The sequence below is a fragment of the Accipiter gentilis genome, chromosome 21, assembly GCF_929443795.1.
Source record: "Accipiter gentilis chromosome 21, bAccGen1.1, whole genome shotgun sequence".
Classification (NCBI taxonomy): Eukaryota; Metazoa; Chordata; class Aves; order Accipitriformes; family Accipitridae; genus Astur; species Astur gentilis.
Genome location: NC_064900.1, coordinates 24,933,047 through 25,005,135, shown reverse-complemented (window position 1 = coordinate 25,005,135; position 72,089 = coordinate 24,933,047).

Below are 72,089 nucleotides of genomic sequence, written 5' to 3'. Positions count from 1 at the left end.
TATGAGCTATTACTGAACTAAACGTATTATGCAAAGCTTTAATGTATGAGTTTGCATAAAAATTAATTAAAGAAATAAAAAAAAATAGGCTTTTCATAACAGTGCTTACATATCTTCATTTTATCTATTTTGTTAGTGAAAACTGTACTGAGGAAAACAGGCCTGAAGACTTGTCCAGGACATGGTATCTTTCCCTGCAGCGACCTTCATACACTAGGGATGAAATGTGATAGCATTTGTCATTTGCTGCCATCAGCAACCTTTCAGTCAGGACACAGGGGAACACGCTGACACCTGACGAGAGCATGATGTGGCAATCTACACTACAAACTAAGTCATTTGCTGCTTATGTCTCCTTTAAATCAGAAATGCAAACGTGATATTGCCTGTACCGTGATCCCTGGTGTGAAATGTGAATTAACCATGCAATCTAATTTCTCTGAAAAAAAGGAAACTTAGCTCTGATTGTGGGTGTAACTACAAGTAGCACCAATGAACAGTGGTATTTCTTCATCAGTACCCTCATTGTGCCCGCCAAAAATTTTATTTTGGGGGGGGGCTGCATTTTATTACTGCTACTGATTATTTCTTGTGTTTCTTCATCGATTCCACTTTGTGTGGCTAGTAAACTAGTTGTGATATAATATCAAAAAGGCCTCCAATATTCTTCACAATGAGGCAACTTCTCCTTTGCAGCTGAACACACAATTACCAATGTGGATTCAGAAGTATAGTTTCTAACATCCCAAGAGTACAAAAGAATGCCTTTCCTTATTCTTCTGGCCAGGCATGCAATACATGTCAAAACCTGCCTCTTATTGTGCTAAGTAATGTGGCTGACAATAAAAGTGGCCTGCATATGACATTAATGATGATTGATAAAAATTACTTGATGCTTTGAAATATTCTTCTCTTTTCTTTTCTTCTCTTTTCTTTTTTTTTAATCATTCTGCCATCTGACCTCTTCCCCAAAAGGAAATCACAAGGAACGTTCTGTTAATTTTTTTCCCTTCAATTCTCAGACTGAAAACTTTCCATTATCACTTAGCTACAGTAAGGAAGCTGAGGCTGAATGCCTTGGGGACTTTCCCCTGAAAGGAAAGCATTTGGAGAGGCAAAGCACCTTAACACAGAACTGATAAGAAGTGGAAATGGCTGTGAGCAATACTACAGCTTTTATTGCTGCAATAAGATCTTAATAAGTGGGACATCTTTGCAGCATGTCATTGTGAAATGGTCTTAATAGGGAAAGAGGTTTAGTGCTTGGCTAGATGCAGATACACATGGAAGGTAAAGAAATAGGACCCAAATCAGATATACTACAACGTTCTGTAAGTGCAGTAAAATAACTTTTCATGTAAATGCTTTGGGGATTACTTATTTTATTTAAAAATCCAACCACCTATACTGCAATAGACCTACTACAGAGAAATCAAAATAACTGGGTAAAGCAGGAATTGGAATTACTTATCAGGTTCTTCCTTTCAAAGTACCAGTGCAGTTCAGATAAAGAAAGACACAAAACTGTAAATGGTACTGTTGTTATTAAAGTAGAATAATCTCATACATTAAATACAGTCTCTGGTGACATAACAAGAAATTAAGTACTGTTGTATACATTATGAACACGATAACAAAGTGGCACAAGTGTGTAACTAAGCAACTTGCCTAGATTTACAAATAATTTGGCCAGTAGGTGAACCCACCTAGTTGCTGCTATGAACAGTGTACTTTAGGTTTTTAAGCAGAATTGCTCACTATCTATGAATATTGCATTATGTTGCATTAGCCTATGGATTAATGAGCATGGAGGCCATTCAGCCTAAAACACTCCAGAGTATCAAGTTGGTTTATTATTGGCTTCCATGGACTTCAGTGGAGTTGTTGTAGAATAAGAAAAAGATGAAGTTCTGCATTTGAAAATCTGTGTCCTTATAGGGATGAAAAGGTCCTTGGCCCTGTGATATTTCTAATTGGGAGCAATGTTGTGTCTCAGAAAGCTCAGGCAACAATTTTGCAATGATAAGCAGATGAATGTGGAGACAACACTAATAACTAAACCCAGGCTTTAATTGCTTCTTTTTTTTTTTTTTTTTTTTCCATTGGAAGCCTCAGGGATTTTCTGAAAGTGAACTATATCCAATGTTCTGCCATGATACTACCATTATTCCTCACATGTTCTTCTTTTTCAGTGATTGAAAATATAGGTTGATCATCTTTCATGCTTTTGATAAGTCTTTGATTTATTGTTCCTATTTGCCAGTATTGTATTTTTTTAATCAATCACTTCCATTCATTCTCATTGTTTGTCACATTCACTTGACTAAAATTAGGTTATCGATTAGATCTGTGAGTCAAGGAAATGTTTCCAATATATTGATATAGCACTTGAACATTACTGTCTTATTCTGATACTAAAAAAACACATGCAGTACTCTGGGAACTTTTGACAAATATCATAAATATACTATGTTGCCAATGTAATTCATTAAGATCCAGTCAAAGTACAGACAATTTAGATGAGATGGAAATTAATATTTCTTCTTCCCCTATTCCCTCCACTAATCACAAAAGTAGTTGGCTGGAAATTTGAGGACAATGTTGGGGGTTTTTTAAACAGTAATTTTCAGGTTGAAAACTGATGAAAGAAATATGTTAAATTTTCAAAATCTGTGTCAAAAAGAATTTAATAAATCTGCATGAGAAATCATGATGAAAGCAGAAAAGATTTCATCCAGAGAGAGACGGTCTGGTGGTGAGGAAATATTTCTACCTTCCAAAACCACGATGACCTCTTTATAAAACAGTAAAAAAGCTGCTTCATGAAGTAGGTAATAGAAGAGTTTTTATGGTCTGAGTAGGGAAACTGTCTATTTGGAGCCCAGATAATTGGTCAGGAAGACCTATCATGACTGGCATACGCAAAGATGTACAAGACTCACAGAGTATTGAACAGGTGCTTTAGAGAGCACCATAACGTATCCAGCAGTCTGTGCATTGAGGACCCCTGATAACAGCGGTCACAGACAGGAAAACTCCCCACTCCTCTTGGAAAGCCAGGTGTGAAAAAAAGGGAGGACAAGACTACTCAGATCTATCACTGACAAAGTGCTATAGGAAAGTTAGCTTACTAACTAATTCCAGTAATTAACGCATTTTAGTTTGACACAGTTCTTGGACACTTTATCACGATGGGTATAAAATAAAAACTTCCCTGACAATCGCTGTAGTGACTGTTATTCTAAAGTATTTCTTTAACAGTTCTGTTGTGTCATTTATCTTTACTAGCTCTTTACATCAGTAAAGAGTAATTCATTTAAGATACACTGAGGAGAGAAGAGGTACCCTAAATCAGCAAGACAACAGAAGGTAAGTGGGGAATTATTGTTCATTTTTCATAACACCTCAAACACTTGGGAGCATAAAGAGTTTAGACACAGGAAAGAAAGTCCTTTTTGCATGCATTAAAACCTTCCATACAACTTCCCAAACTAACATGAATACATGAGTTCAAAATATGTTTAAATAAAGAAACACAGAGTAAACACAATGACCTAAAGGGTTCTTAATCTGATGGCTGTTGGAAATCTGAAGGGTGATGTGTATTTTTCCAGTTTTATGCTGCTTTTCCCAAGCTCCAAGCCACTCTACACTGTTAAAAACAGCACCTGAGAGTTTGCATGTCTGTAAGGTCTAGGTTGCTGGAGAGGGAGTTGATCAGTTGCCACAGGACAAGCTACTCCCTTTCCATCCACAGTTCTATCCAGACTAATCCACATGAACCAGATCAGTTCAGAACAATAGGGTGGTAAGTGAAAGAAAGCTTCTTCACATTTTGTCCAAAGCACATCCCAATCTGTTAGAGGCTTTCTATTGACTTCAGTAGATTGCACCATTTTGAACCCAGAGAAAAAAATAATACTACAGAAAATACTTTATACATTCAAAGACACTTCAAGCATCCTAGTCCTTTCTGCACCACATGAAAGTTTTAGGAAATCCTTGGTGAAAGAGTACAGAAATTACTCAATATTTTAAGACATAGATTTATAAACTTTACAGAAAACACAAGACATGCAGAGAACATAGTTTTTGTCCTGTTTGCATGGCATTCTTTTATCATTGTACAGTGCTTCCTGATGCTTTTGCCATGAAAGATCAGTATCATCATATTTGATGGAGTAGCTTCCACACCTTATCAAGGCAGACATCATTGGAAGGACATTCTAATAAGCATGAAGTGCAGCCATGTCATCATTTTCCTGTTCATCCTCACCCTCCCCTACCTATTTACCAAGTAGAAGAGCAACCATGTCCTCTATTTATTAAGCCTTTAAATTCTCTGCTCCCTTATTCTATGACATGGGCATAAATGCCATTGGGTACAAAGCTGCATTATCTCCAGAGATCCTCACTAAAATCACTCTTGATGTAAGCTTCAAGGCAGATAAAAATCTGTTCTTTATCTGTCATAGCTTTCTTATAAAAATAATGACTTTGAATTCCTGTATCTCATTATGTCATTAGAAAATAAACACTAGCAACTTGTAGAAACTTCTGGTAAAGCACTTCTTTGACATTAAATAGTTATTTTATGTTATTGCCATAATGTCACTTTTCATTAACTGCCTTCTATTGCTACAGCATTCTCTGGTCATAATGGACAAAATCTTCTCATTGAGATCAGAGAGTATGGGAAAAGGTTATCAAACCCTTCATTTGACCATCTCTAACAAAATCATGTTCTTGTTACAATGACTACTTGTAGGAAAAGAAAGCCATGCAGTCAGTCTGACATGTAAGCTGCAAGTAACAAAGATGAAAACTAAGATATTCATAGGCATAAATCATTGGGCTGAAGACCATAATCATCAGTTTCCTTCTCTAGCACAATAAAGTTTGGCTTGTTCCCAAAAGACAAAAAAAAACAGATGAAAAACGCATCAAGCTATGATGAGCCTTAGTGGGTTTTGCATAGAGGCAGCTTGATTTTTCTGCACCATTTTCATGGAAGCAGGCAACTCTGGAATGTGGAAACAATGTGCATTCTTCTGGCTGGACTTCTTGCCAATCAAAACTTCAACCACTAATAGAAACACTAATTAAATAAAATAAATATTTTATACAAACAAGAACTCAAAATTCAAAATCAAGGAATATGAACTTATTTTCCATAAAAAAAATTACTAACATTACTAAAAGTAATTCATTTATTGTATCAAAGATAAATGGGATGCAAATAAAGTAGTGATGTTGAATATGAAACTGTTCTCAATTTCCTGAGGGAAAAACAAAAACAAAACAGCAGCAATAAAAAAGGGACAATCCTTTAAAAAAAAAAAAAAAAAAAAAAAAAAAGGCACCCTCCCCTACTTAGTTAAATAACACAATTCAACAAAAAAAAGTCGCTGAGGATGATTCTTTCTCAGTTTGTACAAATGTTGTAAAAGTTAACTAGAAATGCTAGGAAGTGAGGAATAAAGGACAACATTAAAAGCATAATCATTCTAGAAACTGTAGCCTGTTGTCTTGAAAATGGCACAGTGTATCTATCATCCTCATCTCTAAAAGATATTGTGGAACCAAAAATGTGTGAAGAAGAATATGAAAAAATAATTAGATTCCTTACAGTGATATGTTTAAGGACTTTTCAGGTTAAAAACCAGGTAAGTGTCAGAAATTAAGTTGCAGGAAAATATCAATAGAAAAACATTCTTTATTATTACTTATAATAGAAAAACTGAAGGATATTGCCATACAATGTATAATAAGTTTGAACTTCTTATAACAGGATACTTTGGATAGAGAACCTACAAATTGATTGAAAAATAATAAAAATTCATAGAAGACACGTGAATAAAACTTCCATCTCAAGTAATGATATGCTGAAAATTATCATAACCAGAAGACTGCCAGGGAAGGGATCATGCTGTAATTACTTCATGCTTTTATTCATCACCTAAGCATCTATTATAGGCCACCATCAGAAAAAGGATACAGAACTAGATGTCTGAGCTTTCCTTAATTTTGTAATGATGAGGACAACTGTGTTGATCTGCATATATACATCCCTGTCTTGATTATTTTCCTTATTTGGCTTCTAAGTATAGCTGAATATATTCCTGACTGGGTTTTGAAGTTTTTGACACAAGGAAGCAAATCAAGTCTGCTTCACTAATTGTGTTATTACAACAGCGTTATTATTTTTCTGTTTTTTTGGAAAAATTCAGCTTGACCCACTTAAAGCTATGCACAATGCATGACAGCCTTGAAGAACGGATAGCTACCTTTTAAATTATATAGTATTAACTATTCATGACAGATGGAGAAGTCTGACCCCACATGGACGTAATTAACAGCTGCAATACATCCGTTTTCTTAAGAAAAAAGGTCAGTAAAGTAAATGAATAAACAAATAGTGAAACAAAAGAGCAGAAAACTATGCCTTTAAACATGATATTTCTACTGGGATCTGCCTTGATACAGTTATCATTCCAACTGCTATCCAAAATCTAGAGACTTTGTTGAAAAGACAAAAAGAAGCAGTCTTTACTTTGAACCTATTTCAAAACAATAAATTGGAAATAGCAAAAATCAGGAAACAGGCAATGTTTAAGACTTGCTACATGCCCATTTGCCTTCTACTAAGGAGAAATGCTCACTTCACACATTGTTATGGGTTTGGGGAGAAGTACATAGAATAATCCTACTCAGTACTGATAGGAATCCCACTTGCTAGATAGCATCAGGTGTTTTTCCTTGGCAGTAGTTCTGAAATGGATTTGAGCTTATGAAGGTTGTGAAAAGATCCAAGACACCTTAAATGTTATGGATGCATGCACAATTAAATCCAACAGGTGTTAAAGCTCGGATTTATTTGTCCGTAGAAAAGTTAGTTAGAACTCAGGTAACATTTTAGAGACCACAGGCTCAATGATGTAAGGGGAATTAGTACTACACAGCCAACTTAAGAATCCTTAAGATTTAAAGGTGATGACTCAAAATGAGCATATCACTCACCTAAAACCTGAGGGCTCTCTCCCTCAAGGTGTTACCTTGGGCAGTGCCCCAACCCAAGGGGGAGTCCCTGACTGCAGACGCGCTGCTCCAAGGAGGACTGATTCCAACATGTCATCTGGCGGGACCCTGCTTATACCCTTGTTGAATCTGATCTGTGGTCATTTAATCCCTATTGGCAAAGAAGGTCACCTCAGTGTACCTGGCATGTCTCAATTGGTCTGTTCAACTTTTAACCTGCGGCCTCTAGGGTTTAGGTTTTTTTTTTCTCTCTTCTCCCTGCCTGGAGAAGTTTCGTTTCCTGCTGGAGGAAGTGTACTGCCACAAGGCCATGGCATTTATGCATTACTCTCTTCTTTTACAACTGGCAAACATATTGTTGTGTGTCACACCAAAATTCATCTACAGAATAAAACACATTTTTCTAAAAATTTGGGGTTTTTTTTAAGGCTGTTAATGAAAACATTCATGTTCTGAAAATAAAGGCTTTGGTGTTTTTTTCCACTCTATAACACTTTAAAAAGAGAACAGTTGCTTACTGCCCTGAAAATGCTGGGGGGGGGGGGGGGGGGTGTGTGAAGCCAACAGAGAAAACAGTTCAGCATGCCCTATCTGAGCTGGAAATTCTGCCTGCCTGCCTGCAGATATTGTTATCACATGTTTAGATGGCTGTTTACCTTGCACCATTTGTTACTTGGAAAGAATGTTTTGTTCTAATTAAACTATCTTTGCATGGGAAAGAAAATACAATAGATATTTAGTATTAGCATGCACTCATGATCAAATACGAGAGCAATGCTATCTAATCTGCCCTCAATCCTCATCCTACTACTATGTCTTCCTTCAAGGCAATAATTTGTCAAAATCCGTTATTGCACAATGAAGATGCATGATTATGGGCTCTGTGTCATACATATATGACACACTTGGCATAGCTACAGGACTTTATGTATCTACCTTTTGCTGAACTGGTGACACCTATGTGATGGTCTGATAGACAGCAGAAAGGCATGTTGATCTATACTGTCAGGTTACAATAAATGTGAAAATGCTGCAAGAAGAAATGAAAGCTAATAAACATTTTATTCTCTTTTTCCTGGCCTTCTTTCATGTGCTGTCTCTGATTTTTTTTGTTTCTTTTTTTTTTTTTTTTTTTAATATATCATGCAATAGCAATACTAATGTTAATAATGCAGTTTTGATGATAACTCCAGGTTGTAATTTTTGTACCCTGCCTGGGAACCTGGTGGCTTACATTACTCCTCATTATGGGCTCAAGACTTTGACACTGATGGACATTAAAGTGAAGAAAATATTTTCCATCCTTCTTTCTTCCCACTCTTTTACAAAATGAAGAGTAGGGAAGAAATTAGCCAAGAAGTTCACAACCTTCCACCTAACTCTCAAACCAACCATTTTCCTACCAGCTGCAGTGACACCAATTATTATAGGCATGATCCCCTTCTGGTGCTAATTTAGTGAAAAATGTAACTTTGATTAATGTTGAAATAAAGAGTCAATTGATTTAGCCCCTATCAGAACTTTAGTACTTAGAACAGTTTGTATAATATAATTATTCATGTTTCTAATTTGATTTTAAAAAATTTCAAATTGATAATGAAATTTTAATGGTCTTGGAATATAGGCTATAAAAACAGACAGGGAAACAAAGATGGTTATCCAACTCTTATCTTTTAATCCCTGTTACATCTCTTGGGAAAATAAGTTTATTTTACATGATAATTTAGCAATGATTTTCTGCATTTCAAACTGTTGGGATTTTTATCTGTGCAGAATAATAACTGAGCAAATATCCTATTCAAAGAATACTTTTTGTTTGTTATTTCTGAAGGATAGAGGGAAGGTGAACTGCAATAGCAAAAGGTGTAGAGAACGTCATGACTCTGCATCTCCGTTTCACTACCTCACTATACCGACTGAAAAAAATGTAGCATTTATTTTCATTTAGTGGGGCAGTGTATTCAGTCTGCTATCACTGTTGGCAGCGTCAGTAGCATTTGTCAACTTAACCTACAGAAGATATTGTGCAGAGAAGAACCATCATATTACTTCATGCTCATCCTCTACAGTTGTTCCTGCTCCACACAGAAGGGCTGATAGCAAAATACCTTCTACCTCATCAAAAAATTAAAGAACCTATTTATACATGGCAGGCTGTTTTTTTAAGAAACAGTCCTTCATCTAAGTATTTAAAAGGTGTCATTACACAAAATACCTGTACATTGTACCACTAAGCTACAGGGAAAATGTCATTTTTTTCCTCTTTCTTTTACCTGAACTAGGGACTTCTCCCTAGTCCAGGTATGAATTTTTTTTTTCCCTTTGTCAGAGTCTGTGGCTTCCATGGTTGAGAAAATATTGGGGATATCTTTTGTATGTCTCTTCACAGTTGTCAAGACCCTGAATCATCCCAACAGTAAGATCTCTACATGACTCACCACAAGAGTTTCCACTGACAGAAATGCTCCCCGAATAAGTATCTCTTCCTGCTGAGATGTGAAAAAAAGAAGCATTTCCCAAGATAGCTGATCTCTATCCTGTGTAAATGTGGAAATCAGAAATAAAAATCTTGAATCAGAGCTCTCCACCCACGTTGACTAGAAACCCCTGTGATACTTGCAATGAGAGGTATGCATTTTGTGTGTTTGTGTTTTGCTGAAGATGCACTATCCATTATTGTAAGTAGCATTGCAAGGAAGAAGTGAATCAATCTTCTAACCATTAGAAAATTATAGGATGTAATCCTGATTAGACTTCATGGTAGTCATTCAAAAACCTGTTACATTGGGCAAGTCAAGAAAAGGCACCCAGGGATCAAGACAGCAACAGATGAACAATGCTGTAGTTCCCACAATTTCTTCAAAGACCTTGCCCCTTTTTCCCCCAGATGTTTTTCACATGGGTTTATATGTTTGTTTGTTTGGGGACGGTTGCATTTACAGGGTTTTTTGTTGTTTGTTTTTGAGAAGCCTGCTTCCCTAAACTTCATGACAAAATGGAGACAAAATGGTTGTCCAGCTTCTTGCTGGTTGTGAGAACAAACACATCTGTTTGAATAAGGTGATGATCAGCACAGGCCTCAGATAAAAGCTAAGCTCAAGACCAGGCCTAGCTATGAAAGTCTGCTCCAGGCTCTAACTACAGATATTTCAAATCACAAGGGAACTTGTAGCGTATTAAAACTCTATTAGACATATAAATATAGCACTATTATTATTACTCGGTACAATGAACTAATCATAATTTCATTTAAAAGTATTTATTTCTACTTTTGTTTTTCATTAGTGCTTTCCACTTGAGTTTTTTTTCAACTGATTTAACCCTAAACATATAGCTATTACTGCAGCCTATTCAAGTACATTTGTAAAACTACTAAACTTTATGGATATTCATTTCATAAGCATTCTAAAACACATGTGGAAGTGAGCTCAACAGAGAAAAATGCTGATATCAAAGTTAAGCATTTAAAATAATCATGTACAAACCAATCCTTCAAAAGTAATTTATATTTTAGAATTGACCCATCTACTACTATTATTAGTGTTAGACGGTCATATTGACATAGACATTCACAGAGAAATTCTATTAGCTAAAGCATTTATTGCACAAAAGTATTATCTCTAATATAAATTCATAGGACATAAAAACTTACATTTGAGCAGTAACTCAGAAGCAAGTATTTGCAAAAATAGGTCAGGAAGCATAAAGTCCATGCTTAAATTAGAAATCACTTAAAAAAGAAAGCCCAGACTAGCCTCCTCGCCTGGTGAGTCCCCAACTGACAGATAAAGCCTCAAATAACTTTAGCTATTGCTGAGGATGACAGATGAGCTGAATCTGTGTTGAGAGAGAGGCAGTAAACCAGGCAGTGCTGCAGGGGAATGAGCAAGGAGGTTGCTGTTGTTGGGTACTTTCAAAAGTTGCTGAAAAAAACAGCTTTCAAAACTGCTCACAGATAGGCATTAAAAACAATTGCCACACAATCCAAAGAAATACAAGTTTGTATATATATATATAAAGGCCTACGAATTAATTGAATTTCAATTTTTGTTTTGCAAATAATTTTGTTTTGTCTTGTTTTCCCTGTGTTAATCTCAACTAGCAAAGGATTTCCTTTCAGACATCAGTGACACTCAATTCAAACAGAAAAAAAACCCAAACAACAAACAACCCCAAACAAAACCAAACCAAACAATAGAATAAAATACATCATCCTTTGTGTGACTTCTTATAATATGTGATTAACTTACATTACCAATAACTGTCACAATGTTTAGTTTTGTATACAGAAGATATACCTGACCAGGAATAAGAGATTTTTTCCCCTCTCAGAAAAGTTAGATTTTCTGTAGGGATTGGCGCTCGGAAGATCTCGCGATGTACGGAAAGAGAAGGGTTAAAGTAGGCGGGATGACCGACAGGCAGTATATAAGGGCGTGACGCAGTTGAATAAACGCCATTTGCAGCATCCTCATATTGGTGTCAGTGCTCTGTGGCCCAGGGTATGGTGGACCCTGTGCCGAGTCCCACGGGGTGATCAGACGAATGTCTACAAGTGGTGACCCCGACGTGATTGGACATCGGCGGATTACGCGGGGCGTAATCGAAGGCCTGGCCAGGCATGGAAGGAGTCCTGAAGGTGTTGGACTCGTGCTCTAGAGAGGTAAAAATCCCTATGGGACAAAAAGAAGCGAAAGCTTGCCTAGAGCGGCTCCTGAAAGAGGAAGCGATAGAGCGCCCGGGGGACATATTGTCTCCTGAGTGCTGGCCGAAATGCACCGCGGCTTTAGCGGAACGGGCTATGGCGACGCAGCATGGTCCGGAGTTAAAGACGTGGGGGCGGATTAGGGCGATTTTCAGGAAAGTGCGGGAGGAGGGCTTAACATGGAAGGAAGCAAAGAGATTGATGCACGCGCAGGCGGAGCGGGGCGTGCAGGCGGATGGGGGGGCACGGACAGAAGGGCTGACGGAGGTAGCGGAGCAGACGCCTCTGGTGCTCCCAGTGCAGCCGTCGGCACCGGCCGAACCACCGGGATACCCTTGGGAGGAGTTTGAACGGGAGCGTGAACGGGCGAGAGAGGGGGAGCGGGAGAAAGATCGACAGTTAATTCAGGAGGCAGAGGAACCCGTGGCGGAGCAAAGGAGACGGGAGAAGGAGAGGCAGAGACTAGAGGAGGCGGAGAGGGCGGTGATGAAGGGATCGGAAAAGGAGCAGGCAGAGGAGGGAGCGGTTCCCCTGTATGATCCGGAGGATTGGGTGCCGGGACGTGTTTTGCGAACCGCGCCACAAGCGCACCCTAAGATGGCGCCGACATCCGCCTTCTCCCCGGATGTCTCTCCGGAGGTCGGGAGAGGCGGAGCACGGCCAAAGGAAGGAGGAAAGAAAGTCAGGACACCCCCTCTTACGCGCGTAGCGGAAGAGGAAGAGAGTGGGCCGGACTCAATCGAGGGGTCGGCTCAACGGTTAGAGGAGGCGTGGCAACTGGTGGGCGGACACCGCTGTCGTCCGCCGCACGCAGCGGTAAAGCAAAAGGCTGTCTCCGACTGTAAGGCGCAGTCGGCAGCAGCCAGTGAAACAGCAACGCCTATGTCTTTAATACCTGTGTCCGACCCAGCTACAGATCCGCTGCAGATGTTGCAGCGAGTAGTAGAGGAGATACAGGAGCAGGTGAAGCAACAGCGGCAGCTGCTACAAGCAGCTGGGGAACAGAAAGGAGTTCCCGATTCACCGAAGATCACGTTGCCAGACTGGAAAATTGTAGCAAAGGAATATGTTATGGACGGCATACGCTTTGAAGGACCCTCTTTAGTTTGCCCAGTCCGAGCTGGTCCAGGTGGTGTAGGGGTGGAGTGGTCTCCGTTAGATAGCAAGCTTTTGCAACAAGTGAAGAAGACCGTGGATGATTACGGCTTAGGACATCCCATGACAGGCTCTCTGTTAGACGTGGTTTTTTTTTCAGGTTCACTGACTCCCTCGGATTCGCGACAGTTTTGCAGTATGATTTTGACTCCCATTTTTTTTTTTTTTTTTTTTTGATTTAGAAGGAAGCTTGGACAAACAGATTACAAGCAGCACTAGTTGAGACCCAACAGTGGGCAGATCGTTGGGGAATCCGACTGCTTCATGGTATTCCCTATAACAGTCAGGGACAGGCCATTGTAGAACGCGCACATCGCACATTAAAAGCCAAGCTTGATGTTCTTAGGGAGGGGGAGCAGGTACCCCAAGAGACAGACCCTCTTGACCACGAAAATCATCAGCAACAAAATCCCAAATGCCGACGTTCTGCTCGTGAGACCCCTGTGCACCGTAATGCACGGTTGTTGGCATTAGCACTATTTGCACTCAATCAGTTTGCCCATGGTACAGAGTCACAGAGTCCAATGCAGAAGCATTGGCAACAGGCGATAAGGGGAGTAGGGCCACCAGTATTGGTCCGTGACCCAGAAACAGGAAAGTGGGAAGGTGGGAGGCGCTTGGTGACACAGGGAAGAGGGTATACTGCAGTACAATCATCAGAGCACCCAGACTCACGTGTGCGCTGGGTGCCGGCACGGTGGTTGAAACCAGACCTCAGTCAATAACGATTTGTTGTGAGTTATTTTGCAGGATGCCGTTCAGAAGATCATCTGAGTACCTGCACTGTGGTCGTTGTGACCCTTGGGTGCTTACCAAGTATGACCGCTGTGGACAACAACTCTGGAGACGCACCAGCCGAACATCAAAATGGTGTGACCGATGTTTTGAACACCGCAGATCCACTTTACAGCAACCGCTGTGTGTACCCCATAAGCAGGGGACTATGATATGCTTTTAGACAAAGCCAATCAATTACAGGAGGCAGGTGACAGTGGCTTGACAATCTCCTCTCGTCGACCTGGCAATGGCTCCTGTCTTTGATTGACTGAAAAACGTTGACCCTATTTGGAATCCTTTTGGTGGTGGTTATTATGGTTTGTTGTGGGATACCAGCACTGACTGTTTGCGTGCGGAAACTCTTTATACAGAGTGCGGGTACCCACCAGTACACGAATTACCATGAGGTGGTGGGATCACTTATAGCTGTAACGCCAGTTTGTACCGTCGGTCATCCGCCATAGTGAGGGGGGACTTGTAGGGATTGGCGCTTGGAAGATCTCGCGATGTACGGAAAGAGAAGGGTTAAAGTAGGCGGGATGACCGACAGGCAGTATATAAGGGCGTGACGCAGTTGAATAAACGCCATTTGCAGCATCCTCATATTGGTGTCAGTGCTCTGTGGCCCAGGGTATGGTGGACCCTGTGCCGAGTCCCACGGGGTGATCAGACGAATGTCTACAATTTTCATTAGAAACAAAACAAAACAAACTGATAAAATTGAAAAACACAGTGTTGTGAGCAATGCTTCATCCTACAAAAAAAAAAAAAAAAACATCAAGATTTTTTGCAGAACCAAATATTTCAACATTATTCAAAACAACTTTTTAAATTGTATTTTCATATTATTTCAACTAATTTTATGTTTGTGAGTTTCTTAGTATCAGCTGACTTAAATACTCTAAATTACATTATATGCTCTGTCTTTTCCTCTTGTACTCTTTTTTCATCATCAATGATTTGAAAGATATTTAAGGATTGCAAATACTAGGAGTCATTTTCACAACAAACTTGCTAAATTTGTTCCTAATTATTTTGTCACTTTAAAATCCTATGGGCTGCCAGCTGTAAGCACAAAAAGAAAAGACAAAATTATAAACTATTGATAACACCTGGATAATTTTTCTCCCCTGTTTCCTTCCACAAAATCTACATGTTTTTCCAAGTGCATATACATCTGAATAGTTTGGTTGTTAAAAACTTAAACAGCTCTTTACCTAGGACATGAGGCATAACTTTACAAACACCACAGATATCAATGTCTTGTATTTCTGTACGTATATTTTTAGAGGGATTCATCAAGCTATCTTCCTTTTCAGTATCTTTCCACTATTCTAATGCATTTATCAAAAACTTCAGAATTTTTGAAGAAAGTAAGCATTATTTTCTAAGTATCTGATATCCAGACAAAGCAGCAAGCATCCCTAAACCATTTTGGGTAAGCCTAGTCTTCAGTACTGATGTATTATAAATGTAAGCAGAAAGATAATAAACATACTATTTGACTGTAGGATTATTACATTACAACTATGGATACTATTTGTGGTCTTTATTTTAGTACAATTCCAGCGATTTCAGCAGAATGCACCAACAAAACTGCAAGAGCATGTTGCTTAATAGGAACATCACAAAATACAATCCAGCAAATCATTAATGAAAAACCAAACATCAGAGGGTTATTCTAAACCTCACTTTTTTATGAAAGCACATTATTTAATAACATTGAAAGAATAGATGAAACATACTCTGGTCATTAATTTTTCATGACACACACCAATGTGAATTATGGATAGTTTTACAAGGCAATCAAACCAACAGAGATCTGTGCTAAGCTTTCTTTAGTGTTTCTATCAATGCATCCTTGCAATAATAAAAACACTGATCCTGATCTGATTAAGACATAAACAGAAAACCATTTCATAATCGTACATAAAGGACAGGAGAAAAATTTATCCATATACCATATAGTTGATTTGCTATCTGTAGGATCATATTAAACAATATTTGGTTACCCTAACTAAACCAAGAGAAAACTCATAAATTAAAAAAAAATTCAGAAGCCACAGGCAAGAATTTTGGAAACAACAAATACTCCTTTGCTTTTATCAGGATAAGACAAAAGCTATCAATAGATTTTGTACCACAAAATGTCTACACAGCAGTGCATTTACAGTCTCTACTGTTTCTTACTAGAAATGTGTATGCATCTATCTAAAGAGAGTCAGAATCTAAAAAGAAAACAAATTTTTCCCAAGCATAAAAATATAACTACAGTAATCAAGTAATACTCTAAAATTAAACTCAGACATTCCTAATAGCTTACCAGAATTGTTTACTATCACCAAAACTGTTGGCCTGTCCTGTATCTCAAGGTGAAAGATATTTAAAAGCTAATAATTATTAATCTTTTAAATTTTGATTAATAGTAAGCACAATAACATCACTTAAGTACTAAAAGATAATAATTCAGAAGTGCGGAAGTTTCTGTTGATTTACCTCCAAAGCAGCCTTTAAAATATTTTCAGTCAGTGCAACATCACCACTTAAGATATATTTTCTTTCCTCTTCTTTTGTGCACTCTTTCACACATTTAACAACAATTCCAAGTTACACAGGCAGAATATAAACTTGCACTCAATCTCTGCCTTTCATATTGCTACAGTGAGCAATTTATTAACTTAAAGTAAAAATTTACTGCAGTTTCCATAGTCAAACAAATATTCTAAGAAATTAAGTAAGGTGGCATAGGACACCTTACATGCTTATAGATAAGTAAGGCAATATAGAACAAAAGGAAAACTGTTTAAAGTAGACCTATCTAACCAGATTTGACAGATAAAGAGACAAGATTAAAATAGCTGGTATTGTACCTGTGGTGCTCAGCTGAAAGATGATCTGACCACGCTATAGAGAGAAGAAAGAAACACTTGATCTTGCAGGAAAAGTGAAGAATTACCTATATTTCACCTGAAAATCCCAAGTATTGTTTGTCTAAAGACCAAGTGAATTTATGCAATGTGTAGAACATTCTAAAGAACAGTAAAGTCATTCATTCTTTAAAGAATGATATATATCAACAGATTCCAAGCTTATATGAAAGCAGCCTTCAGATCATCCTTTACCCATTGATTTTGCTCATTGTAGGAGAACTATTTTACCTCCCTGAAGTACACCACACTTACTTTTATTTCCCCCTCTAATAAAATAAGTATTTAATTGCCAAGGCTACATTTGTAAAAGAAAAATATTATTTAATAAGTCTTAATATGTGGTCAGGTTATGACTGTATTTCTTTAATAATAATTGAAGAAAAATAATCTAAATATAAAAACTCATTGCAAGGCAATGGAAAAGTAATTGATTTAAGACCATCTATGCTCAGCCATTGTAAAACAGTTGTGAACCTGAAGGGACAAGTTCTCTTCTCAGTGGTCTTGTTGCATTGGTCTTTTCTGACCTGTTGCTAACATTCATCTCTCCAGCTGCTGTGAAAGTTAATTTTTGTATACTCCTCACTGCATAGAGATACATGGTTCCAAAACCAGCCTTAGGAATCAGATACACTTGGAGGTGCTGAAAGGGAAAATAAGGCATTCTTTCATCCAAAAAAGAAGTGTAATAGTTAAAGCTGGAGAAATTTAAGTTTCATGGATTAGTCTTCTATCATACTTTTAAATGACATTAACATGCTAAGGAACTGTTTGGAAAAGAAAGACAAATTTGCTTTTTTTATTAGTTTGTTGTTTTTTTTTTTTTCCTTTGGGTTTCTTGGGGGTTGGTGGGCTTGTTTTGGGATGGGTTTTTTTTGCAGTGAAGTAATTAGTTCTAGTGTGCGCCAAGCCTTTGCAAGTGCTGACTCTTTGCAAATGCTACCATGATTTATTGGTACCATTCCAGAATGTCTCTGTCAAATTTCAAGACCATGATTTTTTAATTTCTCCCCTCCCCATGTTCTCATTTTCTCCTTGCAACAAGGACAAAAATGAGAAATAACAGACTGTGTAGGAAGTAAATTGAGACCATCTAGCAAGCTGTCCTGGTTTCAGCTGGGATAGAGTTATCTGTCTTCCTAGTAGCTGGTACAGTGCTGTGTTTTGAGTTCAGTATATGAAGAATGTTGATAACACTGATGTTTTCAGTTGTTGCTCAGTAGTGTTTAGACTATAGGCAAGGATTTTTCAGCTTCTCATGCCCAGCCAGGAGAAAGCTGGAGGGGCACAAGAAGTTGGCACAGGACAGAGCCAGGGCAGGTGACCCAAACTGGCCAATGGTGTATTCTATACCATGTCACATCCCATCTAGTATAGGAACTGGGAAGTGGGGGGCAGGGAATCACCGCTCGGGGACTAGCTGGGTGTCGGTCGGCGGGTGGTGAGCAATTGCCCTGCGCATCATTTGTACATTCCAATCCTTTTATTACTACTGTTGTCATTTTATTAGTGTTACATTATCATTATTAGTTTCTTCTTTTCTGTTCTATTAAACCGTTCTTATCTCAACCCACGAGTTTTACTTCTTTTTCCTGATTTTCTCCCCCATCCCACTGGGTGGGGGGGAGTGAGCGAGCGGCTGCATGGTGCTTAGTTTCTGGCTGGGGTTAAACCATGACACAAGCTTAAAAAGAGAATCATTAAATAATATTATTAAGTGAGATTCTAACAGAATTACTGGACACACATAAGCAAAAAAATGAAGCCCCAACAGATCTAATAATTCAATGATCCAAAAAATAAAAGAATGTGTAAAGCAATGAATGGCTGAGACTACTCCTATGGTTAAGAAGATAGGCACTTTCTGGACTTACTTGACAAAGGGTGAACACAGAAGAGTCAAGTAGGCTCTCAGGATGGCTCAGACTAGCTCAGAAGCTTTCAAACATTCAGCCATCCACAGGTATTCTCCTACCTACAGCTAGTAGGTCATTATGCAAATTTACTTTCTCTGGGTCTTGAAAGAAACAGGGTGTTTATAAAGAAACAACACAACAGAGAATGCATGACTGAAGGCAGAGTCATGTAAATTACATGAAGAGAAAGCGAAAAAGGAACTTAGAGACATTAACATATAACTACCAACTTAATCATGTACACGGGTTAAGCTACCACTCTAAACACCTTTGACAGTCACAAAGAACTGTGTATCTTGAAGTTAATTAATAACAATGTTGGACACATAAAATAACTCTTTTATTTTGATTACAGCATGGCCCAAAGACTGTTTAGAAACCAGGACACTCTTCTGCTAAACTTTAAAAATAAATAAATAAACCGAGTGACGACATCCTGTCTAGTATGAAGCATATATAATTCAAGTGTGAGACGTACGACAACACAGAAATTTCTTTGAAGGGAGGACAGGAAAGGCATGACTGTATTCTCTCTGCCTCTTTACAGAGCCATGAAGCACACCCACATAGTTGGGCATTGCAGCTTTCTCTGATTCAGACTGCGTCTACTTTTCATCTCAAGATGTAGCCAGCTAAATCAAATAACAGAGACAAAAATATGTTGCATCAGCTGACTCATGAATTCAAAGACCTTTCCAAAATGGGAAACTTTGTCTGGTGAAAACTGAGATACAAATAAATTTGCACATAGACACATGTCAATATAATAGAATATTTGGGAATAAAACAGTCTGTTTCTTTGCTCCCTTTAGCATTCTTGATAATTTACTCACCCTCTGTAGTTTGAAGCATGCTCACCTACTGATCTTGAAAGATTATACCTTAACTCTGTCATAGAATGAAGAAGAGTGATCAGCTGGTCTTTCTACCTTAAGAAGATATTAACACCTTTTTAATTAACTCAGGGAAGTCTGTTTACAAAACCAATTGATCCACTCAACTGATACAGCCACTCCCTTGTCCCTTTTGTGTTGAGATAAGTTCAGCTTTCTTCGAAGCAGCTGTGGCCACTCCATGTATTCTTCCCTGAACTTCATGAGCACTTCACTTGTGCCCTTCCCTGAGCCTTCTTACACCGTGGGGGTGTGTTGATCAGTCACACTGATACAGGAAATATACTGTCTTTATACATACACTTCTACACGAATAATAACACAATAAAAGACTGTTTGCAATCTCTGTAAAAAACTTCAACAACAAATCTTTTGTGTTTTTCCTATGGAGTTAAATTCAAAGCAATTTAAAAGTTTTTTTAGTGCATCATCTTGCGCCTATTGATGTGACACCCATTAACACAGCATGAGTTATAATAATAGACACACTAACAAATGAAAGATAAAGAAGAACTATTTTAGGCACTGAACCATAGCCTGTTGATTAATAACTGAATTTTAGCTAATAATGCTAAAAAATCTTGCAGTTCTATCAACTGCAACAGCATGTGTCAAAAATACAGATTTTTTAAAAAAATTTTAATGACATATCGTAAAACTTTGTTGCTTTGAACACAAAGTTGATGAGTACTTAGATCCTTAAAGAAAGGAATAATAAATAACAGCCATAAGAATTCCAGCAAGCATTATACTATACTTCTTGAAATCCTATTTCTTTGACAGTATTACCTGAAGTATTGCAATCTTTAGATTTTCTTTTCTTACACTTCAAAATATTCAGTACTTTAAATACTGGAGAAAAAAAAAACAAACAAAAACCCAACACATAGAATCATAGAATCATTTAGGTTGGAGAAGACCTTTAAGATCATCAAGTCCAACCGTTACCCTAACACTGCCAGGTCCACCACTAAACCATGTCCCTAAGTGCCATGTCTACACATCTTTTAGATTCCTCCAGGGTTGGTGATCCAACCACTTCCCTGGGTAGCCTGTTCCAGTGCTTAACAACCCTTTTGGTGAAGAAATTTTTCCTAATATCTAGTCTAAACCTCCCCTGCTGCAACATGAGGCCATTTCCTCTTATGCTATCACACCAGCACCCACCTCGCTACAACCTCCTTTCAGGTAGTTGTAGAAAGTGATAAGGCTTCCCCTCAGCCTCCTTTTCTCCAGGCTAAACAAACCCAGTTCTCTCAGCTGCTCCTCATAGGACTTGTGCTCTAGACCCTTCACATCTAGCATACCATTTAACTAAAACCAAAAAACTTCTGACCTTTTCTTATGTCTGCAGAGGCTATTAAGGTGAAGGAAGGCCCAAATATATCTTCTGTACTTCAGCAAACTGTGACTGAATCATTTACAGTGAAACTCACCAGATATACTACAATTGTAGGTAACATTTATTTTATAGAAATTTTAATATGTGTTGAATTCAAAGATGCTAAAAACCAAATGTATTTTAATTCCAGGACCTGCAGGACTTGGCACTGATAATCTTCTTTCTTTTTTCTTTTTTTTTTTTTTTTTTTTGTGAACTTTTGAACTTGGAAATTGAGTAAAATTTTATGTTAAAGGAAATATTACTGTCTTATAGTCAATGTAGTATCTTAATATCAAGAAAATGGTATCAACACATGAGTAATAACTACCTTCATTGCACTGGTGTCTGAATGCAGCATTTGCAGGATGCGTACATTTTAACATGTGATATGGGTTTACCTTATTTTAATTTTTGTTGCAAAGCAAGCACCAATACAGGAAAAGCCAGCTATTGCATGCATACTTTCTAGAGCTATACCTTGAATTTGTGACATTGGGATGCTGTTTAATTTGGATTTAACTACAAAAATGCGCATTTTCTGCCAACAGTAAAGTGCTGAATAAAAGCAGAAAGAGAAGTAATAAGAAGTGCAACCAATGTTGCACTATATAGCAAAATCACTTGCTTCCAACTTGCATTTAAATGATATTTTTCTCGAGGTCTTGTTATAGAAAAATGAGATTATGCCACAGAACCATGAATTTACTGTCAGTCCAACTAATGTTTTAATATTTTTATACTCAAAATAGCCCAATTAAATCAGAAAAAAACCTTAGTTGACATTAGAGTAATGAATCATTATGAAATTTTTACAGAAAAATCTGTCCTATTACCTACCTATTTTCACTAGTTTTACACTAAACCTTCCAGCACACTTCTTGGACATTTTCCATTGACAGTTTCAGTCTTCCTCAAGAAAAGCAAGGCACTAGTGTTCAGCATCCTTCCATCTTTGCCAGGAGGAGTGTGATATTCATGGCAAGAGGAAGAGTATTGCTCCTCTGTCATGTCTGCTTGGGGATGTTTTTACACAGTTTTTTTTCCCCAGCCTGCTCCCTTCCCCCCTGGACTCCCAGGGAAGGGGTGAAAGCTGTCCTGGAGCCCCCTGTACCCCCAGGGTCCATTTGTCGGGCAGGCACTGCCTGGGGCTGTCAGCCCCTTCCCTGGCGGCACTCACAGAGCTGGAGCTCAGGCAGGCTGGGCAATGGGCACTCGGCCACAGGGCGCCTGGTAAACCCAGCTCAGCCCCGCTCAGGCCAAGGGCAGCCCAGCCACCCCCTGGGACCTGACACAGCCTGCCAAGAGCTATAGGAAAACCATATTTACTCAGTTACTACACATCTAGAATTTGCTTAAGGCTCATGCATTCTTGACTTCCTCTTTTTATCCATTTTCACCTGCTGAAATTAAGAATTGAGCATTAACATTTGGGAAGTCTATAATCTGTATATCATCCTGCTGTTTGATTAGATGAAACACCCTCTGCCTCGTCATCCTCTTCATCCTCCTTGCACTTTAAGGGAAAAGGGTAAGCACACGTTCTTTCACTGCTGCAACAGGTTTAACTACGTTTCAGATCAGATATATATGCAGCTCTATAGACTAGTTAGAGAATCTCAGAATGACTACAAAGACTCAGTCAGAGATCCTTGCCACAATTTGAGTGGTAGTTTCCCCAGAGAACAGATGAAGAAGTGAAGGAAATAAAGAAATGGCCAATCATAAGCATGTTTTCAGACTTTCACTAAGGTCTGAGGTGAGAATCCCATTCCCAGTGAAACTAAAAGTGGTATATATATTGAATTTCTAATTTTCCTTTTATTCATTTTCTAATGTACACTCTGGGGAATCTTGTGATCATATTCTTGCAGGGTTTCTATTTGCATAATTAAGTACCCAACATATGGTTTGTCAAGTGCCACATTATGTTTTCTAAGGCTCCTTAAGCCCCATTCTTCCTCTTCTTCTGACTTAGTTATTTGTTCCATTGTGCCCATGCTGAATATCTAAAATATCTATGTTGAAGCACATGTTTAGACTCAACATTCAGAGTCTTTTGCTATATCCTTAAGGAAAAACATTCTGTGGTGTCTTTCTCTTACAGTAGCAAAGATGAAGTCAAATGCAGCAGGTGTTCAAGAGGAAAATCAATGCATATGTATTAATTGTATTAGTTTGTATCTTTGCGTGTACGTGTGTATGTGGACACATATATTTCCATACACACGTTACATATATAACCATCTGTCCTCAAAGGAGACTTGGTGTATTTTAAGTGACCTATTACTTATTCAGTTTCAGAATGCTGTAGGTGTCTCATGTACTTGAATGTTAAAAACGCTGTTCTGTTTCAGGACAACCATGTCACCTGTTACCAATTTATTGGCTCATCTCACATAATACAGTTATCCTCAGGTTATTGCTGGCGTAGGAAAAGTGCCACTCACTAGAGAACTTAGTCACATAAATCATCACTTCTTTTTGGATAAAGTTTTAAGAGCAGAGCATTTAGTTTAAGCTAATTATATAGCTTCTCTCTAAGGCAGAAAAAGATAAGTGGGATGACATTTGCTCTGGAGGGACATATCTTTCTATTTCATTGCCTATAAAGAGATCTGATACAACTACTTAGGTTAAATGCTTTCAGTTTTGACAGTTAAATTTAAGTGAGATGAATTCCACATTGGCTACCAAATACTGTTGAAAATTTAACCTAAGTAATTTATCTAAGGTCATATACAAATGGTAACATATTTAATTGAATCCTATTTTCTTAAATTCATGACTAGTCCTCTGTTTATTGGCCCATTCTTCCTCTCTGTGAAAAGTGACTAAGTAAAAGTTTTTTATCATTTTTAATCTGTGTTTGAATTCACTTGAGGATGTCAGGTGTTAGGTCAGGTCACAAGATCATGTAACAGTCATTCACCAGCAATACCATATTTTTATCACCGCCTTATTTCTCTTCTAGGACTGTGAATGGACACAGTAAAAGAGAGGCATAAGCTATTGAAATACGGTGAAAAATCTTGGTTTCAACAAACATTTGGCCGTCTTGTGGAGGCAAGCTACCTGGTCAGATATTCATTTATTTATCATGAGTTTGCTATTCATTTATGCCCTGTTGAATTTATTGGGGTGAGGGATGGTTTAAAGTTCTCTGCTCACTCATGGAAACAAAAAACTAGTTAATCTATCTAATCAAAAAAGCAAGTAGCATATCTTTGGGCAGAAATGACTTAAAGCCAAAGGAACAATCAAAACTGTAAAAGAGTAACAGAGAGGTTTGTTGTTTATTTTTTAATTCTAGTAGTAACAAAAGTATTTAAACCTAACATAGGTTAGGAAATACTTATAGGGGAAGTGGGCAACTGATTATAACCAGTTGAAAAATTATCAAGAAAATTTTCCATAGGGGAATACTCTTTTGTCTAAAATTTATGAAATTTAGAAATAAGAATTCCAACAGATTTTAATTTAGAAAAAGATTAGGAAACAATCTATTTTTCCCCTTGCTTAACTTTTTCAATTTGAAATTGTGTATAAAGAATAAAAGCATCAACACTTTAATGAAGACTTGATATTTTCAAAACATTTTTTCCTGGATAAATTTTCCACATTTTTTACTTTTAATTTCAGTTCAGGATTATTTCTTTTAAAACTCAGAATGATTTCTGGACAGATTCATTAAAATGTGATAAGATTTTAATAGAAAATGTAGCTATTATTGTCTCTCTGCAATTGTTGAGTAAAACTTAACTAAGAATTAATTTTCAGAAAATTCTGAATTTTTTTAAGAAATATAGAGAGAACTGAAGTTCTTGAGACTATAAAATGTCCTTAAAGCAGTTCTTAAACCAAATATTTTTTATTTAAACCCTCAATATTTTTAAAATTGAAATTTACCATGTGCCAGTCCAGAAATAACTTGATATTGATGTATCAGCTATGTAAAGCAAACACTTCAAAATGGAAATATTGTTTTTATCTTGAAAAGTCCAATGTTGAACAATTCAGTTCATTAATAAATTTAATAATTTTTGAGTTTTCTCAATGAAGTGTCATAAGAACTGAGGTATTTTTCTGCACACCCCTACCCCAAACCCACAAAATAACATTTACTAAAGCTTTTCGGTACCAACAGAAAGCAGCTGTTAGTATTTCTACACCAGCTCCGGGAAAAGTTCTTATTTCTAGGTCACACTTCCTCACATAATGATTTCAGTCAGTTTTGATAAATATGTAAATAAGAGAAAGAATAAGAGCTTTATTAGTAGTATCCTAATGATCTTAAAGGAAAAAAGAATGAAAAAAAAAAAAAATTTCTCCCATCAGGGAACATTTTATTCCAAACTATTGTATTATTATAGCTTCATGATATGCTTTACTTGCAAGAGCGATGATTTATAACAAATCACACAACATACTACTACTACTAATATTAAAGTATTAAAATTCCATCATTCAGTAGAAGAAATCTCCTAAACCAATACCAATATAGCTTCAAAGAGGTCTGATCTTTTTCCTGCAAGCACAACATCTCAACTAAGTTACATTAAGGGAAAACAAACAAATTGGTAATATGGCTGTTAGAGTTTAAATGCCTAGATGCAGATATGAAATTGTACAAATAACAAAATTAAAATGACAAAAAAAAAAGCAATAAAAAAAGACAACCCCCCCACCCCCTTTTAAATAAGAAAATTCAAAAAGATTTATTATTGAGGCCTGCTCTGTGAAAAACATGCAATAAATAATCATTTTCGAGACAAAGTATGTTCTCTAAAGCATATTAATTTGTTTGAACTTTGCATTATTACTATAAATGTGGTGAACAAACTATGAGTTTTTTATAACTTGTACATGTTTTAATAAAGATCAGGAGCCCCTTGACTAACACTGTACATAATGTGTACTTCATAGGTGCATAAGAATAATTTTTTTGTGATGCCCTGAGTATTTTCTCTGTAGATGATATCCCCCTGTGAAAGATGTCAATCCTGGCTTTCCTTAAAAAGTAGGATAATTGCAAGTTTCTCAGTTTCCTTAAAAAAAAAAAAAAATAAAAAAAATAAATAAATAAATAAAAAAAATCATTACTTTTAGACAACAGAACACACTGTTTAAAAAACATATACTTTTGGGGATTCCAGGTGATCCTTTGTCAAAGTTCAGTTCAAGCATTTATTTAGGTGGTATCTTTTGCACTCACTTAGATCATTTTAACAGCCTGCTTCACCAGGCCAACCAGAGGACAGATGACAAAGGAACAGCTTCAACCACTCTGGTAACCCCAGATGCTTCCTTTTCAAGAAAGTCCCAATATACTACAGGTTCTTATTAATTCTAATAGTTTCTAAACAAAAACATTTCTATGTGCATATCCTCCAATTTATACAACTTGCATTGTAAAAATAAGAGGAAGGAAAAGAAACTAGTGTGACACAAAGAGTGGTGAAAGTACTAATGCTTAAAGCATTCTTACAAAAAAAATCTGTGAACCACTGATAATGGTTCAGTGAAATGTGTTTAAGCAAAAGATTGATATGTACTTTAATACTTCAATTGTACTTCAGAACACACACTTTTATACAGAATAGCACCTCACTTTTGAAAACTAGCTGAAAAATTTTATAGATAGATTTATTTTTTACTTAGACATCAATTACCATGTTTACCTTCTTTCCTTATTTGCTCTTATTAAATGTAAGCTAATGGAACATCAAGTATAGTAACCCAGACAGTGACTCATCAAGTCGTAGGATCATAGAATCATAGAATGGTTTGAGTTCGAAAGGGACCTCAAAGATCATGTAGTTCCAACCCCCCTGCCACGGCCAGGGACACCTTCCACTAGACCAAGTTGTTCAAAGCCCATCCAACCTGACCTTGAACACTTCCAGGGATGGGGCATCCACAACCTCTCTGGGTAACCTGTTCCAGTGCCTCACCACTCTTACAGTGAAAAGCTACTTCCTTACCTCTAATCTAAATCTATACTCTTTCAGTTTAAAACCATTGCCCCTTGTCCTATCACTACATGCTCTTGTAATCAATCCTTCTCCAGCTTTCTTGTAGGCCAGTGGGATGGGGGAGAGAGTCGGGGGAAAAAAAAAAAAAACAGCTTGTGGGTGGAGATAAGACAGTTTAATAGAACAGAAAGGAAGAAACTAATAATGAAAATAATAACTATAATAAAATTACAATAATAATAATTAAAAAATTGGAATATACAAAATAAATTTTGCACAATGCAATTGCTCACCACTCACTGACTGATGCCCAGTTAGTTCCCGAGCAGCGATCCTTCCCCAGGCCAACTCCCCACAGTTTATACACTAGGCATGATGTCACATGGTATGGAATACCCCACTGGCCAGTCTGGGTCAGCTGTCCAGGTTGTGTCTCCTCCCAACTCCTTGTGCCCCTCCAGCCTTCTTGCTGGTTGAGCAGGAGAAGCTGAAAAATCTTTGATTTAGTGTAAACACTACTTAGCAACAACTGAAAGCATCAGTGTGTTATCAACATTATTCTTATACTAATCCAAGACATAACACTACACCAGCTACCAGAAAGACAACTAATTCTATCCCAGCCTAAACCAGGACAGTACACTCAGGCGAGTCCTATCCAGCTCAATAGACTTGTGTGTGTTGAAGTGGTGTAGCAGTTCGCTAACCATTTCCCCTTGGATTATCAGGGCTTCATTCTGCTCCCCATCCCTGTCTTCCAGCTCAGAGGGCTGCATACCCTGAGAACAACTGCTGTTACAGTTAAAGGCTGAGGCAAAGAAGGCATTAAGTACCTCAGCCTTTTCCTCAGCCTTTGTCACTAGGCTTCCCTCCCATCCAATAAAGGATGGAGAGTCTCCTTAGCCCTCCTTTTGTTGCTAATGTATTTATAGAATCATTTTTTATTGTCACAACATCCTTGTAGTCCTCCTGAGCTTCCTGCCCCTTCTTCCAAAGGTCATAAACTCTCCCTTTTTTCCTGCGTTCCAGCCAAAACTCTCTGTTCAGCCAGGCCGGTCTTCTTGCCTGCTGGCTTGTCTTTTGGCACATGGGGACGGCCTGCTCCTGCACATTGAAGATTTCCTTCTTGAAGAATACCCAGCCTTCCTGGACTCCTTTGCCCTTCAAAATGGCCTCCCAAGGGACTCTGTCAAGCAGGCCCCTAAACAGACCAAAGTCTGCCCTCCACAAGTCCAAGGTAACAGTTTTGCTGAGCCCCCTCCTTACTTCTCTGAGAATCAAAACCTCATCATTTCATGATCACTATGCCCAAGATGGCCTCCAACCATCACATCACCCACAAGTCCTTCTCTATTCGCAAACAACAGGTCCAGTGGGGCACCTTGCCTAGTTGGCTCCCTCACCAGCTGTGTCAGGAAGTTATATTCCACACACTTCAGGAGCCTCCTAGACTGTTTCCTCTCCACTGTATTGTATTTCCAGAAGACATCTGGTAAGTTGAAGTCCCCCATGAGAACAAGGGCTAGTGATTGTGAGACTTCTCCCAGCTGCTTATAAAATATTTCACTTGCCTCTTCGTCCTGGTTGGGTGGTCTATAACAGACTCCCACCACAATATCTGCCTTGTCGGCATTGCCCCTGATTCTTACCCATAAACTTTCAACCCTATTGTCACCATCATCAAGGTCTAGACAGTCAAAACTCTCCCTAACATACAGGGTTACGCTACTGCCTCCCCTTCCCTGCCTATCCCTTCTGAAGGGTTTGTAGCCACCCATTGCAGCACTCCAGTTGTGCGAGTCATCCCGCTGTGTTTCCGTGATGGCTACTATATCATACTTTTCCCGCTGCACAATGGCCTCCAGCTCCTCCTGTCTGTTGCCCATGCTGCATGCATTGGTGTAGATGAACTTCTGTTGGGCTATTGATCCCACCACCTTTCTGCAGGGAGGAGCCCTAATTCCTATGAGACCATTCTCAGGCACCTCCATGGTTTCCAGCACATCAATAAAACTCACGTCTTTGTGCTGCGTGGATCTCCACCCCCTGCCTTCGCTGAGATGGCAGACTGAGGGACCTCGCTATCACACCATCCCTCAAACATTGTTGTGTTGCCCCCAGGCTTATCTCTAGCAAGCCTAGTTTTAACTTTTCTCCCCCGTCAAATCTAGTTTAAAGTTCTTTCAATGAGCCCTGCTAACTCCTGTGCAAAGATCCTCTTCCCCCTTTGAGACAGCTGAGTCTTGTCTGTTGCTAGCAGGCCTGGCATCGTGCAGACCGACCCATCATCAAAAAAATTCTGGTGGTGACACCAGGCTCTGAGCCAGGTATTGATCTGCTGGCTCTTCCTTTTTCTTCCCTCATCATTCCCTGCAACTGGAAGGATGGAGGAGAACACTACATGTGCTCCTGATCCCTTAACCTGTCATCCCAAAGCCCTGAAGTCTCTCTTGATTGTCCTTGGGATTCTTGTTGCAGACTCATTGCTGTCTACCTGAGGAATCAATAATGGTTAATAATCTGAGGGCTGTACCAGGGTACAGGAAGCTTTCTCTTCACATCTTTAACCCAGGCGCCAGGAAGACAGCAGACTTCTTTATGAAGTGGGTCCGGTCTGCATATTGGGCCTTCTGTTCCTCACAGGAGAGAGTCTCCTGTGACAATGACCCATCTTTTTTTCTTAATGGAAGAGGTATTGACACAGGGCATAGGCCGACTTAACCTTGGCGACACCTCCAAAATAGTTTAACCATCATTGTCATTATTGTTCGGTTCTACCTGCAGAGCCTCATACCTATCACACAAGGACACCTAGGAAGGTGGGGTAGTCACAGAGGAGACATGCCTGCTGTGCCAGGCAGGAAATTGTCACCATTCCCCTCTATCCCTTAAGTCACCATCTTCAGTCAGGTGGAGAGAGGACAGGGCATCCTCCATCCCATGCGTCCTGTCTGCCTGTTGGGCCTGTCCCAAGGAGGGTAGGGTGTGATTATGGTAGTCTATCTCTCTCTTGGCCTCCCTGAGACTCCTCAACCTACTCACCTCCTCCCGGAGCTCTGCCACTAAGCAGAGGAGTTCCTCTAACTGGGTGCACCTCCCAGAGGTGTGCTCACTGGTGCTGCCTGGTACTGACATAGAGTAGGGCACACACCGCAGCCTGGCACCTGGGTGGCAGTGTGTTTCCACCCAGGTTCTCTCTGGGAAGCTGCGTCAGTTTTCAGTTTCATCTGATGGTAGGAATAAACAGTGTCCCTACCCACACTTTGGTGAATACTTCAGCACAATACAAAATAAAATGGTGAGAAGCTGCAAACAGTGCACCCCTGGTCTCTCACATTGCACATACAACTGGGCATTTGTACCTTCTCAGCTGAAGAGATAAATCACAATCACAACTTTCTAAAGCTTCAGGAAGAAACCTCATCTGTTGAGGGAAACTTTCCCCCATCCTAACCTGTGTAGAAATGTATTTATATTTTTGTAAAACCTAAACATAGAAATACAGATATATATTGCTTATATATATATATATAAACATTTTTCTCAAAAAATTTTTTTTTCCAAACATAAAATTTCCAAGAATAGTTCTATCAAATCAAAATGTTTATACCCTTGTGGATTTGTTTTTGTTAAAACCAAAACCCAACCCAAACCCCCACAAAAACAAGACAAACTTTTATATTTCTAACTGTCAATTAAAAAAATAAAACAAAATAATGAACAGAGTTCCTGGGAAGAGGGGAGGGAAGTGGAATTAGGAACATGTTAATACAGAATAAACCAGAAATTTAATAATTTTGAAACATATTTCATATTCAGATCATTGAAAAAGTACACATTCACAGGTTAAGTTTACATTTTTCACAAAACATTGCTTTAAAAATTTCCACATGCTACTGGAAAATTTTCAACCATCTGTGTATTTCATGTATATACTGGTATTAGCTTATATTAATTTCTTCTTAATCCAGGGCTTCATTCTGTCTCTGTCATGTAAACTGGCCAAATATTGGCCTGTCTATTTGCCGATTACTTTTAAGGTGTTTCCCTTCCTTTATTTTTTTCAGAATATGTGAATTTCTATGTCTGCTAGAAAGACAATGTTTACCTACTGTTAATTGTTCAAAATTTAAAAATTAATCTAGAATGCATTTTAAAATACTTTGTACTACAGCTTCAGAATTTCAAGTCCTCCCATAAAGACTGGATGTGTAGTTTTTCATCTTCTAGTTAATCATAAATATCTGCTTTGATTTATTTTTAATATTTTATTAGTTTCATAACTTGTAAATATACATAACAAATGTATCTTTTTTTAACAAAAAAAGCTACTTGATACCACATGTTATGAATTAACCATCTGCCTATTGAAATTGTCAACTTCATTTCAAAGTGCTGTTTTCTGGGATCATTAAGAGTGAAAGATGCATGATTTGCTATAAAATTCACCCTCCGTGAAGAACAGACGCACATAGACCAAAAACTGTTAATAATTGGAGTCACTGTCAGGTGTCTGTATTCTCTATGTTCTCTTTACAGTACTATATCTGTTATTCTTAACAGCTATTTTAAACAAAAGTTTGATATTTTCTTTTCCCAGCCATTTCACTGGAAATTTGTGGAAGAACACAAAGATATAAATGTTCCTTTAGATCTGAGAGATATCAATTAGATTTTTTGTTGTTGTTGTTTAATGGAATAGTTTTGCTGCCAAAAGAGTAGCTTTCTATGAGGTGGCCCACAGTAAAACTGGTTTATTTTTCTTTTTAAACCTTCCAAATGCTTCTTTATTCTTGCTCATTTTTAGTACTTTCCTATAGGTTTCTAATATTAATTTTAAATTGCAGTTGGCACCGAGCCCTTTTAAAAATTGTACATGTTATAAGCACATAAGGAAATGCAACTTGCTGAAAGTACAGTGATTTAAGGTGATAATTTCCTAAAAGTGATTCATAATATATAAAGTAATGACAAAGGCTAGGATGAGGTACTCCTCTGCTTTTCTGGTCTTATAGCCTAGCCAGAACTGGACCAGTTATTTAAGTTCCCAAGTATCTCAAAGAGTTTTACATATTTAAATATTTAGACCGGGGCCAAATGCACACTCTTGTAAGGTTTAACCTTAGAAATCACTGCAAATATCCCATATGATAGGAAAAGATTAGGGCAATTTATTTTAAATAAAAGATTGATCAGAAGTGAATTAATGCTGAAAAATATGAAGAGAACTGGAAAGTCAAATTTAGTGAGAAAAAAAGGTTTTGCAGAAACTGCCAGGGTTCTTATAATGAATAGCAATATCAGGATATTTTTATAATTTTCCATCTTTTTTTTTTTTTTTTTTCCAGAATATTTTTATAGGGAAATATACAATAATGCATTGATAAAAGAATTCCAGTAACATTAATTTTTTTCCTGATTCTTCTGCATAACAGCAACAAGAAACTAAAAATTAGATTTCAAAATCATTAGTTTACTATTTTTTTTATCTGAAGATCTCACTTATGCTAACTAAAATGATAAATGATTAGGAAAAATGTTTATTCTAACTTCACAATTCATACTGCCTTTTTAAATTACTCCAGTAATGTAATGATTTTATGGAATATAGATGTTAAATACTTTTCCAATGTAAAAATTGGGGAATTTCATACTACTTTTTTTATCCTTTTTTCTTTACCCAAACCAAAACAGTAAGGGACATTTAATAAGCTCCTTCCCATGTATAAGTTTTCTTTAAACATACCAGTTTTGGATATTTTGTCACAGATTTGGAGAAGTTAGAATAATGAAAAAAAAAAGGTTCCTGATTGTCCTAGTTTCAGCTGGGATAGAGTTAACTGTCTTCCTAGTATCTGGTACTCTGCTATGTTTTGAGTTCAGTATGGGAAGAATGTTGATAACACACTGATGTTTTCAGTTGTTGCTAAGTAGCGTCTAGTCTAAAGTCAAGGATTTTTCAGCTTCTCAAGCCCAGCCAGCAAGAAAGCTGGAGGGCCACAAGAAGTTGGCACAGGACACAGCCAGGGCACCTGGCCCAAACTGGCCAACGGGGTATTCCATACCATGGGACGTCACATCTAGTATAGGAACTGGGGAGTGGGGGTGGGGAATCGCCGTTCGGGGACTAGCTGGGTGTCAGCTGGCGGGTGGTAAGCAATTGCCCTGCACATCATTTGTACATTCCGATCCTTTCATTACTGCTGTTGTCATTTTATTAGTGTTATCATTATCATTATTAGTTTCTTCTTTTCTGTTCTATTAAACCGTTCTTATCTCAACCCACGAGTTTTACTTCTTTTCCTGATTTTCTCCCCCATCCCACTTGTTGGGGGGGAATGAGTGAGCAGCTGCGTGGTGCTTAGTTGCTGGCTGGGGTTAAACCACGACAATGGTGAAAAATGGAAAATGTTTATTTTCATTTCTACTTTGTGAAAGTAAAAATTTATAATGCTTAACACCTAGGGGAAAATAATTTTTAAAAGGATTGTTGTAGAAAAATAAACATACAGAATTCCCTACTCCAAACCCAAATATTTAAAATTAAAATAAATGTAATGATAGAAGGAACAGACTAGTCTAATGATTATTACAATTTTAAAATTTTGAATATTTAGCTAAAATAACTAAGAAATTAATTTGTAAATTTTCTCTTAAAAGATAAAAAATGTCATTGAAATACTACATTTCTTAGGGGAAAAAAGTGCAGTTAGGACAATGAGTATACTATGCCAGAAAGTACCATATGAAAAATCTAATTTAATGTCAAATAACTTTATCCAGTTTCTTCATCAAGCCTATAACAATTGTTCTAAGTGAAGCATTTTTAAAAATATAATAAGTTTCAAATTAAAGGCTTCAATATGCATTTTAATGCAGTTAAATGCACATCATATTTAGGAACAAAGACTGTACAAACAACTTAGGACATAAAAGTAAGTACTCTCAAATGAAAAGATCCTGAAAAGAATCTAGAGACTAAACTGAATGCAAAATCTGAATGCAGCTATGAGTGACTCATAATAAAGAACATTCCTTTTACTAATGATAGTAAAAAAGAATAACTCAATCTTTGGAAGAATATGAAAGGGAATATCAAATAAAAATGGGGATAAATTCCTCATATTCTTTAAGCTACATCATTGCTAGAATCATTGTCTGGTGCAGTAGTCACATAAAAAACATCAAGGTTTGATCCTACCTATTTGATACTTTTAAGAGTGTATTAAAATAGAATTCTACTGGAAATGGACATGCAGCTCATTCCCTCTCAATGTATTCCTCTGACGTTTTTTAAAAATATTTTGAGGCTCGTAAATTAGAGAGCATATTCTTACACTATTTTTGAGACATACTTTAAATACCTAAATTAGGAATTTTAATCAACAAGAGCTCTACTTAGAAATGAGAGCACCTTGATCCCAAGTATCTCTGTAACTCCCTTGATGACAAAGAAATCCACACCCAAATTCAGGAGGTATTGCAAACTATATCTGTATTACTAAATTAAGCAGTACTGAAGCATTTCACTGGAAATTTGAAGAAGAACACAGAGAAGATATAAATTATACCCAGGCACTGGTGTTTTCTACAGGGTTAATTTTTTAACAAAACAGAAATAGCACACTTTTGTCCTGTGTCAACAAGCAAACTTTCAGATAATTCCTGGGCAGAATTTGGGATTTAGTGCATTTCAAAGGAAGTTCCTAAATATTAATGACTAATTACTGGTAATTATTAATATAAAGTCATTCAGAATAGTCCTCCAGCAGTATCACAACAGGCATCATATCTGTAGACGCTTATGCCCTTCTGCTGCATCACACACGGCTCAACATCATGCTACAAAACGCCAAGTCAAGGAAGCTACATAACTTATGTTCAGTCCCTTGATGCACAAAATGTGCAGAAGTGTTTTTGACAAGTGTCTTCAGAAAAGGATATCTGTCATTGCCATCTGAGAGAAATGGACTGAGAAACAAATTCGATGCATCTCTGCCTGGAACTCCTTCATACCGAATCCTTAACTTAACCTGTGACTTCGAGATATGTGGACTGAAGAAAGCAACAACGTTTTGCAGCTCAGACAGAAGATAAAACTCAAAGTGGCATGACTAAGAGGGAAGGATACTTAGTGTTATTCCAGGGTGTTGCAGCACAACTGCATCTGTGTGTCAGCCTGCACAGATCATCAGATGCTGTTGAACCCCTTGTTTCCTACATCCTGAAGGTATTATTCCTACACCTGCCTCCCACTCCCTCTGCTGCTGCAGCAGTAGCCTTTCTCCAAGGTACACTGGTCACTAGGCACTCCTCTCCCACCCCACATACTGCTATCTCCACCACTCCTTATCATATTTATCAGAATTTGGCAAGCTGTATGGTTCAGATCCCCTTTCCAATAAAGCCTCTTTTCCTTATAGGAATGAGCAACTCACCCAGGACAACAGCATTCCATGTTTTTTATTGGCCTTTATCAGGAGAATTGTAAAAGTTGTTGGATAGTCAGGTAGAGGACCTATGTATGTTTGTATACCCTAGGAATATTTCTGCTACAGAGGTGGTGGTGGGTAACAGGGAAGGAAATCAGATTAACCAAGGTCTTTTGGGAAGAATGGATTTGAGTAGGGGAATAAGGCAACAAAGCATTACACGAGACGTTAGGCATTTTGTGACATTTCCTATCTGTTTAAATTACAGAGATGAAGAAACGACATGGCAGAGAAACACAAGGAGAAGAGATCTATACGTATCTTGAGATTTTCAACTGAGAGACCTGTTACTAAAAAGAGACAAAAGGCTATAATCCATGCCTAGAAACAGGCTGTCAGTGTGAAGCTCTTAAGAGAGCACAGACAGAACAAGAGGTAGCTGGGGAATTTGCAAAGACCGTGTGTCTGAGAAGTTTGGAGGGAGAAAACCCACTTTGGGGTTTTGTTTGTTTGTTTGGCTTTTTTAAAATTCATTGCTGGAACTCTGAAAAGCCTTTTTAGGTTTCTGCTACCACATCCCTAAGGACTGGGCTGCAACAAACCCCAAGCCAGATAAGAATAGACATCTCCATGTCCGCATCCTCATAGCTGCAAGGACAACCTGGAAAAAAGGAATGCAAGGACCAATTCTGCTGTGATGCATCACTTTGAAATTGCTCACCAGTGTCCTTGCACAAGTAATTGATGGTACTGCAGGAAATCACACACCAAGACTGACTCTTGAGGAGGGGTGACATGATTACTGGCACACAACTGAATCCAATCTTCACTGAGATCCTGAAGGGACCAACAGAAGTGAGCATGATGCTTTTCATTGTCGCCAAAGTCAGGATTGTAACTGGGAAGTGTCACCTTTCACAATGCAGTGTATCCCCTTGAAGACTGACACCCATGGTCAGGAAGAGGATGCTTTTCTGGATTGCTCATGAAGGACAGACACACTTAAAGAGTATAGTTAGTTGGTGTCCTATGTCCATGGTGGTTCACAGAAAGGAATGACAGCTGCTACTGCTGATGCACTCGTAGAAGACCCTGAAAGAAGAATTCAAATTACAGCAAACTCTATGCAGTTAGGGGGGCTGCCATAGGCAAAGAGGACTAGAGGCCTAATAAATATTGCTGACACTAATCATGGGTCAACAATCTTGCTATCACTTCTGTCTGCCACCGTTATTCTCCTATCATGGACTTGAAGACCCAAAACCAGTTACCCACTGACTACTGAGAGTCAGAGATAGCAACGCTCAAGAGAACAATGGCAACTCCCTTCTCCATATGTAAGGGTTCGTGGAAGTGGTGCCCAGAGAGAAGGGCTTTCTTGCATCTGCTGTTCAGCACCAGCTCCCATGGGATGCCACATTTATAGTGCAATGTCTTCCCATCAGAAACGTACAGTTTCCATCATGGTGCTGAGCATCAATCTGGTAGCCTCAAGTTTGGGAAATACAATGGACCCACATTGCCTGTGAAATGTCACAGTGTGAACATAAGCAGAAACAGCAGGAACCCCAGAAGCCTGAGCATGTTAAGATGGCAAATGTGGTAGGCATGGTGGCTGGAAAGTAGCCAGTACCACAGTCTGAAGTTGTGTGCAGCTGAACTGCTTTATAAAGCAGCTGCAGCTATGATGACATGCCCTGCGTGGGGCAGATGAGAGAGGAACATTGTGTGTCTGCAGCGCCCGAGGTACACAGCTGAGAAGATGAAAAGGCTTGTAGGATGTTTTCTGCGATAAGGCCAGGGCCAACAGCTTGCAGCTGGGACACTCTCAACTTATGCTGGACAGCAGCAACTATAGTAGCACAGACTAGAGAGAGTTCAGGAATCCTCAGCATCAAAAAATGATCCCACATGCATTTACACTACTGTTATAGAAGTCAACTACTGTCCTTCATTGCAATTACTAAGAAGTTAGTGCTCTTGTAAGAGGTTTTATTACGGAAATCAAATCTTCCTTCAGATTAAATTCATGAAGATTCAAACTAGGTAATTACAAGATCCTTTTCTTCCATAATGTTCAATTTTTCCCATTTTAGACACTTGCAAATATGGACAATTTTTAATCAGAACCGCAAATACTAATTTTGCAGCCATAACTGACTGAAGAGTTTTTTTCAACTTCCAATGCCTATTTGTCTCTGTGCATTGCAAATGACATTACACACACTTAGTTCAGTACTTGATCTAGTCTAGCCAAATTTTAATGTTTTCCCTTAATCTTTTGCAATGCATGAATACAGGTGGACTTGAATTTTAATCCATAATTTTGGATCTTGTTCATGCTGCTAAGAAACATGCAAATAAATGCCAGTTTTTTGATGAAATACTTTATCAGCAGCAATAAATAAAGTAATGCTTCAAGCTTTATTTGCAGTTATTGTTTGAATGCATGTGATATACATTCACTTTCTTTTTTCCAAATTTATAGTGGCATAAATCCTATATCAAATATAAAGCTTTCTTCAGGGCTTGAAGTCCAACACCTATTTAAGTTAATGAGAAAGTCTCTCTTGAATTAATTAATATCTAATTGGCCAAAAAATAAATTGTCGAGGTCAAGTTCTCTATTGTATAGCTATGTAAATTAAAGTGACTCACTATTTCCAAAACAGAATTAAGAACAAGGAACACCATTTGCATGGAAGAAGAACCAAGATCACACATTGCTCAGCTCCCTACTATACATACAGAAGCCCATCTCAGCATCAGAGCAACATGCAGCTATAAAAGCCTGTGTGCCTACATGTGGATATACATATATATATATATATATATACACCACTTAAGCCCATCCAAGAAACTGATTTAGTTCAGATTTTTTGAGGAAGCAATTTAAAACTGTAACCCTAATCACTTTTCAGCTCAACTTATTTGACAGAATGGCCCCAAACTCTCAGTTTTATTATGAAACCTATTCATAAGGGACAAAGAGACATTGATATGGATACAGTAAGAAAAAGGAATTAGTTTGGTTTTGGGTGTTTTTTTAACATTGACAAAGTAAAAAAAATCTGTCTTAAAAAATTTTCTTCTGCTTTAAAAATATCAGTTCTTTGTAGGTTGTTCCTTCTTAGCCCATGATGCGGTTCTCCTTGTTGTTATAAAGGTATTTTTCATTTGCTAAAGCCAACCAACTGAGAAGGTGTTCCTACAGGAAATTCTTATGAACCTAAGGACCAACAACTGCTCAAGAATCGGTAAACTTGAATAAGCACAGGTCATTAATTTGAATGAAAGCTTTTTTTTATGCTTCTAAACTAACTCTCCCCAATCAGCTGGACAGTTGTGTGATTCCTTCCAGCCGCTGAAATAAAACAGAATATTTGAATCCAGAGAAATAAAAACTGAGGTCCCTGAAATTTAGTAGTATGTTCAGATGTACTTATTCTGCCTTTATAACACTGGAATGTATAATAACTTATACCCTCTCAGGACTGAAAAAGAGGGGGACTTCTGATGCTTATTCATAAATGTACTACATAACCACATTTCTCTAGTATTTGAGGGTCTTGTCTAAGTTTGCTGTTCTGTTTAATTTCTGCTTCTATTTTTCTCATGTGGGGAAAAAATAACTTCTTTTATATAACATGTCTTTATGTTCCTTCATAATTTTAAAATCTGCTGTGACATGAGGAAAATAGTTCAATACATGATGATGAATTTGTCATTCGTTTTGCTGAACAGACTTTTCTCTCAATGTAAAGCAGGAGATTATCTCTGGCTTGTAAAAGTCAGCAGCAAATAAAGAACTCATTGTCTAAATCCTAGAGGTAGTAAAGGAGCCAAGGACCAAATTCTCCTGAAACTCTTATTAAGTAATTGTGTAAGACCTTTTAACTTAGATAATTTTCTTTCTGCTTAGTTTTTTCTTTCCAACTGAAATGAACTATTATAGTTAGAGCTACTTGTTTTTATTCTCATATTTGCAGCTTTAGAAGCTGTTCGTTTGCTTTTTTGTGTTTGTTTTTTTGCTTATAATTAAACTGGTATGATAAGAAATCAAATGAAACCTGTATAAAGTATAATCAAAGTAAAAGCCATGTGATAAATTAATTTCAAACATTACAGAAAAATGACATTAAGATATTTTCTTTCCTTTTATAATCTCTCTAGAATCAAGTCTAATTTGGATTAATTCCATTTTAAATGAACAAAAGGTTATTAGAGGAATCCAGTTAACTTTAATAGATCCTTGACCACTTTTCCAGATATTTGTTAGAATATAGACATTTTCAAATGATACAAGATTACTTTGATTATTTTGTAGTGTTCCTTTCTTCAAAGCTGGAACAAATTTGTCTTTAAATAAATTGAATTTATGGACTAGTAAGTGTAATATTATTAGTCAGTTGTACACAAAATGCAAGTTTAAATATGTACACTTTGCAAAAGTTTAGGCTTTATAGCACAGCTTAAATTCTGATTTTGAATTACTGTTGGCCACTTAACAGCAGCACATACAACAAACTGGTTTTGCTAATCTGCTAAATGCTGATTAGCGTGGCATCCAAAATAGGGATTCTTAACAATGTCAAAGAAAAGTCCTGACTGGAGATAACAACGAATTAAAGAATAAGGATTTGAGGACTATTGCATGATGACATGTATGAACACAAAATTCGAATAACTTCTACAGAAATTTTGAGAAAGATTTTAAGAAATAAACTTTTAAAAAAATATTAGAAAATGATAGGCATTTTAGCATTTGTGAAGTAAAGTACAGTTTCTGATCTTTTAGTGTTGTAGTAGCAAGTATTAAATAGAGTAAATGAGCCATTCTTCTTAGCCCCCTATCAAGTAGTAAGAGTTTTTGAGGTCAGCAGAGTGATGAGCACAGACATTAAGTATGACATTAAGAATTTTTTGGTGTCTAATCTATGTGTCCCGACCCAATGTTGTGGAAGGCTTTGATATGATCACAAGAGTGAGATTAAGACACAAACGAGGTGAAATGCTGTATACCCAAAAAAGTTTTTATTATCAAAAGTATCAAAAATAGAAAATAGTAGCGGTAGGATAGAACAGAAGAAAAGGCAGAAATCAAGCAAGCAGTCGGGACAGAGTTGCAAGGATAGTCACCACCATGGATCCAGCGGTGTCCCCTTGGTCCTCAGTCTTCAATTCTTTGGTGGTGGGTGCACACCACGGCTTGTCGCCACGTTTTTTTATAGGGCACAGTTCAATGATGCATGCACATATGTACTGTTTATGCACTGTTCACACACTGCAGGTTTCATCTGTCACACGACCTTCACGTGATCAACACCAGAAACCAGCACCTTACCTCAAAGACTACAGTCTCCACAATGGTAGTCTCCACATTCCTCCATGCTTCGTTTGTTTCAGCTTGTTTCCTGCCCTGGATGCCTCAGTGGCATCCATGAACAATGTCCTGCTTAGGCAAGCCATCTCAGAGACAAAGGGCTCCAGATAAGCAGTTCACAATTCAGTCAAACAATCCTTTAGATGAATGGCTTAAGATGACAGTCCAGTCTCTCACACCTAACAATCTTTGAGACAAACAGCTCAAGGTAACAATTCAGTCTCTCACACTGTGTCATATTCTTAATGAAGCTAAGATAGAGGAAAAACATTGTCATATTTTTCTGGATTCTGTCTTCTAGAATGGTACAATAACCAAATAATGGACCTAAAGGGGCCTTCTAGAGGCCAATCATCTGGTCCAATCACCAGTCTAATTTTGAAAATCTTGAAGAAAAGAGATCTCATAATCGCTCTGGACAACTCATTCCAGACACTCTGCTGGTGACCAAGTTTTCACTTATATTTAATTGAAATTTCTAGTAAAAGTCTGAATTAATCTTCTGTCTTCCCATTAGGCAGCCTGAACACAGCAGTTAGGCCCTCCCCACCCTTCATCTTCACTTAAAAATGAGCAAACTCAACTATTTCAGCCTCTCCACATATGCCACGTGCTCCAACTCTTTGGTAGTCTTAGTGGTCCTCCAAATTACTTGTTCCAGTACATCCTGTCTTTCTTGTAATGAGAAGCTCCAAAACTGGACGCAGTGTTGTCTTGGCACCTTGCTTGTACTGTTACATGGGCTTAGTCCACGCCAGCTGTAAGACTTCACATTTGCTTTGTTCAGCTTTATGTGGTTTTCATCAGCCCATTTCTCCAGCCCCTTGAACACCACCTAAACAGAAGTCCTCCTATTTGGCATAGTTCACAGACTTGCTGAGTGGGCACTCTGTCCTATCATCTAGGTCATTAATAAAGACATTAAACAGTACTGCTACCTATATTAATAACTGAGGGACACTGCTTGTCACAAACTGTCAGTTGGACTTTGTGTCAGTGATCTGACCCTTTAAACCTGATGGTCCAGCCACCTTTCCACCCACCTTATTGTCCACTTATCCAGTATCTCCAATTTGTCTATAAGAATATTGTGGTAGACTTTGTTGATGGTCTTGCTAAAGCAAAGACATATAACATCCACTGCTCTCTCCCTGTCCACAAAACTAATCATCTCACTAAAACAGGCAACTGGATTGGCCAGACACAATTTGCCTTTAATAAATCCAGCTGGCTGTACTCATTCACCTTCTTGTCCTTCCTGTGCCTGGAAAAACACTGGAAAAAAAATGTAGCCAGTTAGGAGACGTTAAGTAGTAGCAATTATGAGCAAAGATACACATTTCTTTTACACTAATGGTGACATACAATTTAAAAATAATAATTTTCACCTGTTTTGTGGTAGACAGGAGCAAATGATTTATGATATATTTAACATTCAGCGTTCAGAATTCATGATAGGTATTGAGGCTCAGAAGGCCAAATAATCCAATCAGCAACTACATTCTCAATAAACAATTAAGTATTACTTGATTAATCATTCTTAATTAGGATTTTGTCACAAGTCCTCATCTATTTTTGACAATACAAAATTGACAAATTGTAATAAAGTCAGCCTTATTAATATCTCTCTAGAAAGTGCAGCACAAGGGTTTTTTCATACCTTAAAGAAGCATAAATCATTTTAGTGGTTTGTTTGGGGTATTTTTTTAGAAACCATGCCTTGCCAATGTTTGATGAATAATCTCTCCAATATATAATTTTTAATGGAATCATGCCACATATTAATCAGTATCTGTATATGTCCACTTATTTAATCCTATGATATAGGTATTGGCAATCGTGCATGGACAGCCTTTGGATAAGATCCAAGAGACACAGATGGATTGCAACAGCACAAGCTTATTCATAAAAATAGGAAAGGAAAGAAAAGCATAAGATAGTATTTTGGCTGCAAAGATTTTGCAGGCATCATGGAAACAACTGTGCATCTTATACATATTATTAATCATTGGCTATTACATTAATCAGACTATTTCTCAAACAATTAAAATATATTTTGAGTGTATTACTCAACCTGATTATACCAAACATAGGCTTCCTAAAACACATAAACAAACATGCTCTAGATTCCATCTAGAACAGCCTTCTTGTGTGGTGTGCTGTCCACAGCTATACTGTTGTACACTGAATCTTTTCAAATTATAGAAATTATAGAATGCTTTGAAAGAAAACACTGCAGTATGCTGGGGGTTGCTTTGCAGGTGCTGTTTTTCCTCCTGGGATTCATGATCGTTATTTGAGGATTTAAAAAATCAGCAGCCTAAAACTACTTGAAAGAGTATTCAAATGATCACTCTGCATCTATCCAGGAAACCATCATTCTCTGCTAGCTGTTACAGAGCGGGCTGAGGGCTCTGGACCATCCTGCTTCCAGCACACTTACCATCTGTATTCTGAGGGTAACACACACATCCTTCAGGCCTTCCTCCCATCTCTCGTGAGTCTTCAGTCTTGACATGGAAAGATCAACAGCTTTACCTGACATTTTCCAAGAGAATATTTCTGTTTACTGAGTATGATGGAATCACCGTTCCCTTATTTGCATTAGGTAAGTGTTAAGCATTGGATTTACTATGTTAGCATTATAACGTTACACATTCTGTAACCTGCTTTGGCCGTTCTTCTTATATGTAGTCACATGGTAGGAAACTTGGCTTCCAGGAAAAGTGTTTTGTTCATGACTTTACGAGAGCCAGGCTTTCTGCCCTAGGGCTTTTTTCTTAATGAATTTATTTTGCATTATTATTCCCTGAATTATTTGTAATGTCTCTGAATAATTGTCAAAATAATTGCCTTCAAAGTAGCTATGAGACATAGTGACTGTACTATTAAATTTGAGATACTGATGCAAATGGATGGTCTAAATGTAGCCCCAAGTGTACATTTACCTAATTACTAGAGAATTAACACCAGGACTTTGCCCTTGTGGCGGTCTGTTCCTGAGCATGGCACTGTTAGCTTTTGCTTCAGAATGCTCTGGGGAAGTCTCAAAACAGCTGCATCTCTTACAGCTGTTTTTACAAATGCCAACTTTTGGTGATCAAAATGAGAAAAAATATTGGAAATGTTTTGTGTCCTTACATCAAAGGTAACTAATAACTGTGAAAACAGCTGCATTTTTGTGAGTGTGAGTGGAAGGAATAAATGGAAGAAATAATCATTAAATTATGACCACACATACTACAGAAGGTTTTTGGCAGAATTAATCTTTCTTTTTAAACTTCTCCTTTATTTCCTTTCTATTTAGATTTTTTTTTACACGCTTTGATGAGAAGTATTGATGGTACTAACTGAAAAAGACTGCTAGAAGTCTGGATTTTTCTGGCAGGAAAAGCAGATAGATATTTTAAGAATTTTCTGTTTATTGAAGAAAACTAAACCTGCTAATCTCTCCTGTACCCTGCTTTATCAATTTATCTATCACTTGGATTCTCATCTTCTATCCACAAGTTATTTCCATTCTTCCAACTAAATCTTACCTTTCCAAGGAAAAGCTGAGGTCATGATCTATGGCTTCTGCCATGGTTTAACCCCAGCTAGCAAGTAAGCACCATGCAGCCGCTTGCTCACTCCACCCCCCCACCCTCAGTGGGATGGGGGGAAGAGTAAAAGTGAGAAAACTCATGGGTTGAGATAAAGACAGTTTAACAATTTAAATAAATACATAAAAAAATAAATAAATTGTAATGAAAAGGAAAATAACAAAGAGAGAGAAATAAAACCCAAGAAAGATAAGTGATGCAAATGAAAACAACTGCTCACCAACAACTGACTGATGCCCACCCAGTCCACGAGGAGCAGCCCCCCTGACAACCTTGCCCCTAGTTTTATTGCTGATCATGATGTCTTATATCCCTTTGGTCAGTTGGGGTCAGCTGTCCTGAGTGTGTCTCCTTCCAACATCTTGTGCACATCCAGCCTATTTGCTGGTGGGGTGGGGTAAGAAGCAGAAAAGGCCTTGGCTCTGTGTAAGCACTGCTCAGCAATAACAAAAACATCCCTGTGTTATCAACACTTTCCAACACAAATCCGAAACATAGCCTCATATTAACTACTATGAAGAAAATTAACTCTACCCCAGTCAAAACCAGCACACTTTCCCTGATTTTTCTCCTGAACTGATTTTCTCCTGCTGCACTTTTCTTATGTCACACGTAGGCTGTTTTCACCTACAACTGTAAAAAAGCAAAGACATTCTTTTTGGGATGTACAAATAGTTGCAGCAAGCCATACGGCAGCAAGTAGTAATGTAAGGATCAGTTAAAGATGGCACTGTCTAGGAAAGTCTTGTTTCACACAAACAATTTCTGTTGGAGAGGTGGAAAAGCATTGTGTACTCTATTGCCAAGGGATTTTTTTTTTTTTTCTGAAGATAAGAAGATTGGGGGTGGGGTGGGGAGAGTAAAAACAGAGTCAAGAAGATGAAAGAGTGAATGACTAATCTCAGTTCACTAAAAGGAAAGTCTTGTGTGACTTACCCTAAACCATCAAAGAAGCTAGATGCTAAAAGTATCTATCAATACTGCCAGGTTAAAGGTAGGTAGGACAAAAAAGAAAAAATCATTCCATTGTTAGAAGTGTGATTTCTTCTCCACTGTGCTTTCCCCAAAAGAAGATATTTCCATTTTGGTAATTTACATTTGCCTTACTGCAACACAGTAGATATTATGAAAGCACCTTTTACTTTGGATATTCCTACTGACATTGTTACTTGTCCACTTCAAAATAAATTAATAACACCCTCTGCAAACTCTGCTATGATGACACTTTAAAACATATAAATGGCAAAAGAAAAACAGTCGTTCGTCTTCTCATGAGATAGGAAATGAGAAGTTATCTTCAAAGATGACTCAGGACTCTGTGCTATAGCCTTTAACTGCAACATGAAGTAAAATTCACTGAGTACTTTAAGTGATAAAAGACAATCTCCTAAAGTACTTCAGCACATGAATAACTTCTCCAATATATATTGTTTCCTTTTGAAACTGTTAAAGAAAATCAAGGCAAAATGTTGAATATTTTTTAGGTTGGTCTTTATTGCTCCAGAATGTTAGAAGAATTTGTTTATCTTAAGCAAATCTAAGCTTTAGAAAGAAATGAGTAGAAGTATTAAGGAGAAATAAATATATAATAAATTGTATGAATTAAAATTTATTTTTAAAGAAAATGTACTGTAAAACATACAGTTGAAAAATAATTGGAATACAATGACATTTTTTTTTTGTTAAGGATTTTTAAAAACTACTCAAAGACAAAAGCCTGGTTCAGATTACAGTAAGTTTTCTATGCAGCAAATAAGAAAAAAAATAAAAGGTACTGAAAAGAAGAGAAGATCTAAGATTATCCTCTTGCTGTCTGAGCTTGTATAAGTGCCTTACTTCTTAAATGAAAAGTGCTCTTTTTTGTATTCAGAATCTGATCTGGAGTTGAGGTGAAACTTAGTCTTCAAAAGAAAAAAACAAAGCAAACTAAAACACACCAAAAACTTACCAAACATGCAATTTGGTAGTTCCAATACATCTGTATATATAGGGAATGTTTTTTTAGTACCTCTTTGTTATCTGAAAGGAAACAGACAAATTTGCTGAAAGACCTCTTTTTTTTCTTCAGAGCTTAATCCAAAATATACCAGAACTATAACATCAATCTTATGGTTTAGAATAGTTAGTGGGAGAAATCACTAGACTGCTCCACTAATGCCAAGGCATAGAATATAAAAGGAGGAAAATTAATCATACAGCATAAAAGAATCCACCTTCATGTATCATATACTCATGTAATTATTTCTTTTTAAGTTATCTGAATATTCTGATGGATACCATTACTGAGCTTTTCCAGGCAAAAATGGAGACAGGCACAACTTCTCAGCCTAGAATGAACTAAAGCAAAATTTGAGCCAATTAGAAAAAGAGGTAGACACTTGGACTTCTCAGAGAAAATTCCCATTTTACCATGTTCTTTTGTAAAAATAGTTTAGGGACAGTTGTCAGAACAGCAGTTTAAAGCTTAATAACACAGAGGGAATTGAAAACAGAGTAGGGCATCAAAGAAAAAAAACCCCAAACATACAGAAAACATTTCAGTACATGTCTAAAATAGCTTCTCTACAGAAAGAATCACAAATGCCATGAAGAACTGTAAGGAATTGTTCCTAATGAATTGTCTCCCAATGCAAGGAGCAGGGGACATTCAGTTAGTCAGGCAGTAATTCAAAACTAACAGCAAGAACACTTTGCCCCAGGCACCACATAGGTAAACTGGGGAGCTTATTATCATAGGATATGAAAGCTAAAAGCATAAATAGGTTCTAAAAGGACAAGACAAATTTATTAAGGACTGTTCCATAAGTTTCCCTAAAACTTTTTGATCATCTTTGCCCTTTCCTATACTCTTCCTATTAAAATGAGAAAATATGGAGTTCTACTTTTTTTTTTTTTTTTTTTTTTTTGAGATGTATGTTGATGATAGTCTTGTCACTGAGTCTTGTCAGAAATTGGAATGATTTGCACAGGAAAAAAAAAAAAAAAAAAAAAAAAAAAAAGAAGAAAAAACAATATGTACTGGCTTCTTTTCCTAAGCATCCACTACAGTACATACCCAGAAACAGGATAATGAGTTAGCCTGATCTTTATATTCATGTGGTATAGTTTTCCATATGTTATATTTCAACCAGTTAGCTAAGATATTTTAAACCTCTGATCTGAGGAATGTAACTCTTCGTTAATATAACTTCTGAAAAAATAAGTTGATTGAACAAGGCCTGCAATAACAAGCCAGACTCTTGCTTGGGTTAAATAAAGCATCCTTCTCTTGCTTTCTATAGAAATATGCCAATATAAACCAGGGGATACATAGTCTCTTGGAGGAGTAAGACTCCTGATAGCTCTGGGCATCCTAAAATCATGATTCAAGAGAAAAAAAACCTGATACTTTTTCAAAGTCTTAACTGCCAGTGAGCAGCAAGAGCAAGGCTGCTGATGAGGCCAGAGCCTAAAAATGGTTCCTGGGCAGGGGGACTGGGGTAGGGGGATGTCCAAGGTGGAGCTGCTCAGTGCAGTGATGTGGGTATGACAGTGCCCTCATGGCCCTGACATTAAATATCTACAATTCCCACTATTTCATGTAAGACCAAGACCTGCTGCCATGCTGAATGAGCAGTTCTAAACCTGCAGTAGCTTGGAAAATTGTTACACAAATTCCTTAAACCTAATTTTTCAGGTCATTCAGCTGTAGTTAGAAAGAGTATATATCCAATAACACATTCTACATTATGGGATCCTTTGGGAACGTGAACTAGAGGTGGAGGGAGGGCTGCTTTGGAACAGGCTCCAGGTGATGTGACAAAATATCACAGGGGACAAAATATCACAGCCCAGAATGGGGGCTTCTGGTTTTAAACCCCATAGTGCTAAATTTCTTGTGAGAAGTTTGTGAAGTTGTTTTGGCTCAGAAGAAGCAATCAGCATTTTGGTAAATTTCTTCAGCAATATAACCTCTGATGTACAGCTTCCTGGAGCTAAATGAATTAGCACCATACGCAGAGTTCTCCTGCATCGCTGCTGGTCCCCTGGAACGCACCATGCACACCCTGCCAGGCTTCTCTCTGTAGTTCAGAAACCCATTCAACCGCTCAGTTTATTTCATTGTATTTTAATTAATTCTTTTGAAAACTCCGATGAGAAAAGGGTCTGAACATTTCCAGCATTGAGTTTAAAGCTAAAATTAAGGCAATGAATCAGGCTGTGGGAAGCTGGAAGCTAATATTGTAAAAGTATTTGCTACACAGCGAAACAGAATTGGAATCTCTGCACATTTGTTTTGAAAGTTGACATATAGTACATGGGTTTTTTCCAAAAAAAATATGGCTTGTTTCTGTTTAGAATAAGAATCTTGTCTCATTTTCTACCACAAGAAGAAAATGTCCCTACCTTTCAATGTTGCTATAATAAACTTTACTAAAATTAGTCATCAGTATATAAAAAACAAAGCCCTTATGTTTAGGATTGAAAAACATTTTATATAAATAATGAATGTATTTGGTTAATGATAAGAACATAATTTTCTCTGTTCTTTTGCCATGCAATATACAAAACTATCATAGGAGTGCAGTGTCAGTGTGACCAGATATTTCTTTGATTTGATTACTTCCTAGTAGTTTCCAACAGACACATTATGGTAATTTCACCCATTATCATGAATGTCATTTTAGCATTTCAGTGATTTGAATCACCATAGATTTGAATCGCCTTAGGCACTGTAACCAGACACGTGATTTGTTCCACAGTTTTTAATGGACAACATATTTTGGGGAACTTTTTCCTATTCTTATGCCAGGTATTCCAGTATACACTAAGAGCATGGCAGAGGGATTGCAGCACAATAAGTAGCTTCAATAGCTCTGATATCAAAGTCAACAAGAATGGTCAACTTTTAGTGAAGGCCAGGTTGGGTCCTACACTAAAATTCAAAATGTCAGGCATAAAGCCACAGTACTCAAAATGACTAACTGCAGTGCAATGGGCAGCTCTCTGGCAATGCTGAACCTGGCATCTTTGTGGAAATTTAGCCCTCATTGTGCTTGACAGAGAATGTCAACCTGAACCCTATTTTATGTTTCAACACAAAATCAAACTCTGGCTTGACGCACATTTCCAAAATGTTCTCCTATATCTGTTTTTGACACTGATTGTATTGGGTTTTTTCTTTGTTATTTTGAAGTTGGAGAAGGAATGTTTTATTTAAAATAGCAAGCCTCATGTCTCAGAATTATTAGCTGACACTACAGTCATTTGAGCCTCTCGTGTGTGCCTCAGATGGAGAGGCAGAAGAACTTAACTCTGACAACTGAGAAAGTGCACCAAAAGTAAACAAATAATTGAAAACAGGTCTGTGCTACTCAAAAGAGTGTAATATAATAAGTCCTGTAGAATAAATCAAGAGTGAAGAGACTTAAAAGGTATTAGTTAGAGGAATAAACCCACTAAGTTTAAATATAAAAAGTTCACTGTTGTGAAAAACTAGTCAGAGCAAAGTAATAAAAAAACCACACACCTTTTTGATTGATGTCATGCTGTTTTATTAGTTTTCCTCTGTATTTATGTTCTGACAGGTAAGTATTTTGTTTTGAAGAGGATCTCCCAAGTTACCACAATTTTAACATCTCAGATACTGCAAATGGGAAATCTATAAAGGCAGCCAAACAGTTCTGGATGTGAAGATGTGATACAGTTTGTTAGAGTACTGGTGTCACTTGCAGACATAGCTGAAAAAGAGGGATGGATTGTGGAATGTCATCCAGAGATCCAGAGGCAGACACAGAGGCTGACGTTAGGAAAGTAATTAACATGGGCAAAGTATCTATGGCTGCTAAAAAGATCAACTTGAAGCTTAAAATCATCTCAAGTCCTTTGTGTGCATTTTTTTTAAAGAGGTATACTGTATCTTTTTTATTTTTCAAATAGAGAATCAAAGATCATTATACTTATTGTTTCCTTTTTCCATGCTCCTATAGTGATTTTTCACTGTTTATTATTGTTGTTAATTTTTATTCACTTTAATATTTAACAAGGAATATAATTAAAGTGTGTAAAGATTAAACTCATAAAAATAAGAATAACAACACCAAATGGAAAATAAACCAGTAATTTACAATTTTACTTAGAGTATTCATTTATTTAGAAAGATATAAATTAATTGCAGACATACTAAATTTTTTTACTTTTTTAGATATATGAACTAATTCTAGGAGACTGCCAATATCAGAGGCAGCACTTGAGTAAAATCAGTAACTGGGATGTAGCTATTTACTCACCCTTACTTTTAAGCAGTATTTGTCTTGTTTTCTTTTGTTCTTAATAATGATTGGTGAGAAGGTAAAAGAAAGCAGCATTTGACAAACTTTGTTGCTTATATAGACTTACAATTCAAACTCCTCAGAACTGGGTAAATGCTAATCTAATAGAAAATTAACCTCATGCACACAACTGAGGGCATAAAGCACTGGGTTAGACTTCTTACTTACATGGCAGTTTAGAGAAAGAATAGAAAGAGTAGACATCTCAGAAAATTGTAGAAGCTTCAGAAAATTTGCACTGGATTCGGCAGGCTCCATGAGTCAGCTTGAGAGATGGTACCCAACACCTTTACCCTGAAAGGGGCCAAGGGAGGACAGGAGAGGAGATCCTAAAAAAACAAACCACTGCCATTAAGTTGGTGCTTGTGTTCCAGAGAGAAGAAAGTAAGACTAGAAAGTTCAAAGCATGCCTCATAACTTACCCACTTTCTGTTCATATTTCTTCCAAGCCAACTGTCTGCTGGCAGCACGCTGACTTGCAAATCCTTATCAGCCACTTGGAGGTCAGTGACCACTGGAGGCATATCCTGGCCTCCCTGCCAATCACCCTTGCAAAAATTAGACAAGACCAGAGGATGCCTTTCACAAACAATATAGACATGGCACAAAGAGAAATTGGGAAACACTTTTTGTTGGAAAGATGGCATTTAGAAGAGTAATCACATGAAATGTCATATTTGATAGATAGGGCTTCACTTTTTCACCTGCCAGAGCTCTGTCAGCAAAATAATTTGGAAATCTGTTTGGATAGCCAACACTGGTTCCAAAAATGTCTGGATCCCTAAATAAATGACTACTCTAAAGAAACTGTAAGTTAATAACTTATTTTTCATCTGATGTTGTTTTATTATTTTTATGATTTTATGCATTTTACCCTTCCAAGACCATACAGCTATATCACTGGGAAAGATTCCAGAATTTCCAATTTCCTCATAAGGAAAAATAAATTTCATGGTATGTCTGTTTCTCCTAACTTGTCATGAAATCAGTGAAAGAAACTAATGAAATTATTTGCTCATTGTAAAAAATAAGGTGAGAGAAGGAGGACGGGAAGAAGTGCTCCACATGCCAGAGCAGAGTTCCCCTGAAGCCCCTAGAGAGACCAAGGAGGAGCAGGTATTACCTTTCAGCTCATGGAGAGGATGATGCTGGAGCAGATTTCTACACTGCAGCTCATGGAGGACACTACAGTGGAGCAGGTGGATATTTCCTGAGGGAAACTCCATCCCACGGGGAGGACCCCTGCTAGACCATGGGAAAGCTGAAGAGGAAGGAATGGCAGAGAAAAAGTGTTATGACTTGACCACAACACCCCCCATTCCCCATCCCCCTGCGCCACTCAAGGGAAGGAGGTAGAGGAGTTGGGAAAGAGGAAACAACACTGAGCCTGGAAAAAAGGAGGAAGTAAGGGAAAGGTGGTTTAGGTTTTGTCTTTGTTTCTCACCATCCAAATCTATTTTAATTGGAAATAAATTAATTTTCCCCAAGTGGAGTCTCATTTGCCCATGATGATAATTGGTAAGTGATCTCCCTCTCTTTAGCTTTTCCATCTAATTTTCTCCTCCTGTTCTGATAATGATGCAGAATGAGAGAGCAGCTGGGTGGGCACCTGGCAGCTGGCCAAGGTAAACCCACCATGCTTTGTAGTCAGAACACAGTTCCTACTTCTGTCATTCCTCACATCTGCTCCCTGTATTGGTACTGCCTCCAGCTACTGTCCTTTCTGTCTTTTACCCCTTCTAAAGAATCATAAGGACACTACCCTCTTCCCTTTCTAGTCAGAACACAGTTCCTACTTCTGTCATTCCTCACATCTGCTCCCTGTATTGGTACTGCCTCCAGCTACTGTCCTTTCTGTCTTTTACCCCTTCTAAAGAATCATAAGGACACTACCCTCTTCCCTTTCAAGTCCTTTTAAAAATACCTTCAATAAATCAAACAATTGTGGCTATTATTAAACAGGTAGCAAATAGTATCTGTAATAAAAGACAAAAACAAACACATGGAATGCTTTTTTTAATTTCTAGACTTCTGTTCAATGCATACAGTGTAGAAGAATCTGACCCTATATAGGCAATAAAAGTGAGACTGATTATTTGAAAGTTTGACTTTTGGGAAAAAGTTTCATCTTCCTACCTAGTTCAGAAGTTGAATCACTTATTCGTTTAAATGGATCTCTTAGAAGTCCAGTGATATTTCAGTTTGTTGTACAATATGCAAATATTCAGTATAAATCCTAGAGATCACAGTTAATACCTTTTTTTTTTCATTAGAAACTGGCAGAGAAAACAAAACAGTCTTGGTTAACTTAATTACAATGTGATTGAAAAATACATTTCTGTTTTAAGACAGGATTAAGACATTTAATATCATCAGCATACAAAAATCTGAAATCTTTAAACTGAAAGCTCAGAACACCTCCTTCAGCTTTCTTTCTATGCCTTGAAATCATTAATATTTGATTGAAATCATTAACAGTATCTGAAATGCTAAAGATTAAACCCTCATGTAAGCTTAGTATTTCTTAGAGAATTTATAATTTTTCAACTAATTATTAAATAATTTTGTGCTAGACTTAAAAACAAACAAACAAACCCAGTTCTTTGAATACCTGTGTAGATATTGAAAAAGCAAGATCCTCAGCTACATTTCAAAGCAGTCTTAAAGCTACAGGAGTTAAGGAACTTGGCAGCTTTACTCTGAGCAGGTGTTCAGGTGTTTTTAGGGTATCACCAGTGATGCTCAAGCCAAAAAGTGTCACAACTAAAGCCAAATCTCAAATCCTCAAAGCCAAGTGTCATCCAAACTAGTCTTTCATCAATAAACATCAACAAAAGAAGACTGAACTGGATAGAAATTCTTTTCCACTCCCCCTCCCCAATACTTTATGGTTTGCTTTGATGTGGTTTGTTCATTTTATCACAGTGTTCTAAAAAGTACTAAAATCTATGATACCAAATACAATATTTGTTGAGGATCAGGATTTTGTTAAGGCCAGCTTCTTTCTTTTTAAAGATTAATAGGAAATTATTAATCTTTTAGGAAAGAAAGGCTGTAAAATGCAAATGTATTTTATCTAGTTATATAGATAATTATTTCAATAATTTCTATCCACTTCATACAAGTTTTTCCTCCACCTATTGCCTCCTCTGCTTCATGTTCAGACAAATATTTTGCCAAAGAACCCTAACCATCTCAGAAAAGTTAAACCCTTCATCAACACCTATATATAGCAATTATCAATATGGATTTAAGGTCTCTAGCAAACAACCAAAATTCACAGAATTAAGAAAACAGCATCATTCTATTAAAACCAGTCAGATTTCAGGGAGAGAAAGGAAAAACATTAAGATTACAAACTACTCTATTGCAGGTCTAAATCTCAAATGATTTGCAACTTCATTGGAATATTATTGAAGGAAGTACTATTAGTACCTTTGTTCAAAAGAAAGATTAATTCGACAAAAACAGAAGGGAAGGAAGCTGAAACAGCCTTAGTAGCATCTGAGTTTTCTTGGGAAGTCTCTTATTTAAATACTAAAACACCATATGGCTTCTAGATCTTACCAGAAAAGTTTCAGGCTAAATTTAACACAACACAGGAGACAAGCTGGCTAGTATTTTAGTGAGATCACATTAAAAAAGTAAGAACATTGTCTAAAAAAACATATTAGAAGCCTGCAGGCAAATCTTGTGTATCTTTACCTACTTGTTGCCTCTTTATTCCACTCGTTGAATGTGTTTCCTAAAAAAAAAGTTGTGAGAATTCAGACTTAACATGCAATTGCCTATTTCCTTAATCTGACGTTCATATTACATAAAAATCAAGATGGATTTGGGCTTCTATGTCTAAGTGTTAAATAGATGGTAAGATTAGTAGAAAAAAATTGAGAGTATTTAGAATCACTTAATTTCATGACAAATACTTCAGAAAATTATTCTGCTTGATCTCTCCCAAGAACATTCTAAATATAACTGGGTAACCCCTCCTGTCTTTAAAAAAGAAGCAGTATTTCTGGCAGTTGTGGCTACTTGCTCCCTTCAGAAACAAAATATCTTTTTGTTAAAATTATTTTATCAAATTTGGTGGGGGGTAGGTTTTTTTTAAATAGATATAATGTAGAAATTTTTCAAGAAGTGATGTATTTTCCCACTTCAAATGCTATACAAAATTTTAATAAGTGACACTTTGCAAATATTTAACTTTCAAGCATGTTCCAAATTTAGAAAGAAAAATGATAGATTGACCTATAAACAGTTTACTTAAAATACAGAGGGTTTTTTTCTGTAATGAAATTAAAAAAAAGGACTAAACACATGCTTTACAATGACAGTCTAGTTACTGATACAGTTAAAAATATTCAGGCATAGAATATAAGCCTATATATCATATATAAGTGTGGTGACATATGTATGACCATCTCTCAGGCAGTTTTCTACTTTAGGGAGGCAGATACTTGCATTGGATAAGAGTTTTCTCAGTTAATGGTGGCAATACCTGGGAATTTCAATGAACCAGTGCTGTAAGACTTGTGAGATGACGACACTAAGTGAGCAAATTTATAGCTCATTGCTGCTGAATCCCTTTTTTATCTCCCTCAACACCACACTTCCAGAATATTCTTTTAAGTGCCAGAATGCTCATACACCAGACCATCACTGCTGGTGGCAAATGAAAAGAAGACCACTTTAACCACATAGAAAAGGTGATTAGAGAGGTTATCTTTTCATTTGCCATCAGAAATACTTAAAATAAGACTCTAGATAATGGTATAAGTGTGTACCGAGTTTGCGTGGCAAAATTTTGGGAGCCGAGGGGGTTGCAGGGGTGGCTTCAGTGAGAAGCTGCTGGAAACTTCCCCTATGTCCGACAGAACCAATACCAGCCAGCTCTAAGACAGACGCGCCGCCGGCCAAGGCCGAGACAATCAGGGATAGTGGTAGCGTCTCTGGGATAACATATTTAAGAAGGAAAAATGTTGCAGGGCACACAGAAATGGCAGCTGGAGAGAGGAGTGAGAACATGTAAGAGAAACTACCCTGCAGACCCCCAGGTCAGTGAAGAAGGAGGGGGAGGAGGTGCTCCAGGTGCCAGAGCAGAGATTTCCCTGCAGCCTGTGGTGAAGACCCTGGTGAGGCAGGCTGTCCCCCTGCAGTCCAGGGAGGTCCATGGTGGAGCAGATATCTACCTGCAGCGTGTGGAGGACCCCACGCCAGAGCAGGTGGATGCCTGAAGGATGCTGTGACCCCGTGGGAAGCCCACACTGGAGCAGGTTTTCTGGCAGGACTTGAGACCCCACAGGGGACCCACGCTGGAGCAGTATGTGCGTGAAGGACTGCAGCCCATGGAAGGGACCCATGCTGGAGCAGTTTGTGAAGAACCGCAGCCCGTGGGAAGGACTCATATTGGAGAAGGTCATGGAAGACTGTCTCCCGTGGGAGCAACCCCACACTGGAGCAGGGGAAGAGTGTGATAAGTCCTGCCCCTGAAGAGGATGAAGCAGCAGAGATAATGTGTGATGAACTGACCGTAAACCCCATTCCCCATCCTCCTGTGCCGCTGCAGGGGGCAGGTAGAGAATCCGGGAGTGAAATTGTGCCCAGGAAGGAAGGGGTGGAGGGAAGGTGTTTTGAGATTTGGTTTTGTTATATTTACTCTCCCCTGTCCAGCTGAGGAGGGGGAAGTGATAGAATGGCTTTGGTGGGCACCTGGTATCCAGCCAGGGTTAACCTACTGTGAGCGGCGGAGGAATGCACATAAGTCGATTCAATATGAGTGATAGAAGTGATTCAACTTTATTTGCACGGATAGCTCATATTTATACAGCTTATGATAATTATGCCTGCTAGTCCTATTATGATTGGTACATTGCTAATGTTTATTCATTACTGAAACATACCCACTTGTTGTTTGCAGCTATGGATGTTCTGCAGTTTTCTCATGGGAACTTTCCCAAAGTTATCTATGAAACTCTGCCAAGGTCACAGTGTCCTTATCTTTCTCCTGATATCAGCAAGACCAGCAGTTTTGGCCGAGGCCTAGTCTTGCTGCCCATGCTAACATTCCTTCACACACTACTCTGCTCGCACAACCTTTCCATAGACCCATGTCCTTTCTCATTAAGCCAATTTCCAACAACCTACCACAAAGTGAAATGTGTCAAACAAATTGCAGAATATATAATACTTAACAGACCGAGCTCACACTTGCTGCTGCCATTGGAAGCTTGTTATACATGAATACTTGCAGAAAATAAGCATCAGACACAAATAGAAAAATATTTGCATTTGAAATTATATATTTGCTGTCTGTAACAGAACAAGCACCTACGCAGGAAACAGATTCAGCATCAATGTATGCCTTCCACATGGCTGGGAACAAAATGGATATTGTGATCTGAACACAGATCATATTGCTCACCCTGCTGCTGGGTTACAAACATGAATACTAGTCAATGCATGTTAGCTGCAGTGGTCACAACAAAAGAAGCACAACTTACATGACAATTTTTTTGCACTTACTTCCTAACACACTGTGACCATAACTATTCATCAGAACCCTAATAAAGAGGTGATTAACTGAGCGAGACATTTTTGAGTGAATCCAATATGATTAGAACTATACATGCAATTTTGTGTGACCATAACAAGAAAAAAATCAGAGTTTGAACACTACATGCAGGCAATACATTTCACAGTAATACATTATTTGTAGAAAAGAAACAAATAATCAAACAAACCTGCAGCAGAGTCTGTATATCTCACTAAGTATTTCCTTACATAGATTCAATGAATAATTTCTTTTGGAAGGGATTTCTGGAAGTCACCTCATCCATCCTCCTGCTCAAAGTCTAACTTCCAGTTACGGTAACTGGAAGTTAGGTTGAATGATCAGGGCTATGTCCACTTAAGTTATGAAAACTCAAGAATGGATATTCCCCAATATCTCCAAACAGTCCTTTCAAGTGCTCAATTGACCCTTGCTGTAGGATTTTGTTACCTTTTGGTTTCCCTTGCAACCACTTGCGACCATTGCATTATATCCTCTCACTGTTCACCTCTAAGACGAGTCTGACACCATCTCCTCTAACCATCTGTTAGATAGTGAAAGGCTGAAATCTAGTTCACCCCCAAGCCTCCTCCAGGCTGACAAAAAGCCCAGGTCCAGATTTAGTAACCTTGAGCAATCAAATACAGACCCAGACCCTCAGCATCTCCAACAACTCAAAAGTTATCCAGTCTTGAAAGGTTCTAGAACATCTACTCCAATGACTATTCCATCCACCACACAAAGCAAAACAATCTTTTTGAATACCCTAGGGAAAAAGAACAAAGTACTAGGAAACATCAAAACCCTATAAATCAGTGTAACCTATGAAAAGAATAGAAAATAACAAAAAATTAATTTTCTCTGCTCCTGCAACATAATTTTCCTCTGCTTTGCTAGGTCCTGTTGTCTAAATAGCAGACAGAACAGACATTTCTATACATTACAGAGGAAGAAAAATAAATCAACCCAAGGTACTCTCTAGACAGAGGTAATTTACACCTGACTTACTTCTCACCTTCAAATCCTATCAGCAGTAAACCAAGAATCACTAGCTTGATTTTTCTTGTTTTTAAGTAGCAATAAAAATAGGAGCGCAATTTGTTCTATCTCTTATGTCCAGGTAGGGTTAATTTCATATAAAAGGGCATCAGACAAGTTATTTTTGCCTCTTAACTTGAATTATTCTTTTCTGGCCCATGAAAACAGAAAGCAGGCTACCTGAAGTGTGAGATTAACAAACATAAATTTTTTGCAAAAACCTCTGTCATGGAAAAGATCGTTTTCAAAATTACTACTGAGTTTTGAACTGGTATAGGGGTCATTAATGAACCTGTGCTAGTGAAATCTTTATTTTGTAGTAAAGTTACTCCATACAATCTTAACAGTTTTCAGAACTGGCAATTATTTTTTTTTTTAGTTTATAACTGTACAAAGGAAAATCCATATTATACTAACAGAACAGTTTTATTCTTTAATAAGATTCCTTGTTAAAGATATTAATCTTATGTAGTAAAAGTGTTAGATGCCTTCATGCAGCTGTTACAGAAAATGTATCTATGATGTTGTGTATCTAAAATACTAGAATATACACTGCTACCTTAAAAACACTACTATGATCCTAAAAATATTTCTAATCCTAAGAATATTTCTATATTCTAATGAATGGAGTAAGGTCAAACATATTAATATCATAACTAAATAAAATGGAAACCTCTAATTTATTATACTTTTATAGAGTAGTCCATCATAATTTAATGGGAGCAATCCAATCCATATTTTTCATGTACTGTGTAAAAATGTAATTGTTTTGATGAATGATTCTCAAGGTATCCATAAGTGTTATTGATTTTGCAGGAGGTTTGATGCAAAAGTGATTTTTCTGGGTCATTCAAAGCAACTAAATGCACACAAGAACATTTAAGTTTCATTTGTTTAAAAATATTAGAATGAAGTCAAGTGCAATAACTCAACAAGTTCCCCTTGTTTATAAATTTAAGTGAATGTCTAAAATTGGAGAAACTTTTCCATCTGTAATCTCCAGGGTTTTTTTTCCCCAGCAATGTGAAAACCCCTCCTGAAGGCATTTTACATGGGGGGGGCGCTGGTCAGGGGGTTGAGGGAGGGAATGATATCAAGGATTCCCTCTTCTATTATAGAAAAGGTGTTTGGATAATTTTATGGAGGTGTGTCAAAGCATGGCCACACAGAAGAATTAATTATTTCAGTTATTACAAGCAATACAACCTTTTTACATTTGTTATATCTGCAGCTTTGATATTCAAGATAATGGAGTTCAGGCTTGGAAGAAACAGCTGTTTGGAAGTCTAACTAGAAAAATACCATATAGATTAAGAAACAGATATGGTCAGAAATGAGAGATTTGGTTCTCAGAGGGAGTTAATCCTGAACATATGCTCTGTTCTGTCTCTTCTTATATCATGGTTTAACAGAAAAAATGCCCAAGAAGACATAAGGCAGAGTTTTGACATAACAGAAAAGGGACAAAAGTCAAGGAGAAATCTCTAGTCTTAAAATAGATGTGAATACAAACCCAGATATATTTTACTTGCAAAGAAAGGCTAAAATTGAAAGACAAGAGGGTTTCAGCAGAACTGCAAAATGTTAATATTCTTCCCCTGAGAAAAGGCAGTACATTTAGTATGCCATGTTGTCCCAGGACATAACTAAAAAGTCAACAGCTCAGCTCAAATCAATGAATGAATTGAAGCTGCTGTTCAGCTGAAGTTAATTGCAGCTATAAAAGTTCTCCCTGAAAAGTGATGGTGAAAAGCAATAATATACCCAAATTTTCTATTTTGCAAACTAAGAAAGTCACAAAGTCACTTACAACAATAACGCTTGTTTGTCAACTAGAGCTTTAAGTCATTTCACAGGATCATTATCAAACTTGGCAAGATTGCAATGCTGTGGGGGACTTGACAAGTGTGGATTAATCACCTACCCAAACAGAAGATTGTATTTATGAGTCATCTTGATTTGAAAAAGACCTTCAGATTTATTTATTTATGCTCTTTTAGTTTTTTTTTCTCATTAGTTTCCTTTATTCATTTCCTAAGTAACAAGTTACACATGGGTCATTTGAAATAGTTATTTATTTATGTCCTTATTCCATTAAACAAATGGTAAACATTTATCATTCTTGCTTTTCAACAGGTAATGCTTTGGATACACAAGAATTATTGTATTCTAGTCTCGGGACTTAAACTTATCTCCCTGTTGTCACTGACTATATTTAACTAACTCAGATTGTTTCAGAAAAATAATTGCAATTCCCAGCTATTAACTTCAGCTTCCAAATCCATTAACATAAAATCACATTGTTAGTCTCAAAGTCAAACCTTTCTAGTGTCCTTTCAAAAGAGTTTGTACTTTACCCTGATAGTTAGTTATACTGTACTATTTAAGAGAATTAAAAAACTGGTTGACACAAGCTCCCTCATCTACTTGGTTCTCACTTCCTCTGGCCTCATCTAGATTTTGGGGGGCTTTTTTTTTTTTAATAAGCAGCCCCTTCAGCGAGTCAGATCTCTCTGCCAAATTCTAAGACCTCTCCAGAAGCCTTTGCTTCTGATTTTTTGTTTGTTTGTTTGTTTCAGCTTAAACTAGGTCCTATCTTGGCAACAGCAGCTTTGTAATGTGAAAATTTTCTGTTTTGCTATGTATGGACCAGTTTAGGTTACAGCCCAAAACAATGGGAAGATGTCATTAAAAAAACCACAAACAAAAACCCAAAACAAAAACACAGAAGTGCAAAAGCACCCACGCCAAAAACAAGCAAGCAAACAAACCAAGCAACGCCATTAAACCCCCTAAACTACGTAAGGGGATATTTGCACATAAGTATGAATGACAGTAAGTACTCACCATGATCAGTATGGACGTCAACGGTCACTCAATTTATGGCCAAAATAATGTTATGGTACTTTTAATAAGCCATTAGTAATTTTCCCTTATAATTGAACCCCAAGAATTGTTATATTTAGATCTAATACTTCACATAATTTCTCATCTAATTCTTATTTCCCTAGCTTTCATTACAAGTGTCCCCAAAATTGCATTTCCATTCTTCAAACTAAGAAAGTAAAAATGGTTTGGCATTTCTTTTCCAGCTCTCACATCTTCCTCGTATGTACACAAGTACATATGTTTTTTGTTTGTTTGTTTAATTTAGGATTTATTATCTCTGTTCTTCACCTTCACAAAAGTCTTCCCTTTTTGAAAAGAAAAAAAACCCTTTACCATGCATGTATGCCCTTGATTTTTATTTTTTCTTAAGGCACTTTTCATACAGGAATGGTAACAATATGATATAAATTCAGTTAAAGTGCTCCTGGAAAATGTGGTTCTATTTGTGTAGGAAAAAAAGTCAGAAATTAAACACTTTCAGTAGAAAAAAATGTGGCAAAATGGTTATAAATTTGTCCTTATCTTTTGAACTGAAGTCAATACAACTATTATTAGCCACCCAGAACTGCTCTTCAGTACTGAATTGAACTTCCATTAGATTTTTCTTATTTTTCATACACCTTTAAGAGGTGGTCCAGATAATATTACTTGGATGTAAACATACAAGAACCTCTCCAACATTTAATATTAAAAATATGTGAAATGTAAATTATAACAGCATAAAACTCTTTAGAACTTTATTATTAAAAAGTGGAATTACTGATGATCACTTTATATACACATAATTAAACACAATTTAAATTCCTGGGGAAATGGGACAAAATGGCCTTAGTTTGTCACTTGAATGTGTAAATACTCCATCATATAAAGTCTTTTTCCAATTCTAGCCATCAAAAAATCTTTGATGATTTTATTGTTTTATATAGCAATTCTTAAATATAAAGACTTGCTTGTTACAGATTGAGCGGCAAGCAAAATTTGCTTTTCAAACTTCAACTGGTATTTGTAGGGCTTGCCACTGACCACATCACTATAATTCAAGGTTAACCTTTTTAAAATACCTGGAACTGAACTAATCTAACTAGGAGCCTAATCTGGCAAATAGATGTCTGTGAATGATTAGTTTTGTGATACAATTAATTCAGTCACATGCAGCGGATATGGTTTCTAGGTATACCAGAATCTGAACACTCAAAAAGCCAAACATAATAGTTATCCAAAATAGCACTAGTCTATGACTAAACTCATAAAAGTTGGAAACTATGGCTTCGCTGAAACATTTTGTTCCCTTCTACTGCAAGTGTCTACAAGTAGAATTGTATATCAAGTGAAATATTTTATTCACCTCAAAGCAATTATTGGTGTTTTCTTTTATCAAGATTTTTTTTATGTGTGTGTTCCTGCTTGATCTAAAGAAAGTTTATGCTATGGCACAGACAATTCATAAAATAAAGATCAAAACTCTGATGTTTTACTAGTTATTTTTTATCCCTGCAACACAGGAATGCATATGCTGCTCCCAGCACAATGGTCATTACAGGTTGCTATAAACAAAATGGTTTTGTTTCTAAGTTCTAGATGAAGAGCTGAAAAATGATATGTTAGTATTATTAATGTTTATGGATAGGTACAGCTTGTAGCTGAGAAAATATAAAAAACATAATTCCATTTTTCTTATTAAATAAGCAGTTACGCACCTTACAAGGTTTAATTAATCTGAAAAGGATTTTTTTCTCTGTAATAGATAGTAATGATACAAGCTATGAGAAATATTTTATTTTTTATCAAAATAATAGGCAAGAAACAAACACTTGATGATGTCTGTTGCATGAAATGTTAATCTTACATACATAACCATCTATGATTCTCCAAAATTTTGCTAAACAGCAAAAATTTTAAATAGTGTTAACATTTTCATTATCTTTAAAAAACAGATATTAGAAACCAGGCTTCTTCTGCACCATAAAAGCAGTTTAAATCTTAATATAAAGGATAGAAAAAAAATGTTTATTTTAAGTTTCAAAATCTGACAAACTACTGGAAACCTTGCATACAATATACTTTTTTTTTTTCCTCTTTTGTTAATAAGCATAATGTTTTTAAGCCTAAACTTGAAGCTTCTGTGAGATGTCAGATACATCTAGGACCACACCTGTTTCAGGAAATAAATTATGTGCCTTTTTAAAGCTTTGTCTCTTCAGAAATTAACAGCTGAATGTCTTGCAATGGTCATTTAAATATCCACAGGTGTGTCTGCTTGGCATGATCAATTATTAGAAAGAACCAGCATTTAAAAATTAATTATTCTCAATCATAATATGATGTCATCTTTTTTCATGAAGAGAGAAATAGCTGAAATAGATTATGAAGGATTATTTCTTTCTGCTGATTTTATTAGTGGTTTTGTAATCTTTCAAATCTTACTTTCCTGGAAATAGAATTTAGTTCATTATTTTGCAATTTTTCTTTGAAGTTTCAGATATTGGTCTCTATCAGAGAAAGTAGACCAGATAAGATTAATCTCTACTCTGATCTAACGTAGGAACTATTTTTTATGTTCTCAGTGTTGCTGCTAGACAGTGAATTTGTTAAAGGTTGGAGGAAGCATACAGGGAGGAAAAAAAAAAGGAAATAAAAGGGAAAAAAAAAAGAGGGTTGCAGCTGGGTTACATGTCAGAAGCCAATAAACTAACAAAAGAACCATATAGCAAGGTATTCAAGGGCAAGATAATTAGGGAGTATGTAGGGTTCAGTTATATGGAACTTAGTTATTGGGCCTGAAAATAGCTCGTGGTCACAAGACTGTTCCAGGCACCTTTAGAAGGCCTTGAACAGAATAAATAAGAAGATAGAAGAAGAAAGATCCCAATTAGGAAAACACAGGTGCACATTCCACGATAAAGGGAACTTGGCACAACCAACCTCAATTCAGGGGCTTATCTTGACCAATTGGACTGAGACAAGTCTTGTATGCTTTAATTAACACAACCAATTATGTCTTGTGTTTGATCGCGCGGACAGTACCGATGTAACCAATCACCGCTTATGCTTGTGCGCGTGGACAGTACCGATGTAACCAATCACCGCTTATGCTTGTGCATGTGGACACCAAGTGCTTGCATGTAGTAGCCAATCAAAGTCTCTCAACAACTTAGAGAATTGTATAAAAATGATTAGCTAAGCTCAATAAACTGGTGACTTTAATCATCGCATTGGTGTTCCGTCGTCCAGGCCCCGCACGGATTAATCCCTAAACCCTACATTTGGTGACCTCCGATGTGATCCGAAGAGGAATAAGAGGCAACGCTACTGAAAAGGCGGGGAAATTGCCACGGACCACGGTGGCTTGAAAGACAGCACCGGCACTGCTCGAGAGAGGCAGGACACTGCTTGGGAAAAGCAGGTAAAATCATAAGCTTACGTTGATAAAAAGGGCGGCATGGGTATCGCAGCATCTGCGAGGGAAAAGGCAGCCGGAAAGATATTTATGAGGCTGGTTGAAAAAACAGAGACAAATATTAAAAAGGATAGAAACCTTTCAATTAGTGTGGGTACAGCTTTTGAGCTTAGTATCAGAACTTCCCTATGGGATGAAATTAGTGATGGGTCTAAAGAAGTTAAAGGTCTTGCAACTTTATGGAAATTTATTAAGACAACTCTGCAAGAAATGAAAGCAGATCGTAAAGTGTCTGTGTCTGCTTTTGCTGCTCTCTCTCTCCAACCGCAAGCGAAAGGGAAAAGCGGAGAGAAAAACATAATGCATCAAGAGAGACTTTTTGGAGCTTGTCCGCCTGCTCCTGTGCCCTTGACTTCTGCTCCACTCCCTGGGACTGCCGATATTAATCAGCCATCTGACAGTTCCCAAGCCTCCCTAGCTGTATGATTGAAGGAAACCCTAAAGAATCAGGGAGTGAATAAAAATCCGCCTACGAGAAAACAGCCCCCAGATACCGTTGTTCAACATGAACAAATTATACCTAGCATACACCCTGATTCAAATAATGCAAACAAGGACTTGGCTACTCTAATAATAGAACAAAAAGAGACATTGTTAGAATTGTTAAAGGAAATGTGGAAAAGAGATGGGGGTAAAGGTGGGCAGCTGTTGACGAGAAAGTCATATGAGAAAGCAGCAACTGCGACCATAGAGAGTATGGATTCTTTTGCTAAAGTGGTGGGCAATGGGGAAGAAAAATCCCCCAGGGACAAAATGCAAGAACTGATTGATCTGTGTGTACAAAAGGGGGAATTAATGCCCGATGAGGGGAAAGGGTCTGAAGGGAGATACGAGGATAGATACAAAGGAATGTGACGGCTAACAGACCCGCCCTCACGAAACACGGAACCAGCCCGGGCAGGACCCCCACCACCACCACCCAGCGATCCGTCCTTTTCTCCGGGACAACGCTGGTGATGGATTAAAAGCCACTATAGAAGGAGTCATACTACCACCTACTATCAGCTCATTTCCCATGTTCACTGAACCAGGAGGGAAACGACAATGGGCGCCTCTGGACTGGAAAATGGTTCGAGAACTGCAAAAGGCCATCATGCAATATGGAATAGACAATAAGTACGTACAACAAATGATACGACAATTTTTCAAGGCACAAACCTTAGTGCCAGCGGATATAAAGGTTTTGGTGGAAATGTTCTTCGAACCAACTCAGAGGTTGCTGTTTCACGATCGGTGGAGACAAGAAAGCAGAGGAAGCCCAGGTGAGAAATTTAGATGCTGGGGCACAAAATCCACTTGCATTTGTCAGTGTTGATATGTTACTTGGCACGGGACAGTTTGCTACTGGTCCCGTTCAGGCTGCATTAAGACCAGAGGTTTTACAATTGGCACAACAACTAGCTCTGGAAGCTATTTCAGAGGTGCCGCAAGTGGATAAGCCGGTTCCACCCTATTCGCAAATCATACAAGGGGAAGAGGAACCGTACATGAAATTCCTTGACCGTTTGAAAGGTGCTGTCGATGCGTCACCCACTTTAACCCCTGAAGCGAAAGCTGCAGTCGGAAACGACTTAGCTATTCAAAACGCGAATGCAAAATACAGACAAATCATTGCGTCGCTTCCACATACAGCTACATTAGTGGATATCGTCGAGGCTTGTAATCGCTTACCTCTAATACAGGAACAAGAGAAAGCTAAAATACATGCTGAAGCTCATGCTGCAGCGCTCGCGGTAGCATTACGACCGATAGTGCAACAGAGAAAAGGAGACCGCGGCCCACAGAAAGACCCCTTAGCGTGTTATCGGTATGGTCAACCGGGCCATTTGAGACGTGCATGCCCTCAACGCATAGCAACGCAGCCTCGATCTATGCCAGCACTAACTAACAGCAGTCAGTCAAACTTTCCTGGGTTCTGTAACAAGTGCGACAAGTTCGGACACAAAGCCAGCGACTGTCGATCAAGGTTTAAAAAAGACGGAACACCGTTAACACTATATCCACGTTTGCAAGTTGCGGAAGCCTCTGTTTGTCCACAAAAGCTGTCCCTACACAAAGACATATGAAATATACATGATGTACAAAAACTTGTCGGAGACCTACAGTGGATCCGGCCTTATTGTGGTATCACAAATACAGACTTAGAACCACTGCTGTACTTATTGCGGGGCAGCAATAGCCTAACTTCTGTACTACAACTAAGTGCACCCAGGCGGCGAGCCTTGACAGCAATTGAGCAGAAAATCACATCATCTATGTCTGGCAGATATATCCCTGATTTGCCCATAAATTTGTATGTATATAACTCAGATAAGGATGTTGCGGGAATTTTGGGTCAGTGGGATGAGCAACAAAAACAAAACCCACTGGTAATACTAGAATGGATATTCTTGCCTGCTAGCATGTCAAAAATGGTAGTCACTAGAATTGAAGCTCTGGGGATGTGCATTCAAAAAGCAGGGGTAAGGGCAATACAAATTTCAGGGAGGCAAATGGACAAAATCATTTTACCTATGTCACTTGATACTGTGAGTAATGCCATGATGAAAAATGACTGCCTTGCAGTAGCTCTGCTGGACTTCAAGGGGGAAGTGGATAATCACTACCCCCCTCACCCATTATTTAAAACAATGTTAACAATGGAACCACACTCTATTTGCAGCGATAAGCCGCTGGAGGCCATTACCGTTTTTACTGATGCTAGCAGCAAGACAGGTAAAGCAGGATTTGTATATTTACAGGATGGATCCTGGAAATCCGAAGTCATTCTGTCAGAGGGGTCAGTACAAGTGCTCGAGTTATTAGCCGTATGCTCTGTTTTTAAAAAATGGGATAAAACACCTGTCAACATTATTTCGGATTCTCAATATGTCATGGGGATAGTCAAAAGTATACATAGGTCCCTACTAAAAACTGTAAACAATAAGCAGCTGTTTATGACACTTTTAAAATTATGGATGTTACTAGAAAAACGGACAGACGTATTTTTTATCGATCACGTTCGTAGCCATATAACGCTGCCGGGATTCATTGTGGAAGGTAATGCACGCGTGGATCAGCTGGTAATAGCCAATGCAAACATCTATTTTAATACACCCAAACCTGATTTCTTTGGACAAGCACTGCTATCCCATAAATTTTGTCATCAGTCAGCAAAAGCGCTGAGTACACGATTTCATCTTCCATTGCAGCAAACCAGAGCTATTCTTGCTGCTTGCCCAGACTGTGCGAATATTCCAAACTTACAACCACAAGGGGTGAACCCCCGGGGATTATCACCATTGCAAATTTGGCAAACAGATGTTACGGAATATCCCAGTTTTGGGAGATATAAATTTATTCATGTATCTATTGACACATATTCGAACCTTATGTGGGCTACTGTTCATGTATCAACCAATGCTAAGACCGTAATTAAGCACCTTTTGGCAGCATTTGCTGCCATGGGAGTGCCAACAGAAATTAAAACAGACAATGGCCCGGGATATCGCGCACAATCATTAGAAACATTTTTACAGATGTGGGGGGTAGCTCATAATTTTGGTGTACCCCATAATTCCACTGGTCAAGCTATTGTTGAACGTGCACATCGGACCTTAAAGGATCGTTTAAACATTTTAAAAATGGGGGAAGACATGCGGCACTGTACCCCCCAAGAGTTAATAAGCAAAGCACTGTATGTTTTGAATTGGCTACAGCCACGTGGTACTAAGGATCAGATCCCAATTAATAAGCATATGTGTGGGAACAAAAATGTTGATAAAAATCAGCCACAAGTTTCAGTATTTGATCCGGGTTTACCGCAGTGGCAAGGACCTTGCAAATTATTTACGTGGGGAAGAGGGTATGCTTGTGTTTCCACAGGTAACGAACAACCCCATTGGATACCGGCGAAATGGGTCAAGCCGTGGATCGAGCGACCTGATGCCACAAACAACTGAGAAGAGCAAGAGCAAGAGGCAGCAGAGACGTCAGCAGGTCCTGAAGCCCTAGATAGACCGACTAGACAAACCACGACGGAGACCCACAGTCAATGTGGAGATTAAGAATGTGTGTAAAAAACATTGAATATGATATTGGGTTTGGATATGTACTTTAGTGCGAGTGGGTAGAAAAGATAGTTAATTATCAAAAAAAAAAAATTTTTTTTTAACCATTGTAACAGACATTCAACTAATCAACTAACCTACTAACCTATAACTAATTGTATAGAGAATAAGCAGTTTAGAATAAGTGCTGTAGAGAATAAGCAAACATATATATGGTTTAATGTTAATCAGCACTCGGTGAAACATTACTCATAGAAGCCGAGTGTGGAAGTAGTTTTAAGATACCTGATATGTAGTCATTCATTCATTAAAAAAAAACAAAAATAAAAAAATTTGTTGCTAACAGTTAGTTAAAACTAAAATTAGAAGTAAGGTCATAGAGTCAGTTAAGTATCTAGAAATAGGGTGATGGGAAAGTCCATTTTTCATTAATAACCTTGGGGTGAGATTATGCTTGTGTTTTCACAGGTGCAAGCCCACAATGGACTTCCGTTTGATTTATACGACCATCATCATCCAAAGCATCATAGATGATGCCACAATACAAATACCACCTCAGCCAAAAATTAATGCGTAGGTCATCTTAGCTAACATAACAAGTTAAAATTCTCAGTGCATTACAACCGCATAACAAAGCCCATGAACCAATAGATAAGATAACTATGACTCGTGCAGTGCGCCTGGCCAGCGAGTGCATGCGTCATAGATTTTCAGTTGAGGCGGATTTTGGCACCCGCTGGCCACGTGTGCTAAAATCCATTCCTCTGCAAACGTATAAATACCGGGATTTTCCGAAGACCACCAGGCTGGTGTGCAGCAAAACCATACTTACCTCCGTAGGGACACCCACATAAAACTGACACCTACTGATTGCTGGGCTAAGTTTGCAGAACAAGACAGCAATATGTTCTCAAAAAAAAAAAAAAAAAAGAAAAAAAGTGAGAGAGGGGGAGATGTAGGGTTCAGTTATATGGAACTTAGTTATTGGGCCTGAAAATAGCTCATGGTCACAAGACTGTTCCAGGCACCTTTAGAAGGCCTTGAACAGAATAAATAAGAAGATAGAAGAAGAAAGATCCCAATTAGGAAAACACAGGTGCACATTCCACGATAAAGGGAACTTGGCACAAACAACCTCAATTCAGGGGCTTATCTTGACCAATTGGACTGAGACAAGTCTTGTATGCTTTAATTAACACAACCAATTATGTCTTGTGTTTGATCGCGCGGACAGTACCGATGTAACCAATCACCGCTTATGCTTGTGCGCGTGGACAGTACCGATGTAACCAATCACCGCTTATGCTTGTGCATGTGGACACCAAGTGCTTGCATGTAGTAGCCAATCAAAGTCTCTCAACAACTTAGAGAATTGTATAAAAATGATTAGCTAAGCTCAATAAACTGGTGACTTTAATCATCACATTGGTGTTCCATCGTCCAGGCCCCGCACGGATTAATCCCTAAACCCTACAGGAGTACATCTTGCAGTTAGGGAATATCTTAAGTAGGAAGATCAGACTACAAGGAGGTCATTTGAGTATTCCAAAATCCAAGGCTAAATTATTATCTGTGAAACTAAACCAGAAGTAAACAAAGCACAATTTAGATTAAAACCAAGCAATTAAAAACCTTCCACAAAGTTTAACTTTGATCAAGACTTGTTTATGTTATATCTGATAAATGTGAACAGGGAAGGAACCACAGACATCAAGCTGTAGAGTATGCAATAAGTTCCTGGGCTTTTACCACTAGTAAGTTGCAATCTTAAAATATAAAAATGTGAAAGAGAAAGTGATGTTAGCACCTAACATCATTCATGCAACTTTATTTGTAATGAATGGAGCTAATATTTGGAAAAGAGTGGAATCAGTCGCAAAATAGAATCATAAATGTATTCATAGAGACCGAATGTCCCAAGCCATCTTGATCACTTTTCTGGTGCTGATACAATTGCAGAACTATGAGAGAGGCACAGAGATCTATCTGGACTTCTCAAATATATTTGATGCTATGTCACAGCATATCCTATGGGGAAATTAAATCAAATTGGTTTGGAGAGAAATACAATTAAATGAATCAAAAGCTGTCTGTCTAACTCAGGAGAGGGTAATTATAAATAGTACTTCCATCTAGATGAGGAAATAATGTCCATCACTGTTCCCCACAGATGCCCTTGGGGTCTTAATTTATCCAATATCTTTATTCTGAAAATTTATAAAAGCAGGGATAAATAGTTGCATTGACAGCTACTGAGCACTTATCCCCTTGTTGGAGAATCCCCATATTATTATTCAAACCTTGACAACTGCATCTGTATCCACACTGCAGGTCCTTGGGCAATAATCCTGGAGTGCCTCTCTGAAGATGCAATGTAGACAATACAGGAATACGTTACCTCATATGCCTTGCTTGAGACCAAGCAAGTCCTTGCGTGCCCTGCACCACATTATCTCTGTGGTACAAATGACTTTACCTGTGCCATGACAACCTTGAAAAATCCCAAGGCACTTTTCTTTCTGAACTGCAAAAATGAGGGGAACAATGCAGGATCCAACAGACAACCAACATTATTATCCCTACACACTACTGTACATAACTCATTGTCTTGCAAGCCAGTAAATATAGGTATATTTGCCATTACTGGGCACAGATGTTAGGCTGTGTCGGGTCCCAGGGGATGGTTGGGCTGCCCTTGACCTGAGCGGGGCTGAGCTGGGTTTACCAGGTGCCTCGTGGCCGAGTGCCCATTGCCCAGCCTGTCTGATCTCCAGCACTGCCACTGGGTGCATGAGGACTGTGAAGCAACTTTCACCCCTTCCCTGGGGACAGAGGAAAAGGAGCAGGCAGGAACTGGAAAATGTATAAAAACGCAAGCCAAATGGACCCCAAGACTGAAACAGTATAAGACACTAATATCGTGCTCCCTGTGGCAAAGAATAGAAAGTAATTCCCACCGTGAACCTCTGGCTCCTGCTGGCAAAGACGTCAGGATGCTGCCAGCACATCTTATTTCCCCACTCCTTCTTTCTTCTTGAGAATCTGCCAACATTGGGATTTCAATCAACTGTTTTATTTACTGGAAGGGTAAATATAACACCAGAGCAAAAGGAGCAGGAATTACTAAATCATTTTGTATAGCACTTTCAAAGGGATTATTAATGAGGTTTTTCTGTGTTGATTTAAACTGTGAGTGCTAGTTTAGCTGGACTAATAATTTGGCCTATCAGACTATTAAAATATTAATTTGGCTAAAAATAAAATTTCTAGCTCCATATAGATAGTGTGCTTCCCCTTGCCCACAAGATTTGAGTACAACAGCCTCATACCCTTGCTGCAAACAATCTCTGAAATTGGTGTTACCTCCTGGGCTGGCCTTCACTAGTTGCTGGAAGTGGGTATGGAGGCAGTGCCTAGAAAGCCCTTCTGCCCAGATTTATAATGTTTTAAGACTGAAAACAGCTGTAAGGTATACAAACATGCACTTCAGTTGGCAGAAACTGGCATACATCAGTCAAGGTCATCCAAGCTTCAACAGTTCTAGGACCATATGCTAACATTCCTTGTTTCTGAAAGGTACTCTGTTGCAACTGTTTGTGGAGTGAGAC